Source organism: Coptis chinensis, chromosome 2 (genome assembly GCF_015680905.1).
Source record: "Coptis chinensis isolate HL-2020 chromosome 2, ASM1568090v1, whole genome shotgun sequence".
Classification (NCBI taxonomy): Eukaryota; Viridiplantae; Streptophyta; class Magnoliopsida; order Ranunculales; family Ranunculaceae; genus Coptis; species Coptis chinensis.
Window position 1 is genome coordinate 31,728,688 of NC_141457.1, and position 72,089 is coordinate 31,800,776.

At 36.2% G+C, this 72,089-nt stretch overlaps 7 protein-coding genes, 1 long non-coding RNA gene and 1 pseudogene across 10 annotated transcripts; 5 read left to right on the top strand and 4 right to left on the bottom strand.

The window, feature by feature from the left end:
- Positions 1–1,596: 1,596 nt before the first annotated feature.
- Positions 1,597–8,060, bottom strand: LOC147515793 (uncharacterized). 3 transcript variants are annotated; one of them, XR_015213514.1, is made up of 5 exons: positions 8,010–8,060; positions 3,850–3,904; positions 3,632–3,694; positions 3,268–3,380; positions 1,597–1,797 (listed from the first exon to the last, which is right to left on the bottom strand). It is a non-coding gene; the product is annotated as an uncharacterized LOC147515793 (long non-coding RNA). The 3 variants fall into 3 exon arrangements; XR_015213516.1 differs by lacking the exon at positions 3,632–3,694 and having other exon boundaries at positions 8,010–8,050; XR_015213515.1 differs by lacking the exon at positions 8,010–8,060 and having other exon boundaries at positions 3,511–3,956.
- Positions 8,061–40,533: 32,473 nt separating this feature from the next.
- On the top strand, positions 40,534–41,040 carry LOC147515794 (uncharacterized). Its single transcript, XM_086593049.1, has one exon. The coding sequence runs from the start codon at positions 40,534–40,536 to the stop codon at positions 41,038–41,040; it is 507 nt and encodes a 168-aa protein (XP_086449175.1).
- Positions 41,041–41,792: 752 nt separating this feature from the next.
- Positions 41,793–42,512, top strand: LOC147515795 (uncharacterized). Its single transcript, XM_086593050.1, has one exon. The coding sequence runs from the start codon at positions 41,793–41,795 to the stop codon at positions 42,510–42,512; it is 720 nt and encodes a 239-aa protein (XP_086449176.1).
- Positions 42,513–43,394: 882 nt separating this feature from the next.
- On the top strand, positions 43,395–44,621 carry LOC147515796 (ATP-dependent DNA helicase PIF1-like). The gene is made up of 3 exons (XM_086593051.1): positions 43,395–44,114; positions 44,208–44,304; positions 44,359–44,621. The coding sequence occupies exons 1-3, from the start codon at positions 43,395–43,397 to the stop codon at positions 44,619–44,621; spliced, it is 1,080 nt and encodes a 359-aa protein (XP_086449177.1).
- Positions 44,622–48,193: 3,572 nt separating this feature from the next.
- LOC147515797 (uncharacterized) lies at positions 48,194–49,646 on the bottom strand. The gene is made up of 3 exons (XM_086594506.1): positions 49,220–49,646; positions 48,755–48,883; positions 48,194–48,513 (listed from the first exon to the last, which is right to left on the bottom strand). Exons 1-3 carry the CDS (start codon positions 49,550–49,552, stop codon positions 48,346–48,348), a joined length of 630 nt encoding a protein of 209 aa, XP_086450632.1. The 5' UTR covers positions 49,553–49,646; the 3' UTR covers positions 48,194–48,345.
- A 2,308-nt stretch (positions 49,647–51,954) lies between these two features.
- On the bottom strand, positions 51,955–54,822 carry LOC147515798 (BAHD acyltransferase DCR-like). The gene is made up of 2 exons (XM_086588599.1): positions 54,257–54,822; positions 51,955–53,060 (listed from the first exon to the last, which is right to left on the bottom strand). The coding sequence occupies exons 1-2, from the start codon at positions 54,707–54,709 to the stop codon at positions 52,176–52,178; spliced, it is 1,338 nt and encodes a 445-aa protein (XP_086444725.1). The 5' UTR covers positions 54,710–54,822; the 3' UTR covers positions 51,955–52,175.
- Positions 54,823–57,327: 2,505 nt separating this feature from the next.
- Positions 57,328–59,046, top strand: LOC147515799 (glutamyl-tRNA reductase 1, chloroplastic-like; annotated as a pseudogene).
- A 654-nt stretch (positions 59,047–59,700) lies between these two features.
- On the top strand, positions 59,701–61,909 carry LOC147515800 (4,5-DOPA dioxygenase extradiol-like). Its single transcript, XM_086593052.1, has 5 exons — positions 59,701–59,719; positions 60,755–60,855; positions 61,129–61,429; positions 61,520–61,559; positions 61,703–61,909. The coding sequence occupies exons 1-5, from the start codon at positions 59,701–59,703 to the stop codon at positions 61,890–61,892; spliced, it is 651 nt and encodes a 216-aa protein (XP_086449178.1). The 3' UTR covers positions 61,893–61,909.
- Positions 61,910–69,861: 7,952 nt separating this feature from the next.
- LOC147515801 (3'-5' exonuclease-like) lies at positions 69,862–70,850 on the bottom strand. Its single transcript, XM_086594507.1, has one exon. It carries the CDS (start codon positions 70,654–70,656, stop codon positions 69,934–69,936), a length of 723 nt encoding a protein of 240 aa, XP_086450633.1. The 5' UTR covers positions 70,657–70,850; the 3' UTR covers positions 69,862–69,933.
- Positions 70,851–72,089: the final 1,239 nt, after the last annotated feature.

Consider the following 72,089-nt stretch of genomic DNA (forward strand, 5'->3'; position numbering starts at 1 on the left):
ATATAGACTGGATCTTTGAGAAGAGTCTCTTTGATATCTGGAGAGCACAACTCATGATAATGTTTAACATTAAAATTCGCTGTCATCATTTACGTTTTTCAAAGATATAGCCCCATAAGTGGTGACAGCAGAGACAATGAAAGGACCAGACCATCGAGTTTTTAATTTTCCTGGAAAAATGTGTAATCTTGAGTTGTACAACAAAACTTTTTGACCAACTTTGAAATCTTTTCTCAATATGTGCTTGTCATGCACTCTTTTCATGTTGACTTTATAAGATTTTGAGAGATCATAGGCATCACTCCGAATTTCCTCAAGCTCATTTAACTGCAATTTTCTCTTTGCGCCTGCCGTATTAGTATTATAATTGAGGCTTTTGATGACCCATATAGCACGATGCTCAAGTTCAATCGGCAGGTGACAAGGTTTTCCAAAAATGAGGTGATAAGGAGACATCCCTATAGGTGTCTTAAAAGCTGTTCTGTATGCCCACAAGGCATCATATAATCGTAGAGACCAGTCTTTTCTAGATGGATTAACAGTTTTTTCCAAAATGGATTTGATCTCTCTATTAGAGACTTCTACTTGGCCACTGGTTTGAGGATGATACAAAGTTGCCACTTTGTGCGTGAATCCATATTTCTTTACTAATGATTCAAAAAATTTATTACAGAAATGTTTTCCCCCATTACTAATTATAGCTTTTGGAGCGCCAAATCGAGAGAAAATATTTTCCTCTACGAACAAAACGACCGTTTTATGATCATTAGCACGACATGCCAATGCCTCAATCCATTTTGACACATAGTCAACTGCTACCAGTATGTAAAGGAAACCATGAGAATTTGGAAAGGGACCCATGAAGTCGATGCCCCATACATCAAAGATTTCCACAATTAAAATGGGATTTAAGGGCATCATATTGCATTGAGTAATGCGTCCTAGTTGCTGGCAGCGGTTGCATGCTTTGCAATGTTCATGTGCATCTCTAAATAGTGTTGGCCAATAAAATCCACATTGTAGAACCTTGGCCGCTGTTTTCTTACCACTAAAATGACCACCACAAGATTGTTCATGGCGAGAAGGATAACACGTCATTGTTTCCCGGTCGAAATGCAACGGCACGGATTAGTTGGTCGGAACAATACTTGAAGAGGTAATGGATCATCCTAGAAATAAAATTTCCGCAGTGGATAAGAACTTTTTTCGGTCATTACTGAGACCAAGATGAAGGGACTTCCTCGGTAACTAAGTAATCACTACACCAGAATTTGTGATTTCACGACGGTCAAAGTCAATGTCGTTTTTTCGATTTTATGCACGGTTTTAGTGTCCCCAAATTCCGTCGTTAATATTTCATGACGGGTAAAGACCGTTAATGGCTGAATTAGAAAAACGACCAACATGCCCATCGCAAGGTCATCGTAAGAAGAAGGACAGACAAAACCGTCGTTTTTCAGAAAAAATATTTTAAAAAAAAATGCGCAGGCCAAATGACCTGCGACTGCTACTGTAGCTAATTTCTGTAGCTAATTCAAAAGAGATCCCCCACCCTTACTTCACAATACTTCACATACAGACTAGGCAATTGTCGCATACCAAATTTAAAAAGCATATTATAACTCCATAGTATAAATAACATTACTCGTTAAGTGGCTCATTCAATCAACAATTTAAATAAATAAATTAAAAAAAAATCAAAAAGCTGCTAACTAAGCTTCATAACAAACTATACTTTTTAGCTTTCCATCACTTGCACCATATTCTCAATAATCCCTTCTATAGCATATAAGGAACCTGCAACGAAAAAAGTTCTTTTAACAAGATATAATTTGATTCTAGGATCTAAAGATACGATATATTTAATAAACAAAAATTGTTATCGAAGGGCACCATACATGAGTTCATCACATTTGAAGCCACGAAAAGCTAGAGTATAATTATCCTTAAGACAATTCTAAGCATGAAGTAAAACAGTCTTCTTCCGCTCAATACCACACACATAGCTGCGTACACCTTAACATGCATCATAACCTTATAAAAATAAAAAAAAATAAAAAAAACTAGCTCCTTGATAAATCTAAACGTGGTAAAAATGTATAATATACCGAGATACGAAAAGATGACTTTGATCGGTTAGAACAATTAGTCCATTTACACCGAGTGGTTGTGTAGGTACATGGCTGAAAATACATGACTTATTAGATTGTTTGGTGTGTAAGTCAACCAAGTATTGGAAAACCATATATAAAGAATTAATGTGTTATCATTTTCCAGATTAATGAAGAATATGACATGCTACTTTAGTAACCCAATATGTATAAATTATGAGGAGAAGATCCTCAAGGTAATTCTATAAAAATTAAGGACCTATCATATATCTTCCTAGATATAGTGTAAACTGAACTATAATTGAATGCCAAATTAAATGAATAACTTTTTGTTTGTCTTCCATATTAATTTCCCTAATTATTGTTTACTCATAATCTAGATAACGGTTTTTAAACATTAAGATAGTAACGTTCAAACAAGTCTCATTTCACAAAAAACTAAAATCAAACAGTCATATTATAATGTCTGATAACCAATTCCTTACCCAAATTGGTATTTCATACTAGCGCATCAATCTATGTCATAATGTAAATTAATGGAAGCAATTATATATAGTTTACAAAACCGTTTATGAGCCAAGGGATAAGACCTTAACATTCTTTTGGGGAGTTCAAGTCACAAATTGTGTAAAGGTACCTTGACATCGATTCATCAAATGGTAATACTTCAAGACAAATAAGCGTGGCAAGTGGGTAGTGTCCCCCCCAACTAGCTTGGCCATAGCCCACAGCCACAATTCATGAAGGCTTAACAGTAAAGGAAGTCATTCAAAACAGAAACAAAACTACCATCCTTGGGATAAATATACCAATGATATTCATTACCTTTAATGACTAACTAAAAAGAAGCCTTCACTTGTAGTTTGCAAGTAAGAGATGTCTAAAAGGATAACTAAAAGCAAAACAAACAGCACTCAAAAGTCGTTAATAGCTGGAAATCTGGAATAATACACAAACTAAAATTTCTATGCTGGTAGTGTGATCAATAAAACAGTTTCTCATCCATATGTACTTCTCTATATGCATCTCTAACGTCTAACCCTTCCCTGCAAGTAAACCCAGTTCCAATGCACCAACAATCACTATTAACCTTTTTCTTTATATCTAATCACATTTAGTTTCTCTATTATAGTGAATCAATGGTCAAAGATTTTACCTTAGGATCTCTCCTCCAAGCTTGGTAGGCCATACTGCCATAGCCGGTGTAGAACGATCCATCATATGTATCCATGCCGGACCTCCATCTTTCACCTCCACAAGTTGGCATAACTATAATCAAATCAATACGATTTCACTTCAATTTACGCTAGACACCACTTAGTAGTATAAACTATTAAACATTTCTACCGAATTCAATAACAACCAAAGTGAAACTGAGATATGAGAGTAAGTCAACTACCTTCAATGAATTCAAGCTTGGTTTAGAGCTAGAACTCAATGAAAATGGCGAAATTGAACCAAACAACAACGAAGAATCTTTTGAAACTGAAAAAACCTAGTTTATCTCTTCGTAAACACACCTATTATAGGCCTCCAAACCCATCCAATAACAATCCCAATTAATAATGCAATCCACAAAGGACCTGCATATGATACCAACAGTTCCAATACTTTCCAAATTGTTTGGTTTTCATCAAATTCAACCAACGTTGATACCAAAACCATTATAAACCATACAATCAATACAAAAATAATAAAACTAATACCTCTAGACAAGAAAAATCACATAAACACTTACCAACCTGGAGCCCAATAGCCTTATGCTGCGTCATCTCATCTCATCCCATATCATTCTGTCATACAATATTGTTTTGAGTTGCATATAAAGGTAATCAACATAATCGACGTGAACGTAAGATAATCACTAGATCTGTCACAACAACTTTGATACTTGCTTCAAACAAAGCAAACCAAACTTAAGAATGTCGTGAACTGACTTCTCGATCCATATACCTAACCATAACACTCGGAATTCCAACCATGCACGCTAATATTCAAAACTTACCGAGACTTGCTAGCATTCCAATAAGTTTTGCAACTCTAGAAAATATTCCATTATACAACACTATATGTATATTTTTTAATAACATATGAGAAGGTATGTAGAGACAGTGTGTGACCTGTTTCCATTCTCTTTATATTAACCATCAAATTATTAATTAACAAAAATTATATTACTATTTGACTACTTACTTAATTGTCAACATGCCTATCACCAACAATGCAGAAATTCTGCCTGGCAGATGAATCTTTCAAGGTTTGGAGTATAAGAAATTAAGAGGATGATGAGTGATTGCTTTAAGGATCTAAAAATCTTAGCCGGTAGGCATATTTATGTCAAAACCCGTTGTGTATACCTAACCGGCTAGCAACCAGTTTTTACTCAATAAAGGAATGTAGTTACAGAAGAGACAGAAACTGACAATACAAATTGATATTGCTAAATAAGTACATGCATTACTAAATGCTACCTGCATGCCTGTGATTGCGTGTTCTAGAACGTGAGGATAGTTAAATTTTTCCAAATGATAATAATGATAGTAATAAAACACCAACATTAAGTATACTTGGGACTTAAGACCCTTTCTAATTTGATGTATTTGCAGAAAATTACTAAAACATAACAGATTTAACCCCGATTAAGCCCCCCCTCCTCCTTTTTTAAAGTGGCTAACCACTTTATGAAGCTATAAAACAATATTATAAAAGAAACAGAAATATGAGGCAGAGGCTTCCTTTTAAGGTCTTTCATATTGCCCTCAGAAATGTGGATTGCCCCCTTCCTACCCCTTTCTCCACTAGTTCTTTGGATCTACACAAGTTTTTCTTCCTTTGGATCTGAAATTAGAAGTAGTACAACCAAAGTACTGAACACACATAGCTCAAGGCAATCTAGTTGAATAAAGATATTGGAAGAGAAAAGTCAACCAATATAGCAAATCTTTGAAGCTCAATGAGACCGAGTCAAGAGGAATAGATTACGATTACATTACTTGAGTAGTGCTTTGTCTAATACCATATGAAACCTGGTGTGTGTGTAGTGACGTTAGTTTACAAAGATCCTCCGGATAATGAACAATGAATGTGTGAACCATAATATGGAGTGTTAATACCAGTTTGACGCTTAAAACTTAAATGTTTAAAGTTCACCATGAACTTTTGGTTTGGACCATTTCCTATGTTAGATTTTTTCAATGTTGGGAAAAATCTATGATACAAAAATACTGACGCTATGAGTTCTCCATGACTAGGACCCACCAATTTTACATCAAATAACAATTAGTATGACATAATCTGACGGCACACGATCTGAAGTATCCGGGCATAATAGGTAGACATAGCAGATGTTCCATCATTATAGGTAAACAAGTCTGAAATCTTGAACACAACAAATCAAACTTAAAGAGCAGTTGTTAACTTGTTTTAACTAAGAATCCTAAGAATGTACCTTCAAAAGCTTGCTTAATTTGCACAAACTGAAGAAGAAAGTCTTCATCATCCACCCTAATTATATAAAAAAAAAACAAAGGCAACATTAGTAACATGTAAGCATGTCACATGCCAAACACAAAAATTTTCAAACTCAGGTAGAGACTTAGAGAGAACATTTGACAATCACATACCACTCTTTTATTTTATATGCTCTTTGTAGATGCTCTTTTTTTTCACGCGTTTTAGAACTTCTCCAATGTGTTGGGAAGCATCTTCTAAGTTCAGTAACCCATACACGGTCACAAGCGCAATGATTAGCAATATAAGAAACAAAATTGTTGATTACAAAATTTTCCTTTTGTGAAACAAAACAACATGAAAGGCAAAGCAATTCCAGGGACAAATTACTTACAAGAACATCTCAACGATCTTTTAACATAAATATATACGATTGTTCCAAGTTCCAACATATAACACAATGCACCACATGTGTGCGAAAATAGGATCACTTAAGAAGAAAATCTCAATCGACTTCTTTAGCACAAACCTATATATATAACTGATTGTTCCAACAGAAATATATGCACCAACCCACGTATTTCACCAAAAAAAGTAAGCCCTTTCTAACATGCATACCGACTATCTAACAGTAAATTGAGTGAGGCACATGATGTGGGGAAATGAATGGTATCACGGATGATTCAAAGAAAGATTATGGGGCCAAGAGGAAAGTCCACATACCAGAGAATAGCATGTGAGTTCTTTAAAAACACGGGTGAGCTGGTGGACTACTCTGACTTCATTGAGGAAGAGGGGACTGGGAGAGGGGAAGCAGGTTCGAAATGGGTCAGATCCTAGGTATTAGAGGTTGTCGGATGTTTAGGGGTTGGTGTTCGGAATATCTTTTGATGATAGGAGGGGGTCAATATGGGTGTATGGGACTAGGATTTTACTTTGTTGCTAATGGCCTACAAAACGTAATCTCTTTTTGTTATTTCAATATAAAGTTTGCAATTGTCAATAACAATAAAAACACAAATAAATAAATGCTAAAAGCAAGGAAGTTAATGAATTAAAGTATGATGGAAAAGTGAACTATGACCACGCCACTACAGATTCCTAGTTTGACATCAAATATCAAGGCGAACACACGGATCGGTTGTATCAACGTATGAACCCAGATGACCGGCTGAGTGACAACGTTTAGCAAGAGAGCAAATGTTTAATCAAAATTTCCAATCTTGCATAAATTTAACACTCCACCTAAAATGCAATCCATCAAGAAAAGGGCGTAAAGAAATTATATATATATTAATTTATTTAACAATTTCAGGACATAACTTATTTACAAACATAACACAACACAACAAACGTAAAAAAAACGAAGTGTTGCATAAAGTCTTCTATCAAAATTTCGGGAGGAGATAAGTCATTTAAAGTACAAATAAAATAATAAAATAAAACAAATTTTAAAGAAATTTGCAACTTAACATAGACATACTAATTGATACAAAGTTGAAACAAGTACAACGAAACTCTCATCTACTAAAGAAGTGGACTAGGGAATACTTACCATGCCCTTTAGTACAATATCTGTTTTCAGAATCAATTGTTTTGGTAAACAACTCCGTGATGATCTATCAAAAAGATTCTTTTAAATTGAGTGTTATATATTGCCGGACCTTAGTCTCTCCCGAATTGGAGCCACCTTGCGGACCTATGAAAGATGAAAGTTTAAATCTGTTCAATTCGGATGGGAACACATTATAATATATCATCCAACCATATAATGGAACAAATGATGCACATAAACATCCATAAAAATATGACAAAGACACTAACTACTATGTTGGACCATTTACCAAAATAAGCGAGAGGAGCTCATCTAAAGCAATAGATTACAAACATCCCAAACATTCAAATTGTGAAGGTATAAAATATTTAATGGAGTGCATGCATCAAATAAAACAACAAAGAAGTTTAGAATGTGTGTGTGTGTGTGGTGGGGAGGGAATAGGAAATTACATTCTTTGTTAAGTAAGGTGTTAATAACTGATGATTTCCCAACATTGGGATACCCAACAAACCCCACGGATATTGCTTGTTTATCACTTTTTAATGACCTTTAAACCCCCAAAACCACTATACTTGAACAACTTTCTTTTCTCCATATATAAACTAAACCTAAGAGCCAATTTCTTAGTAACTAGTATATTCCCTTCAACTAAAACCCCAAAACCACTAGTTTTTTAACATTTCTATCTCAAATTTAGAAATAGCTAATGAAAACAAAAAAGATAGTACTTACTCAATACCGCCTACCCTTAAAAGGGATTCCGAGCCAAGTTAAATGGAGCTCTCTTATGCAATGGCAAAGCCGAAGAAGAGTTACCCTATTGTAAACACAAAACAAAATAACAAAGAAATGAGGAAATAAGCAAAATTGAAAAAAGAGATTAAAGTTACCTTTGAGAGTGCATTCACAGCACCATATCTCCTTTGAATTTGATTGCACCAACTAATAAGTGCTCAAAAAGTGCTATTTAACCCTCGATTATGCCTCTTGTTTAGCCATCTTAGTGGACTAATAGTGTTTATAAGTTGTGTTTTAAGATTCTACAGGTGAAAAAGAGAGTTTTGTAGAATATTAGAGAAAATGGGGTAAAACGAAGCAATTCGGAGCATCAATGATCACATGGGAGGTCCGTGGACAATCATGGAGAAGGCCAAGGAATTGGAGCTATTAAATATCGACTTGGACCTATTTTAAAGTCTATTTGGAAGCCCAAGGCCAAAGGATTCGTTGCTTGGACCAAAGCCCGCAAAGGATAGAAGGATAGAAGCGGAAGAGAAATCGGCTTATCGTCAGGGGCGATGGATCGAAAGGCCCAGACGCATTGATTGCATCTGGGATGCATAGATCAAGCGTCGAGACGCATTGATTAAGTCTGGGACGATGGATAATCGTCGGTGACGCATGAATCGACACTGTAGCCAATTCCTTCTCAGTTTTGAAGACGAAGTCGGACTCTGAAAGAAACCTATTTGTATTAGGAAACAAATGACGGTTTGGAATGCTTCTAGAACTCATTGTAACCCCTATAAATAGAGGACCTAAGTGCCTCATGTAAGGGGGGCCAATTCACTTATATTCTTGTCTCGAGAACTTGAAGGCGAGAGAGATTAATAATAAAAGATCGGTTTTAACTAGCTGAGTCTTAATAAATTAGTCTTTCTAGTCTTATGTTCTTCAACTCTTCTTCTTCTCGTTCTTCGTGTTCTTCCTTCTATATGGAAGGCTAATCTTCTCCTTCAAGGGAGGAGATGAAGCCGGTCTTAAGGTTTAATGATTCTTCCGGTTCATGGTGTTCTTCAATCGATTAGTTCTTTATGTTTGTAGTTATTAGTTCCATTGCCCACACCAGGGGATGGAAGTATAGAATAGGGTTTATGTTTTGCAATATTAATATCATGCTAGTGTTCTTTACTTTTCTTCTAGTAGTATAATTCTTTAGAGTTAGGGAAGTATTCTTTGTGTTGCCTTTTAGAAGGGTAGCTCGTGGAGTGGGCCCTAGGAAGTATTCTTTGTGTTTGCCTTAAGTGGTGATTCATTGAATGGTCAGCCCTATTAGGAAGTACTCCTTGATGTTGCTCTTGGTAATACATTGAATGGCTGCCCGAGCTTACATAAAAGGAAAGAAGATATTAATAGCATAAACATAAGAACAACCTTAAGTAGAGTTAATTGTTAAGGATGTTTCATCCAAAAGGGCATCGGCACTCGCTCGATTGCCTAATTGTAGTCTACTTGTAAGAACAACCATGAAGCAGAAGATCATAGATTAAAAGTATTGGTGGATTCTAATCTCTTGAATTCTCTCTCTTATAAATTCTCAATAGTTTGGTTAATTTAGCTTAGTTTAGCATTAGAATCTACAATCTCTACAATATTAGTTTTAATCCTCAAACCCCTTTCCAAATCATTCTTCACATAACATACACTTAAAAGTGGAACGATACCCTACTCATCCTTTACTTATTGAGGGATAATTAGGTTTTGATACGCTTCTCTTTTGTTCAACGACCATCATCTATCTACATCATCCATACACCATCTAACACACAAAAAGAGGTAGTGGTCAAATGGCGCCGCTGCCGGGGATATAATTAATTGTAGCCACAAAAAGAGAGGTATTGGTCAAATGGCGCCGCTGCCGCTTTAAGTTGTTTATGTTTAACGTTTTCTTTCAAGATTAGAATTTTGGATATTGAGGTAATTTTAGCCGCATCATCCATCCTTTTAAGAAAGAAAGAAGCTTGAAGGACATCTCGAAGACAAGATCTACCATCCAGGTTAGTCGAATCTTCATTCTTTTTATTGCTTTCTTAGTATAGTTGCATCATAGTTTAGTTTTATTGCTTTCTAGTATAATTGCATTTAGGATCTTTTCAACAATTGAAGTTGTAAGCCAACACAAATAAATATCGGACTCTAGTGTTTCTTGTCCAATCTTGACAAACGGACTATCGATGCGTAGGCGGTGGTACTTAAGCAATCCAAGTGATTCACCATAACCCTAGAAGAGACGACTTTAGACAACGGGCTGATATCTAGGCTGCAAAGCCCAATCCAGTTGAAGGAAAGTAGTTTTACATTCTAGTATAATTTAGAATAGTTGCATATTAGTTTAATTACCTTCAAGCATAGTAGGATAGTTTTTTTTTTTTTTTTTTTTTTTATTTTCGTAGAATTTTTCTAGTGTATGCCCCGTCTCGTCCATATCATCGTCCAAAGAAGAACACAACAACATGGACAAGGTTTAACAACCCACTCACAAGAATACTAGACGAGATTAATACAATGGCCGCAGAAGCAATGATGGAGGTGTTTTGGACACCAATAATCCGGCTATCCCACCCATGCAAGCAATAACAGAGGAAGAAGCCGACTTCTATTCGCCAATTATTGGAGACCCACCCAAATATTGTTTTTCCGAGACGAAGTTAATCAATTTGAACTTAGAGCATCGGTAATCTCTATGCTTCCAAAGTTCAATGGTTCGATAATGTTCACCTTATGTTCACATGAACAAATTTCTATCACCCTCCGGAACTTTCAAGAACCGAATATCGGGGATGAGAGTATCAAGTTAATTCTTTTTCCACTCTCACTCAAAGGTAAAAGCATCCGAATGGTTAACCGCGACCGATCAATTCAATCAACAACTGGGAGAAGTTGAGAACAAAGTTTATGAACAAGTTCTACCCACCCGGAAAGACGATGCCATGCACGCCACAAGCCATGCAATTTTCAAAGGAAGGTGGTGAAGAATATCATCAAAGCTGGGAGAAATTCAATAATCTGCTAGTCTCATGTCCACATCATGGTTATGATAAGAGCACAATCGCTCATTTTTTCTTTCGAGGACTTTCTACTATGAACAAGCATGATGATCCAATCATCAAGGTAAGTTTACATCATTGGATGGAGAGGAAGCCTACAACTTTCGAAATTTAGTGAAGACACTCAACAATGGAGACTACTAGCAACGGGACGTAGCTAGAGTGGAGGGGTGCCAGAAGAAATTTGGCAACCAAATTCAAGAAGACCCAAATCAAGCAATGCTATCAATTATGGCAAGCCTATCAACGGGACTTGAAAATCTAAACAAGAAGTTTGATCGGTTCTCCATGAATCCTCCAAAACCAAACAATTTCCAAGCTAAACCTCACCATCCAAGCCTTGTTATACCATTTGTGAGCTATGTTCGATGAAGGCCACACCAATCAAGAGTGTTCAGATTATCCGGATACTAATGCAGAGGCATGTAGTATCAATTCTTTAGGAAGAAATAACCGGTTCAATCGTGGGAAATTATTGGAAGCCACAAAATACAAATCGGAGGAATTTTCCTCCGGGATTTCAAAATCACCAAATCGGTTCGAATAACCGATGTCGGTTCCAAAACCGCCAAAGAACCATACAAAATCAACAATCATACGGAACCAGGCAATACTAAGCCAACACAAATAGAGAGTTAGTACCAGATCTTATGAGTGGATATATTGCCCTACGCCGATCCGAAACAAAAACAGTTATCCCACATCCGGAAGAAGCTATCACCACCATTGTCAATGATGGTAAAAACATAAATCAAAGAACCCGAAGTTGGAGAATAACTTTAGTGTCATTCAAGGCCGATAGGGCAAATCGCCGCCTTTGACAGAGATCAAAAGGAGCATTACCAAACCGAGCCAAATCTGAAAAGGAAGAGGTATCTTGCGGTGGATAACCCGGAGATTACTCGACCGAATGCCCAAGTCAATTCTGTCACCACTCGACGTCGAGGCAAGAAAGTTGATAACAAGATTGTCTATGAACCAGGAAAAGATTCGTGGAGCCTAAGGTAACTTATGTCCCCACCATCCCACCCAGTTCTAACATTCCGGATATATCTAGTGTTGTGCCACCTGGGAAGAAACTGTTGCAAAAAGAAGTTGAAGGAACTACGTGGGAAGTAAGTAAGAAGAAGCCATCACGAGTGACTCCACTGTCACTCCACTAATTGTTACCAAGCCAACCGGCCAGAAAGAAGAGAACCGATATTGAAGAATCCGCCCAAAGACCGTTTCCTTCAAAACTAGTGAATACCGAAAAAAGATGACCAAGATAAGGAGATTTTGCGATGTATTTCAGAATTTGCGATTAATATCCCATTTCTGACTGCCATCAAGCAAGTTCCCTCTTATGCCAAGTTCTTGAAAGATCTAGTAAAGAAGAAGACCAACAGTCCGAAAGAAGCTTTTATCGCTCAAAGATGTTCATCGTACCTACAAAATCTATCGGTTGTGAAACCGAAAAGATCCCCGAAGTCCAACTGCTTACATGCAGAATGGAGATTCTTTGGAGGAACAAGCTTTATTAGATTTGGGTGCCAGTGTGAATCTTCTACCATATTTCGCCTACTTAGAAGTTGGGCTTGAAGGATCTAAAACCCATCGATGTTACTTTACAATTGGCGATATAGATCGGTGAAGATACCTAGAGGACTAATTGAAGACGCCATAGTCAAGATCGAAGACTTATATTATCCGATTGATTTCATAGTACTAGACCACGTAACCTACATCCGGTAGGCGGATACCAATCATTCTAGGCGCACCATTCTTGGCCACGCAAATGCACTCATCAACCGTCGAAACGGTAATATGACGCGTTATCCTTTGGTAATATGAAAGTCGAGACCAATGTTTTCCATATGTTACAAAGAACCACGGGGAGGTGTGTCTTTGAACGAGGTTTGTATGATTGAAGCGTTAACACGGATTATCGACTCATTCATATCCTGGCGATGAGTTATTGAAAGCTCGGACTTCATTCAGTTGAGGAACTTAGTGTTGAGTCAATCAATGCGATTTTTGATTCATCACCGTCATGGATGACATCAAGTTCAAAGAAAAAAGCTTGAATCACCTATGCTTGATGGACCACCTAAAGAGCTTAAGAAGGAGCCACCTAAGCTAGAATTGAAGCCTTTACCGTCTACACTCAAGTATGTTTTCTTGGGAGATTTGGGAACCTACCCAGTAGTCATTGCATCAGATTTAATTGCAGAGCAGGAATCCAGGTTAGTAACACTTTTAAAGGAACACAAGTCAGCTATAGGTTGGACAATTGATGATATTAAGGGGATCAGCCCTATGATAGTTCAACATAGGATTCATTTAGAAGAGGATTCCAATACTTCTAAGCAACCACAGAGGATGCTTAATCCGAAGATGAAGGAAGTAGTTCGAGAAGAGGACGTCAAACTCCTTGATGCCAACATTATCTACCCTATTTCTGATAGTCAATGGGTTAGTCCAGTTCATGATGTGCCAAAGAAGTCCGGAACCATAGTAATCGAGAATGAGAACAATGAGTTGATTCCAACCAGGATTCAGATTGGATGGAGAGTTTGCATCGATTACAGGAAGTTGAATATCGCATTGAGGAAAGATCATTTTCCATTGCCTTTCATCGATCGATATTTGAAAGATTAGGACAAGCTTCCTACCTTTCTTGATGGTTACTTTCGGGATACTTTCAGATCCATATTCACCCCGAGGACCAAGAAAAGACATTCACATGTCCTTTTGAAGATTGTCTGCATCATCTCTCCTTAGTCCTTAAACGTTGTTACGATACCAACTTAGTTCTGAACCGGGAAAAGTGTCACTTCATGGTAAAGGAAGGGGATACTGCTGGAAGGAATTCTAGTAGATCGAAGCGAAAATGTCTACAGAAGTAAGCATGTTGTCAAAAGATCGGTTTGAGATGGAAACCTAAGTATTCCCCACTGTTAGTTTATGGGATTTACTCCCCGCTGACCTTCAAAGGAAGATTATTTGTATGGCTCGTGTAGGGTTCGGTAAAAGTCCATTTGCACATAAGAGGAGAGTCGCGTAAGCTAGGTTCTTTGTAAGAATTGTCATTCTCAAACTTGTCCCGGGTTACACCATTAAGAGAAAATTGTTGGTACAAGGTATACTTTTGTCAATCACATCTTTGAGAGATCGGAAGAATTCCTACAAAGTGGAACCGAGGGGTGGGAGTACTAGTCTTGAGGATCTGACTATAAAGGACTCAAAAGTCTTGAGGATCGACTTTAAAAGACTCACATTACGTCTTGGGGATCCGGACGTAAAAGACCTAAAAATTTGTTTCTTGAACTAATTCCTCGATATTCGCATCAATGGTAATATCCTACCTTTTTCTCATCCATTTCATTTACTTCTTTATACATTGAGGTCAATGCATGCATAAGTAGGGGAGGGTATACTTGAGAAATGAATTTCAAAATTAGTTTTCAAAAGCAAAAATATTTTTGTTTCTATATCAGTAGCATGAGAAAAATGAATTTTAATGATGAGTCCGGGATATAGATTCTATCCTGCTTAGTGTGAGTTTGATAGATAGTTGATATTATTGATTTCATTACCGCTTAGACTATTTATTATGCTCGGACATAGTTCTTATTGATAGAATTCTTTATCAAGGCACCACTATAATACTTGGTCAGTTTTGTGTACTTTTGCTAGAAGAGATTTAAACCCTAGTAAACCGAAAGTAGAATTTTTAGACTTAGCCCGTGAGACTTGAGCTTTATACTCATTTTTTGAGAGTTCTTACGAAAAAATCCGAGTCTTAGTGACTCATCATCTTTCAGTTCTTTATGTCGTTGTAATATAGTCTCATTATTCATTAATTTGGTTAATCACGAGTGACATCAACCTGGGGAGATAGCCATTAGGTCTTGTAGTCTATTCAAAACAGTATCATCATAATCGATAAGTCAAGTAGTGAACCCATTCGGCCTTTTATCCCACCTAGTAGGACCATCATGTTAAACCCTTTTGAGCCTTACAATAAGCCATTTTCTTTCATAAAACCCTCTACCATTCACCGCTTCACCCAACTCCGGACAAGAAGTATAGCCAAAATCTTTATCACCATACCCATATGTTTTACGAGAATACGAGGGGCACAAGGAGGAAGAAATACCAAAAAAGAAGATTACAAGGAAATACCGTGAGAGATACAATGAATCCCATCATTACGTTCAAAGTGAAAGAAGCTAGTGGAAAACAAGCATATCCAAGACTAATCAAGGATATACCAGTTAAAAAAAAAAAAAAAAAAAAAAAAGTTGAATGAATGGATGGAAAAGCTAAGATAAAGGAAGAATTTTCTGCAATACGTGAAGAAATCTTCCAAAGAAAGAAGCAAAACCCTTAGTGTTTTCAAAAACAACCTTAGAATCCTTTTTACCTTTCCTTCATAAACCAATACCCAAGCCAAGTTACAACCCATGACTTATCATTACAGTATGGTACGAAGTCTAGAATAGGTGAGAGGATGCTAAAGTGAAGGACCCGACACTTCATATGTGATTGACATTCTTTCCATGAGACTAATTTTATTCAGAAGTCTGTTTTTCAAGGTAGTATGTGGGATGTTCGTATACATTATTCTTTTCCCCACATACATGAGGTAAAATAGTAGACCATCTTCTGAGAGATTCTTTTAAGAGTATGACCGGTGAGGATTGAAAAAGTCGAGATTATCTACCTATGGTAAACTAGGGACTCCGTTTCTTGGATAGGAGAGTATAGGAGATTGACTAAGTACACACATAAGCCTTGATTGAGAATTTTGTCAATTTTACTATCTCCCATCATAATCTATGAGTCTTTACAAAATGTAGTTAGCAATGGAGACCGCCTATTGGGGTAAGCACTAAGTGGGTAAGGAATTTCTCTCTCGAAAAATACTATCATTCTTAAACATGCTATTGATTGATTTTGTGGGTATATCACCTGAAAACCCTCACGAGACTATAACTTCGTCCTTTTTGGGAACTTAAAGGTTTAAAGCCTTGTTGCATATGGTAAATGCAATCGCGATGCCTCACGAAAATGAGTTAGGATTTTATTTTGTTATTAGGATGTGATTTTGATCACTTATCTATTTTTATCTTATTTGCTAAGAGACTAGCAAAAGGCTAGTTGGGAGTTGTGATAAGTGCTCAAAAAGTGCTATTTAACCCTCGATTATGCCTCTTGTTTAGCCATCTTAGTGGACTAATAGTGTTTATAAGTTGTGTTTTAAGATTCTACGTGAAAAAGAGAGTTTTATAGAATATTAGAGAAAATGGGGTAAAACGAAGCAATTCGAGACATCAATGATCACATGGGAGGTCCGTGGACAATCATGGAGAAGGCCAAGGAATTGGAGCTATTAAATATGCGACTTGGGCCTATTTTAAAGTCTATTTGGAAGCCCAAGTCCAAAGGATTTGTTGCTTGGACCAAAGCCCGCAAAACAGGATAGAAGGATAGAGCAGAAGAGAGAAAATCGGCTTATCGCTGCCCTGGGCGATATGGATCGAAAGTCCAGTGACGCATTGATTGCATCTGGGACGCATAGATCGAGCGTCCAGACACATTGATTAAGTCTGGGACGAATGGATAATGCGTCCAGACGCATAAATCGACATTGTAGCAAATTCCTTCTCAGTTTTGAAGACGAAGTCGGACTCTAAAAGAAACCTATTTGTATTAGGAAACAAATGACGGTTTGGAATGCTTCTAGAACTCATTGTAACCCCTATAAATAGAGGACCTAAGTGCCTCATGTAAGGGGCCAATTCACTTATATTCTTGTCTCCAGAACTTGAGGCAGAGAGAGATTAATAATAAAAGATCGGTTTTAACTAGGAAGTCTTAATAAATTAGTCTTTCTAGTCTTATGTTCTTCAACTCTTCTTCTTCTCGCTTCTTCGTTTCTTCCTTCTATATGGAAGGCTAATCTTCTCCTTCAAGGGAGGAGATGAAGCCCGCTGCTTAAGGTTTAATGATTCTTCCGGTTCATGGTGTTCTTCAATCAAAGTTAGTTCTTTATGTTTGTAGTTATTAGTTCCATTGCCCACACCAGGGATGGAAGTATAGAATAGGGTTTATGTTTTGCAATATTAATATCATGCTAGTGTTATTTACTTTTCTTCTAGTAGTATAATTCTTTAGAGTTAGGGAAGTATTCTTTGTGTTGCCTTAGAAGGGTAGCTCGTGGAGTGGCTGCCTTAGGGAAGTATTCTTTGTGTTTGCCTTAAGTGGTGATTCATTGAATGGCTGCCTTTATTAGGAAGTACTCCTTGATGTTGCTCTTGGTAATACATTGAATGGCTGCCCGAGCTTACATAAAAGGAAAGAAGATATTAATAGCATAAACATAAGAACAACCTTAAGTAGAGTTAATTGTTAACGATGTTTCATCCAAAGGGCATCGGCACACTTCGCTCGATTACTTAATTGTAGTCTACTTGTAAGAACAACCATGAAGCAGAAGGTCATAGATTAAAAGTATTGGTGGATTCTAATCTCTTGAATTCTCTCTCTTATAAATTCTCAATAGTTTAGTTAATTTAGCTTAGTTTAGCATTAGAATCTACAATATCTACAATATTAGTTTTTAATCCCTCAAACCCCTTTCCAAATCCTCGTTCTTCACATAACATACACTTAAAAGTGGAACGATACCCTACTCATCCTTTACTTATTGAGGGATAATTAGGTTTTGATACGCTTCTCTTTTGTTCAACGACCATCATCTATCTACATCATCCATACACCATCTAACACACAAAAAGAGGTAGTGGTCACCAACACAAAACAAAAAAGAAACGATCTTTGAGAATTTTGAGAAGAGGATTTGGTGAGATTTTGAGTTAAGTGTTTGGTGAGAAAAATTTTGGGGTTTTGAAATGGTTCTTCTTCCATTTGGAATCGATCCCCATGGCCCACAAAATCAAGTGATTATTATTGCTTTACCTCTCGCGGCGTGGGGAAAGAGAGTAGGTTGAAGTGAAGCAAAAACACGGTTGCAAAGAAAATGACATTTTGGATGGCGACGAGAAATTCTTATGTTTACGACGGTGGGTTTCATGTTTTTTATGAAGACAAGTGTTTTCGTAGCAAATCTTTTAGAGAGTCTGTGATTTTGTACCTACGACGGGGGTTTGAGAAAGTGCGACGAGTGTACGAGTAGTTAGTTAAGGACGGTTAAACCAGTCTTATTGGTTCGTCCTTTATCCTCAATTCTGGTGTAGTGAATTTACTATGTCAGCGTACCAGGGGGATGAAAAAATGGAATATAAGTGTTCATCCGGAAAGGAATCACAGATAGGTTCGGTATCAGTATCAATATCACTAACAAGTCTTGATAAATAGTCTGCAACCACATTTTCGCAACCTTTTTTATCTCTAATTTCTAGAGTAAATTCTTGTAGAAGGAGAATCCATCGGATTAACCTCTGTTTTGCATATTTTTTTGCTAATAGGTAACGAAGCGCCGCATGGTCAGTGTAGACAATTGTAGAAGAACCCACTAGGTAAGGACGAAACTTATCCAAGGCATATACAATGGCAAGAAACTCTTTCTCAGTGGTGGTATAGTTACGTTGAGCTTCATTAAGAGTTTTACTCGCATAGTAAATGACAATTGGCTTATCTTCTCGGCGTTGCCCTAGTACAGCTCCAATAGTATAGTCACTCGCGTCACACATTAATTCAAAAGGTTTAGACCAATCAGGTGGTTAAATTATGGGAGCGGTAGTTAAGGCGGATTTTAAAGTCTCAAAAGCTTGTTTGCAATGGAAACTGAAGTAAAAAACGACATCTTATTTAAGCAAGAGATTGGTTAAAGGTCGAGCAACCTTTGAGAAATCTTGAATAAATCACCTATAGAAACATGCGTGTCCTAAAAATGCGCGAACTATTTTTGGTATAGGAAGTGAAGCAATTTTTTCTATCTTAGCTTTGTCGACTTCGATTTCGTCTTTTGAAACGATATGTCCTAAAACTATTCCTTTTATAACCATGAAATGACATTTTTCCCAATTAAGAACAAAGTTTTTCTCTTCATAATGTGTAAAGACCTTTTCAAGATTTGATAGACAGCTATCAAAAGAATCTCCATATATTGAGAAGTCGTCCATGAATACTTCCATAAAATGTTCAACCATATCACTAAAAATGTGAAGCATGCAGCGTTGAAAAGTACCAGGTGCATTGCAAAGGCCGAAAGGCATTCATTTATATGCAAATGTACCAAAAGGACAGGTGAACGAAGTCTTTTCTTGATCAGCAGGATCTATGACTATCTGAAAATATCCTGAATAACCATAAAGAAAACAATAATATGCATGACCGGCTAACCGTTCAACCATCTGATCGATGAAGGGCAGTGGAAAGTGATCCTTACGAGTGACTACATTAAGTTTGCGATAGTCAATGCATATTCGCCATTTCACTGGAATACGAGCGGAGATGCATTCATCTTTATCATTGCGCACAACTGTAATGCCAGATTTCTTTGGAACAACGTGTACTGGACTTACCCAAACACTATCAGAGATAGGGTAAATAAAACCTGCATCGAGTAATCTTAAAACTTCCTCCCGTACCACATCTTTCATGGTTGGGTTTAGACGAAGCTGCGGTTCACGCGATGTCTTAGCATTTTCTTCAAGATGTGTGTGATGGGTGCATACACTATGGTCAATGCCCTTAATGTCATCGAGGGACCATCAAATAGCAGAACGGTGTTGTTGAATGACATCTATTAAACGGGATTCTTGATCGTCAGTCAATTGAGATGATATAATAATTGGATGACTACCATCTGGATCAAGATGTACGTATTATAATTCCGAAGGAAGATGTTTTAATTCAGGGGCGGGTGGAGTGGGTATTAAAAATTCTTGAGGAAAGTCGTTTTCCATGGAGTAAACAGATTGATGTTCATCTAAATCGCTGAACATCACGGTCGTAGGGTCAAATAATGGTATTGACTCTAATAACTCGTTTACTTCTTGTGTATAATCATCGTCCTCAAATTCAAAATCGCTAAAGGAAAGAAATTGGTATACTTCATCTTTAGGAAAAGTGTTTGTTAAATACTCTTGCACAATGATGTCAACCCTGTTCACCTCACCATCAATGTTAGGCCCTGGATTTTGTTTCATCATCTTGAACACATTTACCTTGACCGAAAGATTTCCGAAGGACATGGTCATGGAACCATCCCTACAATTAATAAGAGCATTAGCAGTTGCTAGGAACGGACATCCTAAGATGATAGGAATGGAATCACATGCAACTTCTGTATCCAAAATAACAAAGTCTACAGGATAGAAAAAGTCTTGGACTTTTACAAGGACGTTTTCCATAATTCCTTTTGGATACTTAATGGAACGATTGGCTAACTGTAGAGTCATGGTGGTAGGTTTCAGCTCATGAAGACCTAGTTGTTTAAATAAGTAATATGGAAGTAAGTTCACACTAGCTCCTAGGTCTAGTAGCGCAGTAGCCATATATTTGTCACCTAAGGTGCATGGAACCGTTGGTCTACCAGGGTTCTTGTATTTGACTATACCATTGTGTTTGGTGATGGATGGAAATTATTCGGTGAGGAACACTATAACACCCCGTGTTTTTATTCTTTTATTTTCCTAAGAATAATAATAATAATAAAGATAATAATAATGAAAATAGATAAAACAGATATAGGATATCCAGCAGTTACGGATAAAAGCTCGTAGGTAAATGGATAAGTGTTGTCCTTGTTTTTCAGTGAGTTTTCTCACGTAGAGTTTTTGGGGAAAAACACAGCGAGAGTTTTATACAGAAAAATGGAGTTTTACTGAAAGAAGAGAAGGTTTTGAACGAGGAAGATCGTCCTTTCGCGCAACAGTCGACTTCGGTCTTTCGGGATTTTTCCCGCTTTCGGAAAGTTGTTTAGTTTATAAATAGTGAGTAGTCTGAAGATGTTTATTTTGTTTAATTATTGTTTATGCTAATCATATCAATAATAATGTTTTCCATATTTGAGATATTGTAAACTCTGTTAATAATGGTGGGGTTGTTAGATACAAAACTTTGAAATATTACAGTAAATAAACTATGACGAATTTTAGCATTGAACTGTCGAAACTGTGAAACAGTTGTTCATGGCGTCGCCTGTCCTATTGTTGTGAGTTGAACTCGTATTGCTATGGTGAAGATGGGTTTATGCTTGGTTGTTGTTGAGAAGTGTTGGGTAGGTGTTTGGATGTTTGGATGAGGGCTGTTGGGAGCTTGAGATGAGTGTTAATGGCGGCGGGATCACCCCGACTATGAGGAGAAATATAGATTTGAATCTGGATGTTGTGTATTTTGTTTTATAGTTGTTGGGTTGATGTTGGTTGTAGTGGAAGGGTTGAATGTTAAATGAGTCATTAAAGCTTGAAGCTTTGAACAAGCTTTAATAGAGGGCGAATCCAGATCTAGTTTGGATGAGGATAATTGATCTAATGATTTGAAGTTTTTGCTTTCATTAAATGTTGTTGGTTTTTGATGGGGAGTATTTTTGGTTAGGTTTGGAGGATGGTGGTGGTCGGAAACCGAACTGGTGTGGTGGAGGGGATGACTGCGATTTGGATCCAGTGCTCCCCATCTCACCAGTGCAAATTCTATTTCGGTTGGGCCTTGGGCCGAAATCTGTTTGGTTTGGGCCGGTTTTAGTTTTGGGCTTTAGGCCAAGTTTTAGTTTTGAGTGGGCTGGTTTTATAAATCCAAGTGGGTCAGGTTATACTTTATGAACAGTAAATTTTGCTTGGGCTTGGGCCGAAACAGGCTAGTGGGCTTGAGTGTTTTTTTTTTTATATTCACTCATGGGCTTAATTAGATTGGGCTTGGGAAAGGCCAATGGTTTTGGGCCTTAATCTTTGGGACTTTGGAGGGATTGACTTTAGGACTGGTTGACTTTGACTGTTGACCAGAGTTGACTTTGAATTTGACCAGGGTTGACTTTGACCAGTTGACCTATTTGACCTTTTAACTCGGATTATGATTTGGGCTATTAGGATAGGTCTAGGGCTTTTAGCATGCTTGGCTTTAGGCTAAAACCTTTATATATACGTGTGTATGTGTATTAACTACTATGTGATATTTTAGTTTTTATGTTATACAACGCCATGACACTTAGACATCGATATATTAATAACGCGTAAACCAAAAATACATGAATCAAAATACTTTTTCGTTCTCTGAAATAATATATGCAATAAAGTTCAATAATGCGTAAACAAATTTACCGCACTCTTTTAGAACTCTCCACACCTCAAGTTTTGGAATTGAGTTTTATGACTGTTGATGTCATATGTTAGGTGGGCATTTATTGAATGTGCTATAATGTGCTATAATGTCATACTATGTCGTCATTCAGGAGGCATCACAAAACCACCGGAAATGACTAATAATGGAGAGTTGGGATGCCTTATTGTCGGTATACCAGAACCACCACCGCCTATCCTTATGACTATGCAATTTGCACTCTCATCACAAGGAGACGCTAGTGCTATCCTGAGGCCTCTGGGTGTTGTTCCCTCTCTTGATGAGACGTTACTTGATAGGGCATTCCGTATACCCTTTTGCACTGTGAAAAGTATACCACGTGCATGTCGTTTGGCCTTTTCCGGTGCATTGAAGTCTGCTCTCTGGGATATTATAGCTGATCCTAGTTCAGTTTTGTCATGGGTTCGTCTTCTCCTTCTCTCGTGCTGCACTTTACATGTTTTCCAACCACAGAATCATCAGGAACGTCGATCTGGTACTAGAAAAAACCTTCAGCAGAAACAGATTCTCCATGCTTTGACGATATGGAACGAGCCTAGTGGATTGTTTAAGCTCTTAGAAGTCTGCCGATGGGAGCCTCCTTCAATCCACCCACCCCAACGACTGTTTTCTACTTTCGGAATGTCCGGCCAATGCTTACAAAAGGTTGCTGATGGGCATTTTACGGTAGCAGTAAAAGTATTGTCATCATCAGGGGTTGCCCCTAACTTGGCAGAGACTATTCAAGCATTAGAGGAGAAACACCCAATGCGACAACCACCTGTGAGACCAATTGTTCCCTTTGCTGAGCCCTCTTTATTGGTAGAGAGAGACACCCTTTTGTCATGTATTAGGTCGTTTCCTAAAGGCACTTCTTGTGGCCGTGATGGTCTCCGAGCTCAGCACTTGTTGGATGCCATGAGTGGTGCTGCAGCAGCTATATCGTCTAATTTGCTAGATGCATTGACCCCTGTGGTGAATCTTTGGTTACAGGGACGATGTCCACAGCCGTTAGCGAAATTCATAGCGAGTGCTCTGCTTACTCCACTTCTTAAGCCGGATAACAGTATTCGTCCTATAGCTGTGGGCATGGTTTGGCGTCGTCTGGCCTCCAAGATTGCAATGAGAGGAGTTTCCAGATATGTGGTTGGATACTTATAGGATTTCCAGTATGGGGTGGGTGTTTCTGGTGGAGTAGAGGCGATTTTGCATGCTGTCAACCGTATGGTGTATGCTAACAGCGACAATAGCTCTCTTTCTATGCTGTTGGTAGATTTTCAGAATGCTTTTAACATCGTTGATCGGACCATCATGTTGAAAGAGGTTTGTAGCCGATTCCCAGCAATTGCCCCTTGGCTCGAGTACTTTTATTGTCAACCTGAGAGGTTATACGTGGGGGATGGTTACATATGGTCTGCTACTGTGGTCCAGCAAGGCGACCTTTTGGGTCTCTTTCTATTTGCACTGATGTTGCATCCTCTGATTCTACGATCTGATCCGGTTTGTCGGGCTATTGCTACAGGCGGTACCTAGATGATGGGACTTTGATTGGGGATACGTGAAGCGGTGGCGGCGGCAGACTTTGGGTATGATTCAGGAAGAAGGACCTTCTTATGGGTTGGTTCTTAATGTGGCTAAAACTGAGATATTTTGGCCATCACTAGATCCACGTCGCTCTACTCCCGGTCTCTTTCCTTCAGATTTGTCCCATCCTCAGCAGGGGGTCATGGGTCTTGCGCGCAAGCGTATTGACAAGGCTATGACTCTGATGGACCGTTTAGCTGTATTAGAAGATCCACAGTGTGAGTTAGCGCTATTACGAGCTTGTGTTGGGCTCTCTAAGTTGGTCTTCGCAATTCGTACTTGTCCACCATCCTTTTTCAGAGGCAGCTGAGACTTTTGATCGGCATCTCCGCAGTGTTCTCCAGGGTATTGTGGTTTCTGATGGTCCTGCCTTCGGTGATCTACAATGGCGTTTATCGACACTCCCATTACGTCTGGGTGGTTTAGGTATTTATTGTGTCATTGATGTCTCTACATTTGCTTTTGTGGCATCCCGTTTTCAGACTTCTGAGCTTCAGGACCACATTCTTAGGAGTTGTGGTACAGTACCTTTGGATGAGATTTTTGATGCTACTAGCAGTGCATTGAGTCTTTGCCTACCTGATTTTGACCTCAATTCTCTGGCTGTGAATGCTACCGTCCCCTCAAAACCACAAAAAGTTTTGGCGGAAGCATTCTATGGTAAGATTGTTGCTAGTCTCGAGAGGGAGTTTGATTTATCTGTTCCTCAAAAGGCAGTTATGGGATGCTTGCAGTCGAAACATGCAAAAGATTTTCTACTTGCTATTCCGATGGAGGGACTTGGACAGCGAATGTCGCCGGTGGAGCATCGTTCTATTCTTCGATACCGTCTCATGATTCCTTTGTACTCTGACGGTGGTTTATGCCCTGTTTGCAAAAAGAGTAGATTGGATGCTTTTGGGGACCATGCAGCACACTGTCGATATTTTCCAGGTTTCAAATACCGACATGATCATGTTAGAGACATTTTATATGATGCATTTTGGAGGGCTGGGGTACAAGTGAAGAAAAAAGCTCCTGTTAACTTTCTCACTGATCCGAATGAGGGAAGATCGACTCTTCGGCTTGCGGATGTCTTGATTTACTGTTGGTCTGAGGGGAAACATGCATGTGTTGATGTAACTTGAGTCTCTCCGTTGGTAGGGTTGGGGAATGGTGACTTTGAGGTGGGAGAAGCAACTAAAAAAGCAGCGACAGGGAAGACAGTGAAGCATGAGGAAGCTTGCAGGGCTAACCAGCACTGTTTCATTCCGTTTAGTTTCGACACTTTCGGTTTCTTGGAACAACAGTCTGTTGAGCTTCTCAAGAGACTTCAGAAAGTTATGAATAGTAATGTTATGACAGCTGGTTCTAACGAGTTTGTTTTTAGAAGGATATGATTTGCTATTCAGAAAGGACTTGCGGCACAGCTTGTTGCACGCTTGTCCTAATTATTTGTAAAATTCTTCATCAGTATCAATAAAATTTCCACTTAAAAAAAAAAAAAAAAAAAAAAAAACAACAACAACAACAACAACAACTACAAGGCAAAGTCAAATTTAAAATTAAAGCATATCAAGGGTGAGTCTGACAATATAACCATTTTTAGACACGTAACGTGAAGATATGAAACGTGTTATGAAGATATGTAATACATACGCTAACAATAGGACATAGAATAAACATTAGTGTGTGGAATGGTTAATATGTGGACATGATTGATAACATAAAGACTCGGAACATTCAATAAGTCTGGAATGTTCAATATAGTATAAATACATAATTAGATAAAGACTGGGAACAAAATAAAATATATAGTAATTATGTAGTACTGGCTGTAGACTTGTAACAAGTTTCCATCTCTGGTTAGTTCAAAATTCCTCCATATGGAATGAAGTCTGACATTATGGGTAGGATTTTGCTGCTGCCTGATTTTTTGATTTTTTCGACTGACACAACTTTATTAGTACGTAAGTTATACCACACTAGCCAGGAGTCTCACTTGAAGACGCCAACATCAATGGAGAAAAGGTCAACAGATTCTAGGTAAGGAAATGTCTGATACAAATGATCCAAGAGAAACTCCAGCGGTTGACTCCACACACTAGCGTTGTAGTCTTGCAATATGTGGAGTTCGATTTGTCTAGCAAGAATTGGACAATTCCAGAATGTGTACATGATAGCAATAGTGCCCTGGAAGTGAAAGAGCATGTAACCATGCATTTGGGGTCGAGGTCGTGAGGGGAAGCGCCACCTTTGTCCACTCTTCAGCACCAATATGGAATGCCAAAATTCCAGCGTCCCAAAGAGACCAGTGTAGATGTCCCTTTGCTAAAACTCCAGGCTCCATCTGAATGTTTTCAGTGTTGAAAGACAAATATAGGTTTTCCAACCTTCTCCACTTCAAGATGTTGGAGTTGAAAATTTCAACGAAATGGACAATGACACTCTTGTTTTTATTGTCTCGACATCGAACTACAGTATGGTGGTTTGGTTTAGACAATCGGACTATGGTGAATTGTAAAGGTTCAATTGAATGCACCGACATGCCCATACACTCTGTCTAGAATTTAATCTTAGTCCTACGCAACATACGCAATTGATGAGTTGTGGGTTTGCATACATAAAATTTGGTGTCTCTAAAATGCTCTTCACACAAACAAATAATACCTTCACTAGAAGATGCCATGATCCGAACACCATTTGGGCAGAAGTCCAAATTTGGAGTAGGAATTGGTGGAATGTGAGCGATGTTTGAAAAGAAGGAAGTATACGGTTTAGCAAAGTGTTGGGTCTGAATCACATAGCCCAGAAATGCTTTGTTCTTCAGAACAAAATCGGTTATGAATGAACTCTCATAACCGAGTGACTCCCAATCATTGGATACCAATTTGGATTTCTGAAGCAATTGGAGTAGACCATGTGCAAGTATCTTTTGGCATAATTTAGGGGGGATGTAGAGGCTCTGGTTGGCGTCTTCTTCTTCTTCTCTAGGAGATAGTGCCATTGTGTGAGAAAACAGTTTAAGTCTATCTTAGTAATGAAAAGGTTTTTAGTTAATTGCATTTGTCTAAGAAAAAAGTTTAAGTCTATCTTAGAAATGAAAAGGTTTTCAGTTAATGAAAAGATTGTCTGAGAAAAACGTTTCAGTCTATCTTAGTAATGTAATGCATTGGTAACTGAAAAGGTTTTCAGTTAATTGCCCATCCCACCCAATTCCCATTGTGTGAGGAAAAAGTTAGTTTCAGTCTATCTTAGTAATGCATTGGTAACTAAAAAGGTTTTCATTTATTATTCCAAAATTGGCAATGGAGATAGTGCCATTGGCAACTGAAAAGGTTTTCAGTTATTATTCTGAAATTTCAATGTGCAATTTCGACTGTATTTCGATATATAATCACATAAATATCGTGGATACAGTAGGTGCAACGCGATGCACGTGAATACAAGTTTGTGGGTCAGCTTATATAGTGTCTGGGAGAGCTTATATAGTCTCGTTCATAACTTTCTAATTTACAATCACTAACTTGTTAGTAAGCACCTAATATAAAACACTCAATAAGCTATGAACGACACTATATAAGGTATGAACGGCGACCAGGTTTTCAGTTATTATTCTGAAATTTCAATGTGCAATTTCGATATATAATCACATAAATATCGTGGATACAATAGGTGCAACGCGGTGTATGTGAATACAAGTTTGTGGGTCAACTTATATAGTGTCTGGGACAGCTTATATAGTCTCATTCATAACTTTCTAATTTACAATTATTAACTTGTTAGTAATCACCTAATATAAAACACTCAATAAGTTATGAACGACACTATATAAGGTATGAACGGCGCTATATAATCTATGCACGACACTATATAAGCTATTCACGTCACTATATAAGCTAAGAACAACACTATATAAGCTAAACACGACACAATAAATGTGTTTCAAAATATATTGCAACAGGACATCACATATGGGCTCAAAATACCACCAAACTACACATAAAAAAACTACAAATTCACAGTCCCCATTACACAAAACTATATCTTCACGACTTCACAGTCCCCACTTTACACATCACAGAACTACACATTCACATTCAATAACATGCGGCTACCACCGTACCAAAACTAGTAGTGGTTTTCCAATTCCACTCTTCCACAGGGGAGCGTATAAATTATGGAGCGCTTCTTTGGCATTGGAGGATACCAGACGCCTTGGACGATTTCTAGTCTTCGTCTTGTTGTAAGCAAAAAAGTATCAAATTCTATCTCCTCCGAAATGCTCATCTCTGAATCCATGTCAGAGTGTTTTCGTTTCATCGACTATAACAAGTAACAACAAACAATACGACTAATTAATATATACCAACAATAATAAAATTACAACCTGACATTATACAGAACCTATCTGACATTGTAAAGTAACAACGAAATAGATATTTCCATCAATCTAGCACGAGGTGGTGGGGGATATGGTTGGGGTATAACCTCTGGAAAGGGTGCAGACAAACCAAATTCTTTTGGAGTATCGAACCCCCCTAGAAAGCTAAACGCTGAAAGGAAAGCGGGAGAGCGAAGAAACATCACTATCATAACCATTTTGATATTTCTGGCCGCACATAATGACTCGACTCTAACAGGATCAGTTTCTTTTCCAAGTCCACCAACATGACTTTTACCTAACATACCATCTGTTAGAATTTGTAACCATCACAACTTTTGTATTGTCATAGACTTGTGTTTACTTTCTATCTTTGCAAATCCAACTGAAAACTTTACAGAAAGTACATTTAGGCTCCTAATGTTCTTTTCAATACTATATGTGTACATGCCCAAAACTTCTTCACAATCACATACCATTTCCCAAAGATATTTAGCCATGAAATTGACATCAAAACCCCACGACCTCAGCAAATCTATTTCCGCAACCAGATTGTAGAAGTCTTTATTAACTACTGACTTCGTGTCTAGCTTGAACTTGTATAGCTTGTTCACTGCTACAATGAAAATCTCCCACAAATGAGCCAAAGTATCTATATCTGGGCACTTAGGTGACTGAGAATGCCATTTCAAGAAACCCCTAAAAGCAGGACCATTCACAATCTCCACAAGTGCAACCAAACTCTTCCCTACTATCCAGTATTCATCAAAAGTCCCTTCCTCTACATGCCATTTCCACCACTTGTTCGCCTCCTCCCTTCTATCAAAATCCCTCACAGAACTCTCCTCTTCACAGAACTCTCCTTCCATTAATATACTGATACTGGTGATTTGAGTATAATGGAATTATAGGGCTTATAAGATACTGGTGATTTGAGTATACTGGTGACATAATATACATCACTATAATGGAATTGGGTGGGAAGTGTGGGGATAAGAGTTTCTTCTGCTCCAAGAACAAGTGTTCAAAAGAAACAGAAGGAAATGGAGGGATCATTGGGCGGGAAAGGTAAGGAAAAGAGAGGGAAATGTGTTTCATTAGAGTGCGTGGAAGAGGGAGAAGAAGATTAAGTCCTCTTCTGAAACATACTGTAGATGATGGGTATAGAGAGAAGAAGATGAGGTCCGAATTTGGAAGATGATGTCCTAAGGGTAAAATAGTATTAACACTAGAGAGAAAGAAGGGCATGATAGGAAGTTTACATTTGTTTGCTGACATCAGCAAGTGGTCCGACATCCCGTTTTGGTACAAAACATGGGTCAACAATTTCAACGCCCTATTGTGGTATATTTGCTAATTTGGGTGTATTTGCCGTTATGAGATTGATGTTTGTTGTAATTCGGTTTTCTATAATATGTCCACGATGTTTGAGCTGTGTAGAAGATTAGTTGAAACTGGAAAATCAAAGTCCTACCACTTAATTGATATATTGGTTTGTCTTGTACTTACTCTTCCTGTCACACCCCAAATTTCCAGACAATATTTAAAACAATGATATTCAATCATCTGGAAACCCGGGGTGCAACAAAATCCAATACCCTGTTATCAAACACGATATTAAAAAAAACTGAAATCAAAAGAAAACTAAAAGGAACAACTCTTCATCACATTATTAAACTACAAAAAAACTAACCAACTCTATTACATCTATCTCAAAACAAAACCGTACACTTCAGAAAAACTTAAACCAGAAGACTCCAAGAGCAACTCCAAATCACGTGTCCTCATCCACTGCACTCCATCTATGTTTCCTAGAACACACCCACGTTGCAAAACAAAGCAAACATGGGTTAGCAAATTGAATTTGCTGGTATGAGTATGACTAAATATAAAATAGCAATACGTTCATATATTTCGAATAAAGAAATATATTATTCAATCATTTCAACTTGGAAGACAAGTTAGTTCCGTATTCTCAAAACGGCATGCAGTTTCTTCCCAAGTAAAATTTTAACCCCCAATATACATTTCCAAGAAATCTCAGATAACAGTATTTATCATGCTCAATTTCCAAAATAACTCAAAATATAATTTCCACTTACATTCAACTTATTACATACACATATGATAACTTATTTAAATATGAGTTTGATACATTTTACCTTAAGCCAGCACGTCGTCTTAGGGTAGGATATTTACGTCCCTGCAGAAAAGATTAATAGATCCTACCCTCCTGCAAAACAAAGTTAGACATCACAATAAAATGATTTATCTCAGCCAGTCAAATTTCCATTCATAACCAAACCTCATTTAAGATATTTAAGTCTAATTGATATAACCTGGTTCGTCCCGTATATTCGTGGAATACCACTTATCATAATACCTATATCAAAGGTAGTCATTCATATGACATCATTAAGGGTGAAATTCGAGCTAAACAAGCCGAGCTTTACCATGCTCAAGCTCGGCTCGCTAATTACACGAGCTTTAAATTGAGCTCGAGCTCGGCTCATATAGTTAAACGAGTGAGCTCGAGCCAAGCTTAAACGAGCCGAGCCCAAGCCGAGCTCCGAGCCCTCGGTTATTTTACACTATAAATATGCTATTTGAACTAAACGAGCCGAGCTTCATCAAGCTCATTTGTTACACGAGCTTTTATTTGAGCTCGAGCTCGGCTCATATAGTAAACGAGCGAGCTCGAGCCGAGCTTAAACGAGCCAAGCCCAAGCCGAGCTCCGAGCCCTCGGCTCAAATTCCACCCTTAGACATCATTACGTCATAAAGTTTCTGCGTGCATAACCATAGATCTCAGACTATCACAAGTCATTAATATTTTCGTAATAACATATCAAGTTATAGTCATTTCGTAGTCACAATCATTTACTAATATTATTCACAGTCACACTTCACATCCATAATATCACACAATTCATATACTTTTACTTAAAACCACTTTCGTCTACTTATGAGAACGGGAAATATCACACCCACGAGTACATTCATCCCTTTGTGAGTATCAACTCATACAAAACCACGATATATTTCTCATAAGAAATCATATACATCATAATATATAAATATTCATATGCAATAACTCAGTCACACATAAAATCAATATTTTTCTTTATCACTCGTCTACTTATGAGAACGAGGAAAAGTCACAACCAAGGAGTACATTCATCCCTTGTGAGTATCAACTCATACAAACCACGTATATATTTCTCATAAGAAATCATATACATCATATGCAATAACTCCATCACACATAAAATCAATATTTTTACTTTGCTTATTAATTATCTTGTTGACTCATTTATTCAAAGACACAGCCCAACTTTTAGTTCCTACTCCACGATTTACACTACACACATTTGCCAAATCACACATATCCGTGTGCCTCACTCACACCGAGTACCACTACAAGACATATTGTAGGAACCATTATTTTCAGGACGAATATTTCTACAAACCGCGAGAACCCACGCGTAGCGGAATCAATAGGGTTCACGGTTTTGGATAGAAAACATACCTTTTAGATCCGGTTTTCATAACTCTGAGAATCCAAGCTTTATGAATCCGAATCAACAATCAACCCCTTGATCTTTTGTTGTATTCATTTAGAATAGATTGGACGTTGTGTGGACAACGATCTACCAATCCCTTTCTTTCTCACAAAGCTAGATCCAATTTTAGATCTATCTTTCCTTGCCTCTTTTTCTAATCCAGATGAATAGTGAATTTCAGCCAAGAGAAAGAGATTCTATTTATAGGCTACAACATGGACCATGAGGAGAAATTAGGGTTGGGCCTCCTGATGGGCTTGGGCTTCCCATGTTTGCCCAGAACACACGGCCCAAGTCTGTCAACAAATGACTTATTCCACTAAAGGCCATTGTTTCACTACCGCCCTAATCCCAAATTACATGTCAGCGTTTATGGGCTCCATATTATATGCTTGTGGATCTCCCCGTGTTTAAGATATCGAATGTCCGTTGATTAAGTCAAGTTACTGACAACTACATTAATCAACTTCTTATATCCTTGAGTAGTACCACTCAACCTCATTGTCATGTCGGAATAAATCCACCTGCAGGGTTTACATGACAATCTTTTTGAGCTCTTCAAGGGGACATCATCAACCCGACTTCCTGCGGGCCCCAGATTCCTTCTATAATCAACAGCACACCTTACATACAATGTCATTACTCAATCCATCGAGTTTGTTGATTCACAAATGAATCTCACTCATTGATGATTTAAAGCAATGTACAATGCACATAAGTGCCCGTTATTATATTCGGATTAAGAGGACAAGCATCCATAATAACAAAGGCGTTTGTTCTCTTATACAGTCAGTATAAAGAGAAACAACCTCACTTGGTCATGTTCAATACACACAAAGTGTACTAGTGTAATCCTATAGTCAAGATAGACTAATACCAGATTATACTATAACCGTACCAATGGTTTGTCCAAATCTATCTAGGTTGTGAACAATTACTTATACTTTATAATATACTGATGATATGATCTTCTGTGTGTTCACACCATATCATCTACAACATAAAGTATTAGACACATGCATATAACTAATAACATTTTCCCATATGATTCTCATTCAAAATATAAAGAATTAGAGTTAATACAAAAGTAATGCTTTTAGTATATAACCCTATCACATATGTCCCAAGTGGGATATCGCCTCCAGGAAACATACTTTCATCTTATAAACTCGTAACTTGTGAGTCACAACCATCTCTGGGATTTCCATACACATAATCACAAAGCCTCCTTTGGGCATAACAAAATATCATGTCATTCATGGCACATTCAATGAATACCTTGGGTCATTCCCACCACATTCAAGGAATACCCATCATAATACTAACAGGTCATTCATGGCACATTCAATGAATACCTTAGGTCATTCCCGCCACATTCAAGAAATACTTATCATAACACTAACAGGTCATTCATGGCACATTCAATGAATACCTTGGGTCGTCATTCCCGCCACATTCAAGGAATACCCACCTACATTCCCATACATTCAAGGAATACAACCCACCAGCAAGGCGAATGCCTTAGTTCCTCTCTAAGGCGGCTTTTCACATAACATCATTAGTCATAAACATTTCTTTTCATCACAGAGGCGTGGAGAGATCTAAAAATGTGGGCGACACATTAAATTTTCACTGGACATTTTTATACTGGATTTTAACACTCAAAAGTTATCATTTATTATAATATTTTCATTACAAAATAAACATCGTCTCAAATAATAAAATCATTACTAAATATTCCAAACACAATAACTAATCAACTCACCTCATTATCAATTATATAAATCATAGATATCAAAAGGTTCAATCAAGAATAACACATTAGTTAAATGTCTCGTGAATACATTTTAAACAACTACAATCACTTACACGATTAAGTACTAACATTGTACATATATAGTTATCACAATAACTAATAACTAATAACTAATATATAATATAGTGGCTGCACTTTTGCTCAAAGTTGTCTACGTATCCAAATCTTTTAAGATTGGAATCAAGCCTTCGTAGTTCTTATCAGCCACATAGGCAATGCTATAGTTTTCATACATTCATCCAAATGACATGTAACTTAAATATTTAGAAACTAGGGTATGTAGACATATTTTTTCATGTAGAACTTAAAGCCCCAACCTCAGCCCATCTAGAAGAAAACTTAAGTTGAAAACGGTAAAAATCCTAATTTTTCAGCAAACTAGATTTCTGACAGGACTATCTTCCGAATGACACAACGTTTTCCACAGGTGCCCAAATGCATTGAAGCTTTTTGTGTTGAAAAGCTAACACACAGAACTTACTTTCTTATGTTTTACAAAAGTACTCAATCTCATTCTAAATATTCGATAACTAAGCTCGAACACAGTGCACAGAAACTGATTTCTGACGCACTATTTTCTGCCAGTCAAACTTCCAAGCATCATAATTAATTCCACGGGCCTTAGAATGCGATGAGGCCAATTAGAATAGAAAGTAGACTTCCAAATATTATTTTTTTATGTTTTATAAAAATTCTAACTCTCACCCTAACTATTTTAAAAGTGGACTTGAACACAGTGTGCAGAAACTGATTTCTGACGCACTGTTTTCTGTCAACCAAACTTCCAGACCTTATATCTATCTCCACAGACCTCGGAATGAATCGAGGCCAATTGGGTTGGAAAGAAGACTCAGAAAAATCATTTTTTTATGTTTTGGATAGAGTTTGAATCTGACCCTAACTATGTGAAAACTCGATTCCAAACCAGGAACAGACCGGATTTCTGCAGTCAACAAATTCTGACGTGCCAACTTCCGAAGGGTGTAACCCCTTTTACATAAACCGAAATGTTATGGGGCTTTTTGAGTTTGAAAGAGGGCTGATAACACTTAGTTAACATGCTTTAAAGAAAACCAAAATCAATCTCTAAATACACTTAAATTCGTCTCCAAATCAGACAAAATTCATGACTTGAACAGGACCAAACAACACCAAATTTTGCAACAACATAGACGCCCATGTCAATACTTATACATCCGTTATTAGTATTAGATATATACGATTTGAGACCTAATATGATTAAATAGGAAGGGTCATGCTCATCTAGGGTCTATATACAAAAGCAAAGGTAATAGATAAGTTCAAAACTAAAATAAGGTTAAGCTAATGCATTACTAAAGTGTGACGACTTAGCCTTGTACAATCCATCTGAGTAATCAAGACTCGTCTAAAATACCAATACGTTGGCATCCCATGTCATGGTTTATTTCTTATAAACATTCACGTGCACAAGCAAGATAAACAAATAGTTGGTAGTGTATTTCAAGCACAGATAATCATCACTTTCTAGATGTTAGATATCATCTTGTGTGTCAAGTCAAATAAGACAACACTATATTAAATCATTGAACAGGGATAAATATTTTCATGTATAATAGCCAAACATTTTTGCTATTGAGCACGTATCGTTAATCAAAGTCGGATCTAAAAATATTCTATACGGTTGTACCTATAACTATCTCATGCATGGCAAATAAACATTTCCACTTATAACCTAATAGCACTAGCTAGTTAAAGTAGTAATCTCTAAAGTTCACACCTGTAGCTATAAACAACCTTTATATATATAAAAATTACGCACTTCAACCTTTAAAGTTCGCATCTGTAAGCTTCTAACATGAATATATAGACACTTTAAGCCATGCACTTTACTTCATCATATTCCCATAGAGCAAATAAACAAAGCCCATGAAACCCATATTCCACAATTAATTAATAAACTTTGGCTTTGTAACTCAATATACCAAATGTGTCTTTGTTCAATTCAATAATTTTCGACTTCAAAGTTCTAACAATTAAATCAATATACAACTATTATAAACCACATGATAATCAATTAATTATTGATATATATATATACTACTCACTCATGATACGCTCCTGTTGCTAGCAAATCCCCAACAAAAAACCTCCTTTTTCTTCTTTGAGTAAAACTCTCTCTCTCTCCACTGTTTAAAACTCTTTGTGTAAACATTTTTTTTTTTTTTTTTTTTTCAAAACCCCTTAAAAATAGGGAATGGGGTTTATCCTCTTTACCCTATCTCTTTCTAATCTTTATCCTTTTTATTTTTATCTATTATTATTATTATTTAACTTTATATATATTTAATTAAAAAGGAAAATAAAAATAGGGGTGTTATACTTCCCATATCTATAACAACTATAGAAATGACGTTTTCAACCATGAAACTTATCAAAGCACAGTTTCGAAACAAGATGGAAGATGAGTTTCTTGCAAATTCAATGATCATCTATATTGAAAGAGATTTTGCTAATGATATTGATTTGGATTTGGTAATAGATGATTTTGACGTCCGCAAGACCCGTAAAATACCATTTAAGTAGTTTTGCTTTTTAAATAGATTTGTAGTTGAACTTGACTAGATATTTTGATGAACTAGTATATGTAGTTGGCTACTTGTAAATTATGGTGTGTTTTTTTAATATGTTTATTATTATTTTTTTTGTTTAAGACTCTGGCTATCGTTGTTTAGCCTGGAGAGAGTTGAAATGCTGGGTTCGTCTCTGCATGTGTCATGGGCGGTTGCACACCTAGAGGGGGCAGTCGCCTATCGAGCTCCGGCAAAACTCCTCTAGCTTTGGGCAAGCAGTTCATCTTGATGTTGTTCATCCAACTTTTCACCTATATTTGCAAATAAACAGATTATATATATATATATATATATACTACTCACTCATGATACGCTCCTGTTGCTAGCAAATCCCCAACAAAAAACCTCCTTTTTCTTCTTTGAGTAAAACTCTCTCTCTCTCCACTGTTTAAAACTCTTTGTGTAAACATTTTTTTTTTTTTTTTTTTCAAAAACCCCTTAAAAATAGGGAATGGGGTTTATCCTCTTTACCCTATCTCTTTCTAATCTTTATCCTTTTTATTTTTATCTATTATTATTATTATTTAACTTTATATATATTTTAATTAAAAAGGAAAAAATAAAAATAGGGTGTTATACTTCCCATATCTATAACAACTATAGAAATGACGTTTTCAACCATGAAACTTATCAAAGCACAGTTTCGAAACAAGATGGAAGATGAGTTTCTTGCAAATTCAATGATCATCTATATTGAAAGAGATTTTGCTAATGATATTGATTTGGATTTGGTAATAGATGATTTTGACGTCCGCAAGACCCGTAAAATACCATTTAAGTAGTTTTGCTTTTTAAATAAATTTGTAGTTGAACTTGACTAGATATTTTGATGAACTAGTATATGTAGTTGGCTACTTGTAAATTATGGTGTTTTTTTTTAATATGTTTATTATTTTTTTTTTTTTAAGACTCTGGCTATCGTTGTTTAGCCTGGAGAGAGTTGAAATGCTGGGTTCGTCTCTGCATGTGTCATGGGCGGTTGCACACCTAGAGGGGGCAGTCGCCTATCGAGCTCCGGCAAAACTCCTCTAGCTTTGGGCAAGCAGTTCATCTTGATGTTGTTCATCCAACTTTTCACCTATATTTGCAAATAAACAGATTGGTAGTAAAGATAACAAAACAAAACAAAAACTTAAAAACAAGAAAAATTAAAAGAAAAAAAAATAAAATAAAAATAAATAAATAAATATATATATATATATATATATATATATATATATATATATATATATATATATAAAATAAAAATAAGTAGCTTTTTTTTTATCTTTGTTATATCGAAATGTCGGGTGAAAGTAGTTTTGGGACGATCCCATACGGTGATGAATCAATTTCTTTTAAGATTCCTGCTTGATATAAATCTTATCTAAGTTGATTCCAATTAGAACTTGATATTAATCCACATATATATATATATATATATATATATATATATATATATATATATATATATATATATATATATATATATATATATATATATATTATATTATTATCAAGGCTATATAAATCTTATCTACATAAATCTAATCCAAACTACTACTATATAATAAATCTATAGACTTTGCATCGATCTTAGCTTCAACTACTTATTTTGCATTTGTCGATATTGTTTTAGGTTTATTCAGAGGTGTTATCTCTTATTGAGTCCTGTAGAGTTCAAATCTTGAAAGTTGTTCATTATTTGGTGGCATGCCCGCTTATGATTTGGTAGGTTCATCTCATTAAGTTTGTTGTTGATAAGAGAGATGGATTGTTTGGTTGACAATCAAATTTTGTTTTCAGTGAGCAACATTAGCGGGATGGCCTGATATTTTAGTTTCGACACCAGCTTGCATTTCAACGTGCATGTCAACAAATGCCCATTCTACAAAGTCCATTTAGGATTCACTGTCAATCTTAGTTCTAGACGAGGTGTGTCCCTATTTCAATCTATTCATCCTTTTCTCTGTTGTTCTTTTATTCTTTATTCACAAAGTTATTGTAGGTCCCAAAAGCAGAATAGGTTCATATAGTATAATCCGTTGGTTGCAACTCCTAAAAGAAGTATAATCATCCAAATGGCGTTTAAGATGTATGATAACTCCTAGGAGACTTTTGTTTCAAACAATGCTCTTTCTTTACCCTTTTAACACACTCCGGCAAACGGACTATACATCTGACCTCTTTCTCCCCGTGTAAACTTCCAAGTACACCCCTCAGATCATGAGTTGGAACCAAACAAGCAAATAAATGTCAAGAAAAACATACTCGTGGAAGTTCTCTGGAGACGAAGCAATCACATATCCGATTGCAAGAAATACCACAATGAGAACAGGGCCGCTGGTGATCGGAAACACGCTACCTGTACATGGTGGTTAATATAATTTTTTAAACCTAACGGTATACAACATACTGATCTACATTTTGTTGTACATCATGTGTAGGGACTTACTGAAAAGTTTAAGGAAAAGAATACTAGTTATACTGGATCAGCAACATTCACTTATGAGTCCTTCATGCTGACGGTCTTGCCCTTCCTTATAGCTTAGAAGGTATAAAAAAGTGTCAGAAACTTTGTTAAGCAGTTAACTCCAGTATGGTTGATAACTTCTACTGTTCTTTGTGTTAGAAACTTAGAATTATGTTTTCAGTCATCAATGAGAAATCAATTTGGGTGCCTAAATATAATTACTTACATCGACCTCACCATTATCACTTTTGTCCCAGCATATATCATACTCTGTTGTCCCAACATAATAATAACTGCATGAACCAAAAAGTTATGACCCGTCAGATTAGAAAGCCAATGTTGGAGATAATTGTACCGATCTAATACTAGAAAACTCGATTTCCCACGAAGAAAGGAAGCAATCTTTTTAGACTATGTTGTTTTTGTTTCTTTTGTGAGACGAACTTTTTCTATTATTTATCACTTGGATTCCAATGTTGAAGTGTTCCGTTATGTATCTTTTGCGATCCGTGTTCTAAAAAATGCTAGGCTGTAGTTGGGCAAAAGGGAAGCAATCTTTTTAGACTATTTCTTTCTTTGCCTCTTTTATGCTTTTAGACCATTTTGCTATGCACACTAAACTATAGTACATGCATGTAGCTTTGGTAGAAGTTCCAATGGATCGGAACTCTTTATATTTTAATTATACAAAGTCGATAACTCTAATTGGAGGTACTGGTGACATGGTTGCATTTTACACGACTCCGAACCTCCTTTAATAGTTGTTCCTGATCATAGTTGTATACCACTTTCATTTATTTGCTGCACTTTTCTTATCAATGTTTGATTATCAGCCATGGATAAGGCACCACCTGCAAGTGCATTTGATGTTTCTGTTGTCGACGCACCACCTAAATCTACCAATGAACCTACTGCATCTGTTCAGGTATTTGAAGTTCTTTTTTCATAGTTTGGTTATGTTTGATTCTTACATGATTTCAAACTTTTAAATTTTGTAACAAAGAAAACTCTTTTGTTAATTTGACAACGTTCTCATTTAATTTTTTATGCCGCTTTTCATGTACCTTGCATCATGCAGTAAAGAGAATTGGATTATATAAATTGAGTACGTGAGCATAAACAACGGATTATTGACCATGTGCTTGCTACCCTTGCTAAGGTATGTAACATATATATGTTCATTATATGCGGTGGTTGTTTACTGCCTTCTGATGGTTATGTTTTATCAAATATAAAATGCAGGTTTTGGAAAAACAAGGAAATGAAGGCCATCAAGTCCAATCACCTCCTGTGCAAAATGAGGTTGTAGTTACTCCTCCACAATCCACTCTTAATGTTAGTCCGACCAATGCTTTTACACCCTCTCAGCCTTCTCGGCGCAAGTTGGCCCAACGCAGTAGAAGAGAAAAAGAGCTCATAAGTGGTAGAAGCAGCAAGCGAACAAGAAGGAACTTAGCAGCAGGCCTTCAAAATATACCTGTGTCCATGTCTTCCCATATGTAAGTTTCATTTCTTTGTGTGTTTTCTATAGCATTGTTTTCAGTCAAAAATATTTCCGTTCCTAGCCCATTATGAATTTTTTTTTCTACATGTTAGTGACACCCAAAACGAAATGGAAGTGGATGATCTTAGTGTTAGTCCGACCAATGCTTATACACCTTCTCATACTTCTCGACACAAGTTGGCCCAACGCAATAGAATAGAAAAAGAGCGCATAAGTGGTAGAATGAACAAGCGAACTAGAAGGAACTTAGAAGCAGACCTCCATAATATTCCAGTATCAATGTCTTCATATATGTAAGTTGAATTTCATTGTGTTTTCTATAACATTGTTTTCAGTAAAAAACAAATTCCATTCCTAACTCATTAGGATTTTTTTTCCTACATGTTAGTGACACCCAAAGCGAAATGGATGTGGATAATTATTTTCAGCCTCTTACAGCTGGTGTCAATATGGCAGAACCTACTAATATGCACAACAATGTCCGCCATTATCTGGGAAAGATGGATGTGGAATGCTCCTTTTGTAAAGCTCTGCACTGGAAAGATGAAAGGCTAGCAAATACATCAGTCAAAAGACCTTTTTTTGGGATGTGTTGCAAACAAGGAAAAGTCAGTCTTTCTCTACTTAGTCCATTGCCTCCTGCGATTCAAGATCTATATGATGGTAGTGACGCCAAAGCCAGGTCATTTAGACAACATCTTCGTCAGTATAACTTGGCTAATGCATTTACCAGTCTCGGTTGTCAACCGGATGACCGAATATTTAGCGGTAGCGGTCCTATTCCATTCACCGTTCATGGTGAATTACGCCATCAAATTGGATCATTACTACCAGAACCTGAGAAAGATCCGATTTATGCTCAACTATATGTTTATGACCCAGCCAGTGCCCTTGATGTGCGTCATCGCTGAAATCCAAAATTGAGACGTGATGTTTTAGATATCATTCGAGTACACCGTCCGGATTATAATAGATTTGCTGAAAAATTTTCATAAAGCATATGATATATTGAGTGCTTTCGACACACCCGAAAAATGACGTGGCAACTTATCTCCATTATAATACATCTACTGACCGACGGCGATACAATCTTCCTTCAGCAAATGAAATTGCAGTTGTTATACTTGGGGATGGAACTGAAATTAGAAGCACAAGGGATATCATTCTTCATTATAGATCAGGCAATGCACTGAAGCGGATTGATGAATGTAATCCCGCTTATCTACCCCTGCATTATCCTTTGTTTTTCCCTCGAGGTGAGCTTGGATGGTCAACCGAAATGAAACTTTATGATGTCAATGATGACGATTCGAGGCGATTGACTCAGATGGTGTTCTATGCATATCGTTTGTTCGAACGTCATACTAAATATTCAGCAATACTCCGTGGTGGAAAATTATTTCAGGAGTTTTTGTGTGATGCTTGGGCTTCTACTGAGCAAAATCGGCTATACTATCATTATACCCACCAAAAGGATCTTCGTGCTGAAGTGTACATGAGTTTGACATGATTTTGATGATTTAGTTGGGACGGACCCGATCAGGTTGGTCAGTGGTTTATTTTGTCATCATCATTCATTGGAAGTCCAAGGTACATGTATGAGATCTTTCAAGACTCGATGGCTATAACACGTTACAATAAGCATCCAGATATATTCCTTACGATGACGGCTAATCCTCACTGGCCAGAAGTGCAAGAAGCCTTTTTGGAGAACCAAAATGCGTTTGATCGACCTGATATTCTTGCCCGTGTTTTCGAACTGAAGAGAAGAGCTTTAATGAAATTTATCAAGAAGAAAAATGTGTTTGGTCGTGAAGTAGCTCATGTGTACACCATTGAATTTCAGAAGCGTGGTCTCCCGCACATGCATGCACTCTTTTTCCTCAAGTATGAAGATAAAATTAGTACCGCATCCCAAATTGATCGAATTATATCTGCAGAATTTCCCGACCCAGATAAGGATCCCTTGCTCTTTGATACAATAAAGAGTTGTATGATCCATGGACCGTGTGGTGTTAAAAATATGAACTCACCGTGTATGGAAAATGGCAAGTGCACAAAGCATTTTCCACATGAGTTTACAGACGCGACAACCATACAAAAAGACAGTTATCCACTTTATATGCGCTGCAACACGGGACGTGTCTATATGGTGAAAGACAAAGAGGTTGACAATAGGAACGTTATCCCATATAATCCACAATTGGTGAGGATGTTTAATTGTCACATTAATGTCGAAGTGTGTGCGGGATTGCAATGTGTTAAGTACATCCACAAGTACATCTACAAGGGCAATGACAGAACAACAATGGTGTTGGACGGCGGAAATGAGATTAAACAGTACATTGATGCCAGATATATTGGACTACCAGAAGCAGCTTGACGGCTATTTAGGTTTTCCTTACATGAAGAGTTTCCAACTGTTGTAAGGTTATCTCTTCACTTGCCAGGTATTTAACACTTGATTAAACAATTTTCATCAATATACTATTAAGTTATACTGGAATGCCATACTGTTAAGTTATGATTTGTTGTCAGGTATGCATCATGTTGTGTTCAACCCTAAGGAACCGATGGAGAATATTCTTGAGAGGGCGAAATGACAAAAGTCGAGTCTCACTTCATTCTTCGACTGTTGTGCTTCAAATCCAGATGCTCGGGCCTATACTTACCAAGAATTCCCCGAGCACTTTGTTTGGCACAAAACAGAAAAGGTATGGACTAAAAGAAGCAGTGGTTATGCTATTGGCAAGATGTATTTTGCCAAGCCCAACGAGGGAGAAAGGTTTTACTTGCGTCTACTATTGACCATCGTAAAGGGCCCAACATCATTTGAGGATCTTCGCAACTTTGAAGGTATTTCTCATCCAACATTCAAGGATGCGTGTGTTGCACGTGGACTTCTTGAAGATGATGGAGAGTGGATACATTGTTTAGAAGAAGCGGCGATAATAAATACTGGATATCAACTAAGGAGATTGTTCGGCATTATTCTGTTGGAATGCAATCCAGTGCAACCACATCTGTTGTGGGATAGATTCTCAATAAGTATATGTGACGACCTAGCGCACAAATTATGAACTATCTTCAACATTCATAATCCATCAAAAGAGCAGGTGACAGATATTATATTAATGCCTCCTTCATGTAGCCTATATTATATTATTAATACACAATTTTCCTGCATGTGACAAATTACGGGTTGCATCTATTGGAGCAGTTCCTCATGGAATCTAAAAACAAAACTCTAGAAGACTTTCCCCCGATGCCCCGACCACTCAAAAAATGGAACAAAGGGATTGGAAATAGACTAATTTGGGAGCAACGCCAACTCCAGTTTGATTTACAAGATGAACAAATCAACCGTAACATTGATCGTCTTAACAATGAGCAATGCCATACGTTTGATACCGTGGTTGATTCAGTTATGCAAAATGCAGGGGGAATTTTCTTCTTAAATGGAGTTGTAGGTACAGGAAATACATTTGTGTATAATACAATTGCAGCTAAATGTCGTCATCTAGGACATATTGTGATTGCAGTTGCCTCATCTGGTATTGCGTCGCTTTTATTAGATGGTGGTAGAACAGCTCATTCAACTTTTTCTATTCCTTTTGATGTGTTGGAGAACTCTATGTGCGGCTTCAAAAAGGATTCGCTCCAAGCAGGTTTGTTTAAAGAAACAAAACTGATAATTTGGGATGAAGTCTCGATGCAGCATAGGTTTTGTATTGAAGCAGTCAACCGTTCACTCCGAGATGTTTGTAACAATGAAAGACCATTTGGTGGAATCACTGTTGTTCTAGGCAATGACTTCCGACAAATTCTGCCAGTTGTACCACAAGGTGAACGTGAGGATATTGTAGGTGCATCACTGAGAAGGTCTTTGCTATGGAAACATGTCAATGTTTTATCTTTGGTGCAAAATATGAGATTAGACAGTGACTTGCCAGATAATGTGTTGTTCTCCAATTTCTTGATGAAGGTATTACTTAATTTCTTGAAAAAAATAATGTTTTTTGCTGACCATTTTAAATTATACACAATCACTCATCTCATATGCTCTTGAAATTTTTAGGTTGGAATGAAACCAGAAGAAAGTATTCAATTGCCGCCAGAGATTCAAAATTGTAGCAATCTTCATGACTTGCTAAATAATGTATATCCCGATCTAAGTGAGCGAAGATGAAGTCACCCAAATTATTTGACTGAGCGGACTATCTTTTCAGCACGCAGCGATGACGTTAGCACTATAAATGCTACGACACTAGATATGTTTCCTGGGGAAGAAATTGTTTGCTTAGGTGTTGACAAGTTAGGCGCTGCCAGTATTGTTGATAGTGGAAATGCAAATAGCTATCCGACAGAGTACTTGAACTCACTCGATCCTTCTGGGTTGCCTCCATTCAAGCTTACTCTCAAGAAGGGATGCCCAGTAATGTTGTTGAGAAATATAGCACCAACAGATGGACTTTGTAACGACGCTTTTTGATGATTGTGTGCACAAAGCCACGCGTGGTGCAAGTTCTAATCTTAACCGGAGAAAAAGCGAGGGAATGTATGCTTTATCCCGAGAATATCATTAACGCCGACCAATGAAATACCATTTCAAATGACCGGATCTGACGGTTTCGATTCGATTGTCATTTTGCAATGACGATAAATAAATCACAAGGGCAGATCACATTAGAACGTTGGTATTGATTTGCGAAACCAGGTGTTTAACCATGGCCAATTATATGTGGCGTTATCAAGATGCACTTCTTCAAAACAAATCAGTGTCATCCTCCCTCCTGATTCTTCAAACCACGCAACTAATATCGTGTATCTTGAAGTCCTGCTTTAGTTTGGAGAAGGTGCATTTCATAACTTTTTTGAGCTTTGATGTTTATTTCTCAATTTCTTTTTATACATATGGTTAGGAAATAAGGAACCCTTCATTGTATGTGAGGATTTGAATCTAGATCAACTAACAACGAGTGTGAAGTATTGTTTGTTATGTCATAACATTTTGCTAGATAGAGGAATTTGTTTTTGGTTTCTAGACAACAATATTTTTAGATAAAAAAACAATATTTGATAGGATAATGACTTCTTAAATTTTATGATAAATGAATGAATTTGATGCATATGTTTATATAACAAAGGTCATCATAATCTAAAACAATCTAAGTAGCATACACCCTCCATAAGCACTCAATATTAATTTTGTAAATAATAGTTATTAGATTTTTGTGTTTCTTTTGCAGTTTTTAATTTAATTAATAAAAAAATGAATAACATTATGGCTCAAGTGGCGTAGCCACGGGTTAATTTATAGTATGTTAATATTTTGACTATTTTACCAAGAATATTGATATTTCCGATATATCTTTGATATATCAATATATACCGATATATATCGGTTTTTAGGGATCAGATATATCGGTCGATGATTAATTGGGCCTTGGTAGCTCATACAACGAATATTGACAAGCAACATCGATGTCTTTTTTTTTTCTCTCTTTAATTTTCATCTACCACAACTTGATTCTATAATTACTTGTATTGAAAGCCAATCATAGTATCATACCACCACTATATCTTTGTCATTATCCAACAGTAAAAGCATTCCCAATGCAAGTCACTCTGAGGGGAAATTGAGAGTTTTCACTTTTGTGAACCAGAAAACACTTGCCCAATGCAAATGTGATAGTGAGGGTGACTTGTAACTAAGTCACAATAAGTGTAGTAATTAGAGCATTCCCAATGCAATCAATTTTTTTTCACCTCTACGTAGGACTATTTTTCTTTTTTGTTATCTTTGTGGTGAAAAATGGTGAAAAACAATAAAATATTGTCTAATGCAGAGGTGACTTTAAATCTCATATGGAATGTTTGATTCCATCTGAATGTAAAAATCAAAAAAACGCGCCGGACGGAATGAAACATCCCGTATGAAGTTAAAAAAAAAACCGAAAAAACACGCGAGACGGAATGACATTCCGTTCGTAAAAAAAAACTGGAAATTAAAAAAAAACACACACACACACATGAGACAGAATAAAATATTTCGTCAGAAGCTCACAACTCAGTGAAAATCTCAATAGCACGTGCTACCCTCGTTGTGACTTAGTTACAAGTCACCAACTTTGTCACCATTGCATTGGTCAAGGGTTTTTCGATATTCAAAAGTGAAAACTTTTAATTTCTCATCATAGTGACTTGTATTGGGAATGTTCTTACTATCGAGATTATCACTGAGTTGTGAGCTTCGGACGGAATCTTTTATTCCGCCTCGTTTTTTTTTTATATTTTTTTATATTTTTTTTTTTTTCCCAAACGGAATGTAACATTCAAAACATTCCGTCCCGCGTGTTTTTTTGTTTTTTTTCCTGGCCTGGATATTTAATTCCGTCTGACTATTTTTTCGATTTTTACATTCAAACATTCTGTCCGAAGTTTAAAATCACCTCTGCATTGGGCAACCATTTTTATTGTTTTTTCACCACAAATATAGCAAAAAAGATAAATAGTACTTAGTGGAGGTGAAAAAAAGTAACTTGCATTCAAATGCTCTAATAGATATTGGAATGTCTCGTGGTTAAATGTTCCATAGTTGCCCTCATGGCAACGTGGCATCCTCATTAAAAAAGCGGAAATTACACTAAGGCGAGTGCTAAAGAAGCAATTCGAATCTCAACTCTTATTTTAAACGCATCTCAGAGTTGAATTGGTATGACCGAATCGGCAGCAAGGTCCATGGAGTTGAGTACGTGCTCTAAAATTGTTCAACATTTTTAATTTAGTTAGCGTACACATCGTATATTTAGTATAGTACGACCGTTGGTCTTATAAAAAAAAGTATTTAATTTGTTGATGGATTATCGAAAAAAAAAATAATAATTGTTGAACCACAGTTCCACCGAGACTAGTTTGAGAAATGATTAAACTTAGAAATAGCCCACGTGATTGATGCACCCAAGGTCGTCGTACTGCGTTAGAGCCTTAGGGGGGAGGGATCCAAAATGATTTCAATTTGAATTCTAGATATCCGCGAGTGCAAGGTACAACTAGCCAGTAGCCAACTACGCATCCAAAAAAAGAAAATGAAACATCACATTATTCCTCTCAAGATTTCAGTGTATGGTGGGATTGAACATGGAAGGACACCAACTGAGAGAGAGACAGGCACAGAGGTGTTTAGCAAATGGAGGTTTTACAGTGGGCCTCATAAAAAGGTAACAAGACACTAAAACAGTAAGCCTACTGGATAATGGACTGGCTATTGTATTACAGGGGCCTAGAAAAGGTTACAAGATTGTTTTCATGTGATTCCAAATTATGGTTTTTACTTATGTTTCAAAGGCAGAGAACACCAATCCCCGTGTTGGAGAAGATGGAGCAAATACTGAACACTGAAAAGATTTGTTGGAAATACCGAAATACTACAGAGTACGCTTATGTCTACAATCCAACTTTGCCAGACAGGAACCTGTTCCTTGATGTCCGTCGGAACGGTGTTTCCTAGAAAATTGTGATTTGATGCCCTTATGGGCTTATGACCTTTTTCTGGAGCAAATAAATCTAACATAGTAACATGACAGTCTCCAGGGGGATGGCCAACACACACTAAATGTGAATCAAGTTATGCAGCAAACACAAATTTGTATGAATTGTTGTAGAACATGACAGTCTCAGGGAATGCCCAATTTACACACCGAACACCTGAAATTTGTATGAATTGTCGTGCATTTCAATGAACACTTGACAAGGTGCATTGGCAATGTCGTGCCAGTAAAACAAGGCCAATATAAACTCTTAGCAAGTAAAGGCCATCCGATTTGAAAGCCCCAGCAGTGCAACCTGGGGAACAAACTTGATCTATAGCCTATACCCGTAAGGTACTCTTGATACAGATATGAGAAATATGAAAATGGAGGGTTTATTGATGGACATGAAGCTGATCAGATGTCAGGGAGGTGGGATAAGTTGTTCCCTTACTTTCTTGCCTGTAAACTCTAAAATGCTAAGGTTAAATTCATACAGAACGCATGCTGCAGTCATTCAGCTTGCTACAACAGGTACACTGATTAATCATTCCATAGCAATTCTAAAAGCCTTGGTTTATGCCATAAAGTCCAGAACGAATTTTCTCACATCTATCATGTTTAAGTAAGAACTTTATGCGAGTTCTCTGATTCAATTGAGTATCTACCAAAGTACCACACAGATTTTCAGAGCTCATCCTTTGGATGCTTCTGCTCCTTCAGTGGACTTGGATCCTCAGCTGTCTGACCACTGCGATTATCTTCCTCTACAGGAGAATCTTCTGGTTTTCTATGAATCTGATCACCGACCTTTAACTCAGATGTTTCTGGTTGGTTCAACACGAATTCTATTAACTGCACAAACAGGAGCAATGAAATGGTTTAATTCACATGGCATTATTTACACAGAAGAAAGCGTTAAGGGACCTATACACGTCAGACTAAGAGTCATTATGAAGGAAATTATACTATGGCTTTCAAGTCATCAAACAGATCTTTTACACTCATCTTTAGCACATTGGTGATCTAGCTTCTTCACTATCAAAGTTTAGGTAACTTAAACTACTGAATATCAGAGATATAAACTGAAGCATACCTCAGTTATGTCCTTCCCCTTTTCCATGGTGAACATGATAGTGCTCAAATCAACTGCCAGGAACTTCACCTCGATTGACCCCGTCTTGAGGACTTTTGTCCATTTCATAGCAATCTCGGCCACCTTATCCTGGAAACCACATATTACAAATCTAATGACTACAATCAGTTCCTACTTCCTAGTACATCAAAGGGCCATGTGTTTTCTACTTACGGTTATTATTATTCAGCACAGCACAGTGACAGCTATCTATCTCGGGTAAGAATTGACCTTCATTCGATAAACCAAAGATGATATACATATTAAATTAACAAGGGGTTTACATTATTATTCTATAGTTACTAATTTATCCAAAAAGAGATGCCTTTTATTTGTAAATTCTATCACAAAGTCAACGAATCTAGATTAAAACAAAACCTACACATCTAAATCAGAAACTAATTCAAGAAAACAAGAAATGATTACCCGGGGTCGCTTAACGTCACCGATTAGAAGCTTAACAAAGCCAAAAGAAGGCCCAGAATGTCGTTTCATCAACTCAGCTTGAAATGCCAATGGATCCATTCCGGAAGGATCTAAAGACGGAGGATCATATTTTTCGTTTTTAAATTCTTTGCCCCATTTTTTCCAATCTTCATCTTCTTCATCGTCTACAACATCATCGAGTTCGTCTGGAATGTGAACTTTTTTCTTGCCACCTTGTGCAAATCTAACGAACACACCATTTTCATAGACAATAAAAATGAGTAGAATGAGGAGTGGGATTAAAGAAGTGGAAGTGCTTCTTTGCATTCTCATTTTCTTTATTTTTATTTTTACTGTTTGAGATGTTTGAATTAGGTGGAGACTGGAGGTATATATAGGTTCTGGGAATGGGGTGGAAAGTGTGCGAGTGTTTTTTTATTTTATTTCTTGCTGACGACAGCTCACTTACTAAAAACTGGTATCACGATCCATCTTTCTTCTTCTGTTGTATCTAACAAAATAAGAAAATGTGGGCCCAAAAAACCTAATCTAATCTAAAACCATTAATCTGCGATTTTAGGAGGCCACATCAGCACAATTTTTAAGTAGGTACTCAAAATTAGGTGGAGACTGGAGGTATATATAGGTTCTGGGAATGGGGTGGAAAGTGTGCAAGTGTTTTTTTATTTTATTTCTTGCTGACGACAGCTCACTTACTAAAAACTGGTATCATGATTGATCTTTCTTCTTCTTTTCTATCTAACAAAATAGAACCCAATCCAATCTTCTTTTCTATCAAACAAAATAGAACCCAATCCAATCCAATGGTAGGTAATCATTTTCGCCAAAATATGATTTGTCAAATCGAATAATTGTCTTCTGTCATTTTTTCCTCAAATAAGTATGATAGATATGTTTCCATCCATGACGCTCCCAATGTATCGATTTCCATAACATCTGGTTTGTCGACATCGATACTTGGTCTTTTCTAGACACCGATGTGCAAAGTGCGACCCTCGGTATTTTCTAACATTGCTGCCACATAAGCTAGGGCATCTGCATGCCTGTTTTCATTTCTATTGAGGTGCTAAAACCTTATTTTTCCGAAGTCCTTCAACTTAGTTTTTATAAAACTCAAGTAATCCACCATGTTATCACCGAATATCCTCCATTTAATGACTGATTACGAGCATCGAGTCACTGAAAATTGATAATTCTTCCACCTTAAGCGATTTGCCCATCTCCAGTCCGGCGATTAAAGCTTCGTACTCAGCCTCATTGTTTGATGCATTGAAGCCTAATGTTATTGCTGTTTCGAGCCTTTGATTTTCGGGTTTAACCAATACAACCCCGATATCACATCCCTTACTCCCAGATGATCCATCTACAAATAATTTCTAACCATTTGTTCCATCCCAAGGATCATCTTAATCGATAATATCCTCAAATTAGAACTCCTCCTCTTCCATGCCCCAACTAGCATCCTCACATGGAAAATCAACCAAGAAATCGGCCAGTACCTGACTTTTCTTCGATACTCGGTTTTGGTATTCGACACAAAATTCGTTTATTAGTATTGACCATTTCGACATTCTTCTAGATTTGGCAGTTTTTGCCAGAGTCTGCTTTAATGGGAGATTCATCATTACAATCACAGAGTGTGATTGGAAATACGGCTTCAGCCTTTGAGATGAGAATAAAAGTGTCAAAGCATATTTCTCCAGTATTAAATACCATGTTTCTACCTCGAGCATTGTTTTACTTTGAAAATATACGAGTCTTTCAACACCATTTTCAACTTTTACTAACACTGAACTTATAACAAATTCTGATACAGCCAAATAGAGAAGCAAAGTTTCTCCCTCATCTGGCTTAGTAAGCGTCGACATTTCTTGTAGATATTTATTTAATTTAGAAATACTTATTCACATTCTTCATTCCAACAAAATTTAATATTCTTTTTAAACAACTTAAAAAGTGGCTTACATCGATATGAAGTTCTGAAGATGAACCTGTTAAGCGCAGCTATTCTTCCAGTCAGCCTTTGTATATGTTTTCTAGTCGTTGGTGATGACATTTGCTGAAGCGCTCGTATCTGATCATGATTTGCATCGATGCCTCACTTTGTAACAATATATCCCAAAAATTTGTCATAGCTGACCCCGAAGGTACATTTGTCTGAGTTAAGCTTCATATTAAACTCTCGCAATATTCGGAATACAGTGTCGAGGTTCTTCACATGATCTTCAGCTTTCATAGACTTTATGACCATATCGTTGATATAGACCTCGACAATTCGCTTGATGAGCTTTTTAAACATCTTTTCTACTGACCTTTAATAAATGGCTCCAGCATTTTTTAATCTAAATGGCATTCTAATGAAATAGTATATACTTCCATTCTAATGAAAAAATGTCGCTTTTTTTAAGTTTGTTTCGCGCCTCCATATATTCTCTTAAACAAATTGTAGTAGAGAGTGCACAACCTCTAGAATACAACAACTAATCAACTATTCTCCATTGAACCCTGCATTAGATATCAATTGAGGAAGAACGCTACACACTCCCAAGTGAAAATTGTTAAAACAATGAACTGTGTTGAAGAGAAAAATGCACTGCCAATTCGTTTAGCTGAGATAAAGAAGATGGAAATTGGTTTTTCTTTTGTAATAGTTGATCCTTCACATATTGGACTCAGCGTTACTAGATAAGAAAGACCAAATAAAAAAACAACCAAGAGAAAAGGATGCCCATTCCATAAGGAACCCAGGCCCATATGATCAACTTACATATTAAAAAATACATCAACACATAAAAAAAAAACATCAACACATACAATTCATGTACTTCTAACTTTCAAAATCAAAACCACGCAGGACACAAATACAACTAATGGCTGAAAGAAGTACTAGAGGACAAGTCACACACAAACAAACATATTTAGTCTAGTAAAAATCCTAAACTTCCATAAGAAACGCCTTATCCTTCTCCAATCGCTCCATAGCCTCAGCCTCCAAAGTTATCTCCACATCAATACCTTTCCCTCCGCCTAAGCCTTGGTACAAATAAACCATGCCATCAAACTTGTTATTTGAGCCACTCCTAACAGCTTCTGGCTTCCCAAATCCAAAATCGACATCATAAACACGAAACCTGGGCGAACTCCCAATAGCTACAGGATTAATTCCTGCATCGCTGTATCGAAACAATTTTGGTGCACTCTCCCAGTCTTCGCTGCGCTTATTTATAGCCTTCGCGTCATGGGACTCGATCACATTTTGCAACATTGTCGCGCCGAACTCAGGTGGATTGGCCAACAATAAACCAGCTGCAGTCACAGTGAATACAGCCTGAATTAAGTTACCAAAATAACTATTTGGCATTGGCGGATCAACCCTTTTTCGGCAATCCATGAACACAGCAAAAACGGTGTAGTCCTCATTTTTAAGTTGGCGTGCACGTGACACACAACGCCACAAGTGGACTCCCAATGATTGGAAAGTGGTGAATGTTTTGGTGGTTATGTTTGAGTTGACTTCTGACTTGATTTTGCTGACTGCAGTTTCTGAAAATCGGAAGATCTTCTCTCTAAGACGTGGGGCCGGCTTGGCTTCACCGTTGGATTCGATGGACTTCTCGTGGGCTTCAGCTGATTCTGGTAGATCCAGTTTCACGCGAGTGTTTCTTGCTTTGGCACGGTCGTGAAATGGTGGGACCGATATGGTGGTTGACCCACGGCAGATTTCAGCCCATGAACTCATGAAGTGCCACGTGGAATTTCCATCAAGGATAGCGTGGTTGAATGCACACCCAATTGCAAGTCCATCTTTCAGTTTGGTGATCTATATATAAAGTTCCACAGGTTAGCACTTAGCAGTTAGCACTGTTAGCAGTCAGCACAATAGTGATTTGCGAATAAACACACAGAAAACTAACATCAATATGACCCAGTACAGTATCGTCCAAAAAAAGTACAGTTTGAGTCTTTGAGATCTGATTTAAACTGATAGTTAATGTATTCGGTGATGGGTGGGAGGTCACGACATGCAATCGTGGTTTAAAAGACTTGTGTAAAGTGTTAGGCCCTGCCTTTTTCTCACAATAAATTGGGAAACAAGCATTATGACTTTATGTTACAGATATGGATCAAGAAAGTTGGATTTCCCTTAAATTTCTCATGGATTCCAGACTTCCAGTAACTATCTTTTGTTAACAATTTGCTCAGAGCATTATAATGTTTTGTTACCTGCCATGCATTTTACTGACTTGGATTGCTTTCTGGTTCTGGTTTGCATCTGCTTTAGTGAACTCCATAAATGGGGCGCAAACATATTGAGTAAGCACATATACTCTTTGCTATATTGATTATCAAAAAAAAAAGAAAACACACTCTTTGCTATATTTAGATTGTATCCAAATCAAAACATTTGACTTGATTGTATATCGCATTTGATGAAGGGGTATTGATTATGGAAAAAAAAAATCCTTGTATTTAAATTTTAACTAACTTTGATTCCGACAAAACGCAGTTGGCAAGTTGAAACCTCTCTACCGAAAATGTCTTCACTAAAACTTAAGATTTGGGAAGGGGTACAAGAGTGAGCCACTTCTCTAAATTGAGTTCAGTGACCATCTAATCAGACATACATCGTAAAAGGGTGGTCTTTATCAACGAAGCCACGCAGGTTAACACAAGTAATAATACTAAGTATCCTAGCTCGCACAGTTAGTAACACTACACAAACTCAGTGGTACATATACCAACTTGTAGTGGTGGTTGTTGAATATATCCCACAGTATCAACCAATGTTGACACTTACGTGTAGATTTTAATGCACACACCAGCTATACTCTATTCAAAGTTTCAAACGTCGATTCTCTAGTTGCAAATTCTACAAATAAGCAGAAACATACTGTGAATTATCTAACTCTCACAAATTAATGAGACTAAGCACAAACCACGTTTTACTATGTGATTATGCTATTATGAATTACTTCAGGAGATCTCTTACTTTAGTTATAAATTATAGGAACTGACCTGCACGGCCAACAGTGGCCGATGAAGTCCCTCTAAGTTCATGACATTGGTGCAGGGAATGATCTGTTGCAATATGCTTGAAGCATCCTCCTTTGCCAGTTCAGCTATATCGACATCTTCGGCAACCGCCTCTGCGACCTCCACCCCCGCATTCTCATCCTCATATTCCACCCTCAATACTCCCTCCTCATCTTTCCCTAATTTTCCTGCCAAGGGATAAAATTCTTCCAAAACAACCCCTAATCCTTCCTTCAATTTCGCCACCGCATCTTCAAAATCAGCACCCTTGTAAAGTAACAACTTTTGGTTATAGTAAAAGGTCACATAGGGAAGATCAAATGTGACCAAATGACATTCTTTCTTTCCTAGTTGCTTATTGGGTACCACATTAGTCTTGTTAATGACTTTCACCTTATCAACTCCCTCTTCTTTGCCAAGTTCAGCAGGTGCCATTCTTGATGATTCAAACACAGAGCAGCACTAAAAATCTTAGTTGAGAAGCAAAAACTGAATTGAGAACGCAAGATGGTGATGGAGAATTAATAGTCGTGTACATGAGAAGTAGTTGGGTTTCTTTAATGCAATTCATGTCACAGTTGGGTCCCAATAAATGTCAACATTTATGGTTGTCTGATCTTTGTTAGGAGTTCTCTAAAATAGATATGTCTCAAAGCCGGAGAAGTAATCTGAAATTTATCAATTGAATAAACATTCACCAATGACCACGTACTAGATTCTTCATTAATGGAAGAACTGAACGTGTCACGAGAACATTTGCCTTATTTTGCTGGTTAGAAGCGCACTTAATTAATTGATAACATTTTTTCAGGAGAAAGCAAATGCAGTTCCTTTCACAGTTTCACACACTGTTTTCTCACCCGAGCTTGGGCGCTTGACTCATATTTGTGCACTTTTTAGTTTATCACTGGACTAAGTAAAGTTGAAATTTGAAAATTTGAAACTGTGAAATTAGATTCTTATGCCCATTAATGAAGTTTTTCAAATTTGCACTGGAATAAAAACATCCTCATTCCTCATGCATCATAAGATCTTATTATCAAATCATCAAAATATGAAGAAACCTTGGCAATTGATTATAATTCTATGACAACACACATTTTAGTCCTGACACCAAGCTAAAAGTATTGTCAAATTAGATGGCACAAAAGTGTTGTTTGGATTAATTAAGACTGAGACGATGACCTTAGTTTTAATGGCTAGTAACAAACTCACCTCCCTGTAACTGTTTTCTAGATTTTAATAATATCCCTACTTGTGTACAAAAAACACACTGAGACGATGACCCATACAACTGTTAGCTCGTTCATTACTGCTATAGTATAATATAACTGTTCAATGGATGTCAATTTCTCAGATTCAATCTTCTTCCTAATTGCTGACAAATGAATAATGGTTCTGGGTATGGGTTGTTTGTTATTTTGTGTTAGTATCATACTATCATCAGTCAGGAGTCAGGACCGTAATTTCGTGAACTGTTGTGTCAATTTGATGCGTCTTTACTCCTTAGTCTTTCGTGAGGCGGGATGTATTATGCCTTGCCTGCTAGTGGACTAATTGAAACCTTAACGAAAACAAAATGATAGACTAATTGAATGGATTAATACCATCATAAACCTGTCCTCTACTGAATCTCGGGCGTGGGCACTACTTTAATAGTTCAATGGTTCTTCTACATACAGTCATATTATCATTTACAACGTGCTTTGGGGTTCTATATATGTTTCATTATCCTTTTAATGGTGGATCATATTTGCATGGTAGATCTTATTTGCTGTTACAAGTGTTCTTCTATTTATACCAAATTTGGTGATGTCTTTATTTTTTTTCTTCAATAATTGGTGACGTCTTTATTTTCTCCTCTAGGCTCTAGCTATCAATTATCATGTGAGATGAGATCAAAATATTGGTCGAACTTCAAATTCCTAAATTATCTCTTTTATATACTAGTATTAAATATATCATCAAAAAAGCTTCATCATCACCTAACTTTAACAGCAAAATTATACTTTATGGTTGGTTACTTATGCACATCATAAGGTTTTGTACCAGCTTATTTGGCATGCATAAATGAAATGGGTCCTATCTAGCCGCATATAATGATTAATGAAGTAAAACCATTTTTTAACTTTCATTTGTTCATTTTACTACAAACAGGCTTATTATTAGACCTTTTAGACCTTTAATAGTTATGATCTTAGAAATACATATTATTTTAAGTTAAAATAAATACAGTAAAACTTCACATAGAAAATAAAATCAATTCTAATTTTTTGTGGATATGACTTTAATCATAAAGATCATTTCCATTTTATATTATTTGGAAACTTCTAACATAAACAAAAGATGATTGTAAAACATCGATATTTCTAGACCGTTGGATTTTTTTAAAGGCGACAACAATTTTTAGCTAGGTTAGAGATTTCCAAATAAATTTAAATTTTGTGGAGATGATCTTTATGTTAAGATAATATTACAAAAAATATTACAAATTAGAAATTCATTTTCTAGAAAATATTTTATATTATTTTAATTTAAATTAAGTATGTACTTATAAGATCGTGTATATATTGGTAAAGAGACACTTTTTATAACGGTTCTTCTTTAACACTACTAACAATTCAATTGTAAAACACCTCATTTGGCTAAACATAAGTACTATGGCCTATGGAGGATAGGGCACTCTAGAGTTTTTTTTAAAAGGGTTAGCTAGCATTACCTCCCAGACGGGGAAATTAGAGTCGTGCACAAAAAAAAAAAAAAAAAAAAAATCAACTTGGGTTGATGGGTTTATTGATAAAGTGGGTGGAAATTCTTTGGCTAGTGGGTTAAAGAGTTTTTCTTTTTTTTGCCAAAAAAAAAATTAAGGGTTATATTGATATACCCCACCACTAGTTGCAAATAGGAGTCAACTAACAGTTGCCGTCAGTTGACTATCATAAATTTACGAAATTAGCCATTAACACTGTTCAAAACCCACAACTCAAAGCCCAAATTCGAAATTAGCCATTGTCATATTGTAATTGAGCTCAGGTTAGCTCAAAAATAAAAATCAAATATCACTTTGAGTCCAAAAATGGGATCCAACTGAAGAAGAGGACGGATCCTCACGTTTCTTGTTTCCTGATCACAAATATCATATTCATCACACCTAACCCACTTCTCCATCTTCAAAAAACTCATTTCCATTTCTCTCTCTCTTGGAACCAACAATGGCAACATCAACAGCTACTGGTTTTGCCACATCAATGGCAGCTGTCAAGACGATGATGGAATCTTCTTATTCTAATTCTTCTCAATTCAGAATAATTTGCAAACCCAAAAGAACATTCCTTGTTCGTAGAGGAGGTGTCACCAGGTGTGAAGCTGTGTCGGATAATAACAATAATAGAGTTTCTAGTCTCTCTGCTCTTGAACAGCTCAAAGCTTCAGGCGCTGATCGTATGTGTTTTCTATATTTTTTTTACATTGGTATCGTTCAATTCTATAACTACGTCTACTTGTTTTATATATCATCAACTAAATTGCCTGATCAAATGTGAAAACTTTTGATCACTGCATTTACCTATATATATTGGTACTAATTTATTTTTATTTGTTCGTATCTGTCAGGGTATACTAAAAAAGAGAGCATCATAGTCTTAGGCCTGAGTATTCACACAACGCCAGTGGAAATGCGTGAAAAACTTGGTATCCCAGGTGAATGGCTTGCCATTGGAGAGCTTTTGTGGCTTGAACCATATAGAAGAAGCTGTTCTCAGTACCTGTAACAGAATGGAGATTCATCTTGGCATCGTGGTGTTAGAGAATTGACTGAATGGATGGCAAAGGTGCTTCCCTATTTCTTCATTTAATTCTGTGTGTTAATTGGTATTTGGAATTCTCTAAGAAGTGCAAAGCACCGATTTATGAGCATTAAATACTATTTCAAAACTTAAATCATCTCTGTTGTTAAACCCCATTTTGCTTTTCTTTGCAGACAAGTGGAATTCCTGCTTCAGAGCTTCGCCATCATCTATTTATGTTGCGTGACGGCGATGCCACACAACACTTATTTGAAGTTTCAGCCGGGCTTGACTCTCTCGTACTAGGAGAAGGACAAATCCTTGCTCAGGTTAAACAAGTCATCATGTCTGGAGAAGGAGTCAACGGATTTGGAAGGAACATCAGTGGTTTGTTTAAGCATGCAATCACTGTTGGTAAGCGGGTTCGAACAGAGACCAACATTGCATCTGGGGCAGTTTCTGTCAGCTCAGCTGCTATTGAACTTGTTTTAATTCCTCAGAATTCCTCTGCCACCGCTAGAGTGTTGGTTGTTGGAGAAAGATGGGGAAATTTTAACACTCAAAGGGGTGGGGACAAAAAGATCTGAAAAGCCATCCGGGAGTTTGAGATAATCTACAAGCCTCTCACCGAGATGCTTGCATGCGCCAGGTGAATCTGATGTTGTTTCCACAAGCACAGCATCAGGAGACCCTATTATTCACGAAAGAGAATGTTGAGACCCTTCCCCTGTGGGTTCAATAAATGGTGGTTCACTGCTTTTTGTTGATATCTCTGTCCCGAAAATGTCGGTTCCTGTGTCTCTGAAAAACACGTGTCTAAACGTTGACGATCTTAAAGAAGTTAGGGGAGGATCGGAATTGAAAAGCAATGGGTTTATTATTACTGATCAAAGGGACTCTTTGGAGACTCTTCCCACCATAAAAACTGAGGTGGAAATTTCGAATTTGGGCTTTGAGTTGTGGGCTTTGAACAGTGTCAATGGCTAATTTCGAACCAGTGGGTTTTGACCAGTCAAAGGCAACTGTTATTGACCCTCTTTTTTTGGGGGTAATCCAACCAAAAAAAAAATTAATATTTATAAAACCCCAAATGAAAACAAAGAAAGTCAAATTGAATATATTCTTTCTCCAATTTGTTAAATTAAGGTAATAATTGTTTCACTTTTCATTGTTAGTTGGAGTGGTGTTCCATCATTTGCTTAAATTTTTTATTCCTATAGAAAAGGGATTTAATTCTTCAACAACAAGAAGTACCCATTGTTTGGTTGATTGAACATAACTACCAATCTTAATGGAAATTGCTCAAAGACTTCCACGAATTCAATTTATCCAACAAAACAATAATCCATTTACACAAAATTAACTTATTGCATGATTCATTCATTGTAAAATTCATACTATAATGAATATTTGTTTAGATTGAAAGCTATATAAAACTCTAATCATATTTAATTAGTTGTTATATTTGTTAGCATAAAAATATCCCTTGATTGAAAAATTAAAACGTGAAATGAGGTGAGTGAATATACGTGGGTGTTGATCAACAATATACAGAGACAATCTTGTCCAAACAAAACAAGCACTTTAAGTGGGTGTTGTGGCTAAAATGGTGGGTTTATATAACACCACCCAAAAATAAATATGAGTCCTCAGATGACATGTATTTGTTTACCAAAAACAAGACGGTGTAGTTGCAAGTTGCAACCTAGTTAGTTCCCACACTAGAGAAATAAGGCCAGTCGGATTCACGCAGAGTCCCATTGGCCCATATATAAACCATCAACTGCACTAGTGAAGTGAAACTCCCTATGCTCCCCCTAGAGGGGATCACAGCTTCAAGAGATTTGATGCCTAAGCCGTCAATCGCTTCCCAGCAATTGTTAGTTGCATTAATTTTCCGATGAATGTAGTAATATTTTCCGTTTATTTTCCGGTTATTCCCCATCATGCAATTGATCAAATAAGGACTCAATTCATAGGATTCTTTATGAGTTGCTGAGCAAAACCCTTCGTCTTAACCTCTCAAGCCAACTGTACTTGCATTTTTTTTTTATCTAAACCTGAAACTCAATTAATACTTCATCTTGCCTCCCCAAGAACTTACCAAATAGTTTTGAAAATAGACTTTCTGGACTAACAATAGCTATACAAATATCAAAATCAGTGAGTATAATCAATGAGAGAAAACACAAAATAAATGCAACAATACGTAATCCCGCCCGTTATATATATGAACTCCCACTTGTACGAACTCTAAAAAAACTCTACCATGAAAAACAATGAATTAGAAATTGATTTTTGGAGGAGATGTTCTCCTCACAATACATATCATCCTTAGAAGAAATCAGAATATTTGAAGATGTTTAGACGTATCAAAATTAGCTTACAATATTACAAAATTATCTAACGGTTCAGATTTTTCAAATTTCAAAACAATTTTTGATAAGGTTAAACATTTTCGTTTGGGCTGATTTTTTGTAGAAATATTCTCTATTATGAAATGACTATCCTCACTAAAAACCAGCCCTCAATTCATCTTATCTATATAATAAAGCAGTTTGGTTTTTTTTATGTTGTTATATTGAGCGGTCGGGGAGAAAACAGTTTTGGGATGATCCTACGGTGATAAATCAGTTTTTTTTAAGAGTCCTACTTACTCTAAACTAAATAGTCTTACTTACTCTAAAAAAATTAGCATCTGGGCATTGGGAGACTTCAGAACCGATAGTGAACGTCGTAAATGGTCCCAATGACACCATCTATGATTTTTATGGTTTTCATAAATCCATGTCTCAGGTGCGTTAATCCAATGAACCGTGACCAAACTTATTTTTCAATCCTTTAATTCAATATTATGTTTTGCCACATTGCTCTTCATAAAGGTTTCATTGTCTTATGTACAATTGAATAGTTATGGCTGGTGAGATAAGGTAGACTGTTAGTTCGGGTTTTTCCTAATTCTGCTATTGGTTTAATGCTTTAATCGTAGACGATTTTATGTTTCTGAAGTCTTAATCATAATTAAAATATTTAATGAATTTCCCTTAACTTGGGTTCTTTATACACCAGATTAAGTACCCTGCACCAGGTGCACCAGACCTAGCAATGAGAGTAAAGGAGTTGTTGATAGTGAGCTGCTTTAAACGTGTAAATGTAGAAAAAGGACGCAGACTCGACCATGGTGCTTGGGTGCCCACCATGCTCATGTATCCCAATGCCGACATTCCAGTGTGTCAACTTTCTATTCAAACCAACAAGGAAGGAACCTATCACCATAACATGGGCGAGGCATTGGCTCCTCTTAGAGAAGAAGGGGTATTTATATTTGGATCAAGAAGTGCTACACACAACTTAAGAGAAATGGGTATGAGTAACGGTCATGTTGTTTCTTCATAGGGCATCAACCTCCAAGACGGACACGAGAAAAAAAGCGGACACCTGCGTGTCGCAGCGTGAAGAGTCTTTGATACATGGCTCAAAGAGTCTCTATTAAACGGAAGGTAACTACACTCAAAATCTAAGTTTTTCCATTAATTATTTAGAAAAAATATGGAGATAGAGAAAAACATTGTTGGTAACTTATGTTCATAAACAAGGGGACTTCTATAATTATATGTTGAACTTGGAAATGATTGTTTTGCAGATATGAAGATGTGAACCATTACGAGAAGAAGGCCCCATATGGCAAAAAGGCACACCCCCACCCAGATCACTTTTACCCTTTGCATGTAGCACTTGGGGCTGCAGGGTGCAAGTCTAAGGCGGAACAGATCCATCATAGTTGGAGCTTTGGTTCAATTTCTTATGCCTCTTACCGTTTCACGACAAATTGATCATTCACGGATGCACTTTCGACAAATCGTATTTATTCTTGATGACAATAAAAATTGACATTTGAAAGATTATATGTATGCAATTATTGTCATCTCATTTGTTTCTAGAGAAACCAATGAGAAAATGCTCCAAATCAATTTTACTTTTCCCCTTACAAGAATCAAATCAATTAAGTAGATAAATGGAATGGGACGACGAAGGTTTCTATAAAAGTTCTTTATGAAAACATCTATTTTGATCCAGCTAGCATTTAAGATTTTTCTTTACCAGTTTTACATTTTCAAACATTTATCTTGATTTTTTTTTTCGTAGTATTGAGATGACAGACAAAACAAATAGCTTCAAATCTGACCTTTAGAAAGTAGCTACTATAAGTTCACTGGTTCTAATTTTGAAAAGCTTAAATTCCATTTAACATGACGAATGAAATATCAACTTCAGCATCAAGTAAAATATACGAGCTTGAAGCAGATGATTGGCTGCTGAAATAAATTTAGAGTAGAACCAAGTGTATCATGGTGGTGGAAAGTAGGTAAATGCATGAGCATGAATATTACCTTTAAGGAGTTCATTGGTACTTGCGATGAAAGGAGGAATACAATGTTCTATGTCTATAATGGTTGGCTCTGCAACAAGGATTTCTGAAATTTGAGAGCACCAGCTCCTTTCATCTTTCATGGCCATGATGTCGAAATCACAACCAATATTAGGGAGTGGTTAGAGAAAGTAGAGAACAACCATTGTTGTGTGTTTATAATATTTTATCATTTATATAAAAGGTCGATGATATACTGTTTAAATTCCATAAAAGATGTGTCTGCTACTATTTTGCCATTATCAATAGAGTTCTTGCATTTAGTGACATATGTTGTTGTTGGAATTTGACACAATCTTATTTACTATGCTATTTTGCCTTAATGATTTCATAACTCGACAATTCTTGAAATCTATCATACACTAAGAAGACACACATCATAGTCTTAAGGGGCATCTTGCTTGAGATATCTATAAATGCTTCATATGTCATATGCAGGGAGCGCATAATTGATTGCATTGGAGCTTCTTAGCAGGGGCAGCAAGACAATAACATATTCATCACCATTTGCCCACCACTTGGTTTGGTGAAGATTAAGTTTTATGATGCTTTAAAAAGTGATGGTTATCATGATACTCTAGCTGTGGCTGGAAGGGACAATGAAGGAAGCTTTCAAGGTGCTTGCTCAAGAAAGAAGAAGGTTATACGTCTGCATAAGCAAAATTACTAGATGCAGCAGGGGAATTTTCACACCAGAAACAATGGAGCAGTACTTTTTATGAAGGGGATGCCAAGCAAGTTATAGACGCATGTAGGAATGGAGCTGACAATGCACCATGGAGGTGGAAACCAGTGCTTACAAATATATTTTGTTATAAATCTTTCTGTAATGAACTTCGTTTCTTTTAGACATACCCTTAGAGCATGTAACATGTTTGCTCAAAAACACTTGCTTCTTAGGTAGCCAAGAGTGGACCTGTAGAGTTATTTTTGTATTGTAATGATTTCTTAAATTTTTTGATAAATGAATGAGTTTGATGCATATGTTTATATAACAAAGGTCATCTTAATCCAAAACAATCTAAGTAGCATACACCCTCCATAAGCACTCAATATTAATTTTGTAAATAATAGTTATTAGATTTTTATGTTTCTTTTGCAGCTTTTAATTTAATTAATAAAAAAATGAATAACTTTATGACTCGAGTGGCGTAGCCACGGGTTAATTTTTAGTCTATATAATAAAATAGTTTGGTTTTTAAGTGATTTGTGTGAAGCCTACATCGGATGGCTAATAGTTAATACAATCAGTATATCGGACGGTAGACCGGCACAAATTAAAGAGTAAGTTGATTCCAATTAAGAAACAATCTTTATGAAATCGTACTAAAAGAAATTACTACTAACTTATCTAGAATTTATGAAACTTATTTGAGTTATTTAAATTCTAACCTATCTAAATTTATCTAAAGTTATCTAAATTATAACGGCAATTATAATACTTACTAATACCCACAAAATTAGGAAATAAGAATAAAAATCTTTCATCGGGCCAATCCCTCTTTTTCATTCAAATCACTTTTAGTTACTAATAAACAAATTACTTTTAGTTTTGGGATGATTTGACGGTAATTATAACATTTACTAATACCCACGAAATTAGGAAATAAAAATCCTGGGCCAATTTTTTTTTTTTTTCTTCAAATCACTTTTAGTTACCAATAAACAAATCACTTTTAGTTACCGAAATTACTACTAATTTATCTAGAATTTATGAAACTTATCTAAATAACTTATCTAACTTATCCAAAATTTATCTTAAGTCATCTAAATTCTAACGGTAATTATAACACTTACTAATACCCACAAAATTAGGAAATAAGAATAAAAATCTTTCATCGGGCCAATCTCTCTTTTTCATTCAAATCACTTTTAGTTTTTAGAGTATCTTACGATAATTATAACACTTACTAATACCCACAAAATTAGGAAATAAGAATAAAAATCTTTCATCGGGCCAATCTCTCTTTTTCATTCAAATCACTTTTAGTTTTGAGACTATCTTACGGTAATTATAACATTTACTAATACCCACGAAATTAGGAAATAAGAATTCTGGGTCAATATATCTTTTTTCTTCAAATCACTTTTAGTTACCAATAAACAAATCACTTTTAGTTACCGGAAAAAAAAAAAAAAAAAAAAAAAAAAAAAAAAAAAAAAACAAAAAAAAAAACAAAAACAAACAAAAACAAATCTACGTCTTTCACTCTTTCCTCTTCCTCACGAAGATACCTTACAACCCTTTCTTCTTCCTAACCAGTAAGGTAACACCATTCTTCTCACCTCTCACGTTTGAGTGCAAGGATCTCTCGACGCAATCCTCAGTCTAAGGTAAAAAAATCTCATTACTTTGTTGTCAGTGAATTTTGTTGCTTTTTCCACATTGTTTTTTCAGTAATCTTTTTCAATACTATTTTCTTCTCTTCAGTAAGAATTCTTAACATGATTTATGTATCTCGGTTCTCTCCACTGCGTCATGCTCTCTCCACCACTCTAAGTCTCTTTTTTAACAGGTAATTAATATTAATTTGTATTTAGTTTACATAGTGGTTTAGTGCATAGTTTTATGAGTGTAATGAAAATTATGCCTTTAACACTCAATTTAAATTTCGGCGGGATGGGATTTCGGAAAAATCCATTGATACGTGAATAAATCTTTTCTATTGAATAAGATTCCTCGGGATTAAACGACAGTTGTGAAGGCAAGTACATTTTAACGTCATTTTCTTCTAATTGTTCAAATTTATTTCTATGCACAGAACAACAAAGAATCTACAGAGTGCAAAGACTTTAACGCTTCTTTTGCAAGATTGAACTAATCAATGGAAAATTTATGTATTGTTGAATGGAAACTTTTTCAGTCAACATGACCGAGAACGTGTCTGAGTTACAAGAAAATGTAAGAGTGAAGAATTAGCTATAATGGAAGCAAGTAAGTTAGTGGAAAAGTTATTTTTTACTATTTATATTTGAAAAACTATGTCTTATTTGTCTGTAGATGTATGCTTCATTTTGTGCATTTTGTAGTTGTAAAGACGTGTTGAGTGGGAGACTAAATACATAAGAATGTATCATTTCTCAATCCCAAATGTTTGTGTTGGACTCATTTTCTATGTTTATTGTGTTGCATAAGTGCATGGTCAAGGATGCAATAACAACCAAAAGAGTATAAGTCAAGGCACAAGTAGAACTTCTACTTCTTATGATATCATCACTCGAGTATCGAGGATCAGTATCCTCTCTTCTTATCAGATTTTTGAATCCTCATAATTTATAATATGATATTTTAGTTTCGATAAATTTTTATATTAAGGTTGTAGTTTCTTGGATGTTTTCGGTCTTTTGTATTGTGACTTTGTGTGCACTTATTAGGACTTCATAACCATACCTCACAGTATATGAATTTAGTTATCATTTGACAGTTTTTAATTATGTTAAATCCAAGTACAAAAGATTGTGAGTTGAATTGAAACCAACATTTTGAGAATGTGACATATGAAGACTACCTCACACTAAGATCGGAACAAGTAGATAAAGGTAGGCAAGAAAACACCCTCTTCATCAGATACAATTGAGTTGCATATTTGGGTCAGAAGTTTGGAAGCTAATGGTTTATATTTTTGGATTGTCTAACGAATGGATTGACAAAATATTTTATTTTCATCATTGCATTGTGAAAGGTTGGTTATGACTAAAAGTGGATATCCATTTTCAAAATATTTTAAATAGGATTTATCATCATTGCATGGTAAAGGTTGGTTATGATTGGATATCCAAATGGTTTATATTTTTTCGGATTATATTTTTTTGTTCGAATTGGTTTGGATAATGATTCGATAGATCCGATTTAAAAAATATTTTATTATAATTTATTTATTTATTTTTATTGTATAAAAATATTATATAAAATCATAAACTAATAATATAAAACTATAATAACAAAATAATAATAATAAATGACAAATATATATATTTATACTAGTTTTATAGTGGTAAAATGAATTATTCAAAGCAAATAAAATTTTAATTAATTTTTATTTTCGATATTATCCGAGTCCGTTTCGGGATATCCCAAATCAGATTCGGATAATTGTTTTAATATCCATCGGATTGGATTCGGATTCGGATATGGTATAAATTTCAGATTTTATTGTCAACATATCCGCTTTTGCACCCCTTTAATAGCTTAAGCTTTACTTGCAATTGCCCCATGTTGGGCTCTTTTTAATAGCTATTGGTTGCCCCATGTTGTTGTTGGTTTAGCTTTAGCTTCTTCTGCTGAAGTGTTGGTTGCATATATGCTTGATTTAGCAATGATCCATTTTGTTTTTACTTATTAATGGATCTATGACTTTCACTATTATTATATTTATGCAGGAACTATCCAATGAAGGAAATAGAGACGATAATATTTTGGCACCTGACAGATTCCCCACCCATTGAAGTTTGCAAATTGAATATTAGAGGCATTAAGAGCAAATTTTGGAGGTTCATTTGAGTAGCAAACCTATTCCCAGTGGTATCTTTGAGTGGCAGATCGAACTATTCCCAGTATAGTAGTATCTTTGAGTAGTAGACTTATAAATCTGTTTACAATAACCATGTTTTAATTGGGCCTATTTGAAGCTCCATGGGTTCTATATTGGTCATTTGAAATATATTTGTTTGTTCAATGTAATGACATAATTTGTAGTGCATCTTACATATGATCTCTTATGCATTTTTGTAGTAATTGTGTAATGGATGTGATTAATTATTATATTGAATTCATTTAGCTAATGTCTTCGAACTTTTGATGTTGACAAAATCAATAAAACTTGAGAACTTTTTGTTACTTCAGCAGTTCATATTAGTTACTGCTTTTGTTGTTAGCTGTTGACAATTCGTTTGGTAGTCCATTGGATTGCAGACTTGCAGACATGTCATTTAGCAGAAAACATTTGATATCAATTTAGGATCTTAGTTGCTTGATCCAAGCATGTTATACCGTAGGACTATTTGCAGAACTATTGATGATAATAATTATGTGCTCATGATCGAATAAGCTAATCTAGCTATGTACTTAGCAAGATTAAAAACAAGTAAGCCAAAAGACCCACAAAATTTCTCTCAAGAAGATTGTCATTGGCGAAAATTGCATTTGCTTGCTTAACGACGCGGATGAAGTGTGTTTCAATGTTCAGTCTAAGTATACACATGTGTGACAAGTTCTCACTAAGAGCCTAATAGTGCTCCAACAGTGTTTGTATAACCTTTGAGCTTTAGGTTCTTATTGATAGCAATATATACCTTGGATTATAGGAGTTTGCTATTGACTTTTTATTTATTTTTCTAATTCTTATAAAGGGATTTAACAACTATTTAGGTTTTGTTGGCATAAGACATATTTACTCATGGGATTTGAAGCATTTGTGGGTGCATTACTTTTATGGGCATATTGCCGTGTGAAATTGAGTATGTATGATGCACAAAAGTTCAATTTAAATATAAAATAATAATAGAAACATTCTTGATTTTTTCCCAATAAAATTGGGGTTAAAATAATAAATTGACACGATTTTATTTTGCTAAATTTACCCATAATGACTCGAGTGGCGTAGCCACGGGTTAAATTCTAGTCTATAATACAAAACATCTCAGTTTTTAAGCAAGTTATAAGGGCTTAAGTGGTGGTCCTGATTTCCTCGGGATATGTGTTAATGCTTGAAGAGTCCTATTTACCTAATACTAAAAGTCTGCTTGAAGAGTCCTATTTACCTAATACTCTAAAATAGACAAAAACCTTCAAAACCTATTTACCTAATACTAAAGTATCTGCTTGAAAAGTCTTATTTACCTAATACTCTAAAATAGATAAAAACCTCCAAAACCCCAACTAAAAACCACCAAAACCTCTTTTCTTCACACAAACTCCCATTTTCTTCACGCAAACAGGTGTAGTTATTTCACATATTAAATTATATAATTATTTCATTGTTTAAATACCCCTGTAGTTTCTCCTAATGTTTGAGAAACGTGTATAAATTGAATATGGATTACACAAGGAATGAACAGTCTATAATACAAAACAACTCAGTTTAAGTGGTGGTCCTGATTTTCTCGGGATATGTGCTAATGCTTGGAGAGTCCTATTTACTTAATACTAAAGAGTATGCTTAAAGAGTCCTATTTACCTAATACTCTAAAATAGACAAAAACATCCAAAACATATTTACCTAATACTAAAGCGTCTGTTTGAAGAATCCTATTTATCTAATACTCTAAAATAGACAAAAATCTCCAAAACTCCGACTAAAAACCTCCAAAACACCTTTTCTTCATGCAAACTCCCATTTTATTCACGCAAACAGGTGTAGTTATTTCACATATTAAATTATATAATTGTTTCATTGTTTAAATACCCCTATAGCTTCACCTACCGTTTGAGAAACGTGTATAAATTGAATATGGATTACACAAGGAATGAACATTTAAAGTTGTCTACGTACACTCCACTTCTGGATAAACAAATTGTTCTCAATACATTTACTCGGCTAACATGATTTTCTAAGGCATATTCAGTTAAGTTAAGGGTATCACAATGATACTAACAGGTTCAATTTAAATGTCAAAGAAAAAAATATGATAATTTTACTATAAAAGTTAAATTTACGTGTATTCATTTAATTATGACTCGAGTGGCGTAGCCACGGGTTAAATTCTATTTACATAATACTCTAATGCTTAAAGAGTTCTATTTACCTAATACTCTAAATTACCTAATATGCTTGAAGAATCCTATCTACCTAATACTCTAATACTTGAAGGGTCCTATTTACCTAATACTCTAAATAGACAAAACCCCGACTAAACCTTCAAAAACCTTTTTCTTCACACAAAAAAAACCTTCACGAAAATCTTCAAGCCAAAAAAATTTCTCATTTTCTTCACGCAAAATCTTCAGAGAACCGTAAACTCAACAAGGGTGCTTCTTCTCCACCGCTCCAAGCCTCTTCAACAGGTATAGTTATTTCACATATTAAATTATATAATTATTTTATTGTTTACAAAATAAACATTACATGAGGGTCAACTTTTCAACTTTTGAAATTGAGTTTAAATAGACACTTTTAATTGTTTTGCAGTTGCATACAAGTATTTAGTTAATGTGTACTTCAGACGATTGCTGGTTTGTGAGAATGATCTTGGCCACTAAGTTGTCTCTAATATTTTGCTATATTAGCGGCAATATGTTATGTTCCGTTTTTCAGTTAATAGTTATAAGGTCGAGTCTAAAATAGTTATAAGCTAAGGTTTTGAAAACATTTCCCTACATTTAAAGTGGAACAAATACAAAAGCCATTCAAGTCTTCGACAGAAAGCTATAATAATAATAATAATAATAAATAAATAAAAAATCTGAAAATGCACGCATCCCTTAAAACCCCCGATTCTCCAACCCATCAGCCGTCCTTCCCATCTTCCAAATCAACGCTTCCCAATATCAAATAAAGAAACAAAAGCATCAACACAAGCATAACTAATTTGAAGAGCCTAAAACCCCCAATTCTCCAACCCTTTTTCACATCTCCCCAAATCAAACGTTTCCCAATCTCAAACGAAACAAAAGCATCAACACAAGCATAACTAATCTGATCATCAGACAACCACTCATCATCCCACGTACTCCACGAAATCTCCGACTTCTCGATCACCAAACCCACAACTTCCCTAGCCAAAGATCTCAACCCCTTTCCCACAAACCCCTTTCCCACAGCCAGACTCCTCAAATCAACAGCATTCGCAACACCCAAATTATAATACAACAACTTCTCCACATCTTTCTCAATTTCAACACCCACAAATGTATACATGGGATTGTTCAAGAAATTAATCAAAGACAGTGGGACATGAGGCATGTACAATAATTGGAATATTAAACATTTATGTCCAACACATAGTTGTAACGTTGCGACAGGGTTTTGGGGACGCCATTCGGTATCGAGACCGACGACTAGACGGTTGAGACGAGAACGATGGGTGTAGAGAAGATCATTGATGTATTGGTCAACAACTGATGGAGTGGAGGTGACAGTGGTGTGGATTATATTAGTGTCGATTTGGACTCTGTAGGTTGAATGGGTTTCTGATGAGATGTCAAGATCTTGGATGGTTAGGTTGCTCATGGCTGCTGAGAGGGATTGTAGTCGAGAGTGGAGAGTAGAGTTAGTTTTTTTTTTTTTAGAGTGGAGAGTAAAGTTGTTTATGAAGACTTTACTTGTAGGAGAAGTTTAATAAAGGCAATAGATTCTTTCTTCTCTTTTGATTCTTTCTTATCTGTTTTTTTTAATAAATTTGTTTAGTAAAGTTGTTAAAATTAGGGTTAACTAGTATTACCCCATAGCCAATTAGGACTTGGCCCCTACTAGATGGGAAATTAGGGTCTCTCCCTAAACACACGGTCAATTTAGTTTGACCGTTAACTTTCAAGTCAAACAAGTGAAAATTACATAAATGTCCTCATTGTTTTTAAAAATAAAATATTCAATTTTAATTAGGTGGGGGCATTTATATTATTTTCAGTTGTTTGACTTGAAAGTTAACGGTCAAACCAAATTGACCGTGTGTTTAGGGGGGAGACTCTAATTTCCCATCTAGTGGGGGAAATCTTAATTGGCTCATCTAGTGGGGGATAACACTAGTTCACCCTTAAAGTTATATACACACTTTAGAGCATCTCCAATGGGGAGTGTAAACCATATAGAGTGTAAAATTTACACCCCAAACATAAAAAAAAAATTTCTAATGGGGGATGGGGGTGGTATATCGTAGATAATAGAATATTAACTAATAGAAGGGGTGGAGAATTTCCCATCTAGCTATTAGTTGATAAATAGATCGGGCAACACTCAAAACAGCGTTTGAAAAAAAAACAATCAGACGTCCCACTCTAAATTTCCTTTTCTTCGAGTGCTTTTGTTTCCTGTATACATTTTTATGTAAAGAAGTCTCTCTCCACCATGACTGATCTTGCAAAGCAAATCCATGCATGTGGTTGGAATTTATTTGTTGGACTTTAAAAACGCATATTGTTTTCTTTGCTTTTAGTCCTTCTGATAAGAACATTTTCTCTTTTTCTTCTAGTTCTGATTCTAGGTGTGGATCTCAATTATTGTTTTTGGTTTTTTTTCAAATTCATCTGTACCCATGTTAGATAACAAGCTGAACATCACTAGATCTTTGAATAATATTTCTGAATTACAAAAACAAGCACGTACCCCCTTCAAATCATATTGATTTGCATTCTTAGAAATTCTATGATTGATAAATCCAAGGTGTTTAAAGGTTGGGGTAGACGCGAATTCATAATAGAACGTTCTTACTTGTTTGTTTTCAAAGACTATAATTGCATTGCTGAATCTTTTCGATTGCCATTCCTAGTTCAAGAATGGGAATTGCTTGGAACAGATGGATCGAAGAAGGAAATCATTTGTTTATGTTATTTCTTTTTTCTTTTTTCAATTAAACGTTACTTTAATCAACGTTTCTCTTCGTCGAAAAGTTGGGACGTCTTGTTAAGCTAAGTGACGTTTCAATACATTTTTTCTTAGACGACACT

Coding starts and splice junctions, on each gene's coding strand:
- LOC147515794 (XM_086593049.1), top strand. CDS start 40,534: ATGGATGTGGATAATTATTTTCAGCCTCTTACAGCTGGTGTCAATATG.
- LOC147515796 (XM_086593051.1), top strand. CDS start 43,395: ATGCCCCGACCACTCAAAAAATGGAACAAAGGGATTGGAAATAGACTA. Junction 44,115..44,207: donor TCTCCAATTTCTTGATGAAG/GTATTACTTAAT, acceptor TGAAATTTTTAG/GTTGGAATGAAACCAGAAGA. Junction 44,305..44,358: donor TAATGTATATCCCGATCTAA/GTGAGCGAAGAT, acceptor CTATCTTTTCAG/CACGCAGCGATGACGTTAGC.
- LOC147515800 (XM_086593052.1), top strand. Junction 61,430..61,519: donor CTTAAGAGAAATGGGTATGA/GTAACGGTCATG, acceptor CAGCGTGAAGAG/TCTTTGATACATGGCTCAAA. Junction 61,560..61,702: donor GAGTCTCTATTAAACGGAAG/GTAACTACACTC, acceptor ATTGTTTTGCAG/ATATGAAGATGTGAACCATT.
- LOC147515798 (XM_086588599.1), bottom strand. CDS start 54,709: ATGGCACCTGCTGAACTTGGCAAAGAAGAGGGAGTTGATAAGGTGAAA. Junction 53,061..54,256: donor GGCCACTGTTGGCCGTGCAG/GTCAGTTCCTAT, acceptor CTTTATATATAG/ATCACCAAACTGAAAGATGG.
- LOC147515801 (XM_086594507.1), bottom strand. CDS start 70,656: ATGAGCAACCTAACCATCCAAGATCTTGACATCTCATCAGAAACCCAT.
- LOC147515795 (XM_086593050.1), top strand. CDS start 41,793: ATGACGGCTAATCCTCACTGGCCAGAAGTGCAAGAAGCCTTTTTGGAG.
- LOC147515797 (XM_086594506.1), bottom strand. CDS start 49,552: ATGAGAATGCAAAGAAGCACTTCCACTTCTTTAATCCCACTCCTCATT. Junction 48,884..49,219: donor GTGACGTTAAGCGACCCCGG/GTAATCATTTCT, acceptor TGTGGTTTCCAG/GATAAGGTGGCCGAGATTGC. Junction 48,514..48,754: donor AGGGGAAGGACATAACTGAG/GTATGCTTCAGT, acceptor CTGTTTGTGCAG/TTAATAGAATTCGTGTTGAA.